Source organism: Ranitomeya imitator, chromosome 4 (genome assembly GCF_032444005.1).
Source record: "Ranitomeya imitator isolate aRanImi1 chromosome 4, aRanImi1.pri, whole genome shotgun sequence".
NCBI classification, from domain to species: Eukaryota; Metazoa; Chordata; class Amphibia; order Anura; family Dendrobatidae; genus Ranitomeya; species Ranitomeya imitator.
Window position 1 is genome coordinate 286,209,164 of NC_091285.1, and position 72,089 is coordinate 286,281,252.

Below are 72,089 nucleotides of genomic sequence, written 5' to 3' on the forward strand. Positions count from 1 at the left end.
AGGGTTTTGAAGTCATTTTTTTTTTTTTTGTAACCGATATCTTTGTCTCATCACACCACAAAAGTTAACACTAGGGATGAGTGAATAGCTTCAGATAGCTTATCCAAATAGCTATTGCACTTACCAAATAGCTGCATTGCTAACCCGGATACCGGGAGCGCTCCCCATAATCAGCTGTTCGGTGCCGCAGCTGCATGTGCGTTGGACTGTCCATGCATGTGTTGTGAATGTCACAGAGCCGTGACACATGCAGCTCTGGAGCCGATCAGCTGATTATCAAGAATGCTCCAGGTATCCGGGTTCCCGATGCAGCAATTTGGGAAGCGCTATAGCTGTTCGTATAGGCTCTTATCTGAAGCTGTTCGATCATCCTTAGTGTTAACTTGTGTGGTCGGCCTGGTTGTCACTGTTAAATGGTTGCAGTTTCATCTTTGTTAAATGCTTATCGCTTTTTTTTTTTTTTTACAGAAAAGTTGTATCTTTTTATGATAGGACAAAAGCGTGGGACTTTTATTCTGTCATAACAACATTCTAAAATATACTCTGTTGAGTACCAGATCATTATGAAGTCATGATTTCCCTTTAGTGACCAATTTATTTGTTTAAAGGACTATACAGCTGGAAAAATTGGACTGTGTTCTTATAAGCTGTGAATATTACTCAAGGGGGTTCTCCGGTTTCATATTTTTAAGGCCACAAGGCTGCTCCAAAATACTAAAATCATAATTTCTCATGTATTGCTGTTCTAACACCACCTCTCTGCTGGTCTTTCATGACATGGCTGGAGTGGTGATGTATACTGTTTAATGGAAGTAACTTCTTCACTTCCAGAATTGGCAGATGCCATGGGAACTGCTGGAGAGTTATAGGATTAATAATACTTATTTGCTCAATACTAGGAATCCCATTTAGGGTATGTTGCCAGGGAAAATCTATCATGTACAACAGGAGCAGAGATGTGAGTGATATCTGACCGTTCCAAAGACATACTGATGGGGAATCTAGATTGAGCCCCATTGGGGACAATGATGATAATGTATGTAAAGCGCTACTGATTAGTTTAGCGCTGTATAAGCAAAGCATAATAAACATCTGACAAAAATGCTAATAGCAGTAACATCAAGACAACAGTGACCGGGAGCAGCAGTAGAGGATGGCCGCTGGGTAAGTGAAGCGCTGTGTGCTATTTTTCACCTATGGAAGATTATAGGGTAGGAATGCAAATGGTGGAAAATACCTTCAAGTGGAGAAGAGATGCTAGTCTATACATTTCATAGACAGGTAAATCTTGTTTCTCCAAAAAAAAGCAAAGTAACTACACCACGAGATAGGGAGTAACTTACTGCTGGAACCCCCACTAATCCTAAAAGGAGGGCGCTAAAGACCCCTGTGCTGATGGCACAGTGATCAATAATGTGCACTGCCACTCCATTTAATCTGAATGGTTCTGCTGATAACTGAGTGCAGTGTATGTCAATGGGACTGCCGATAACTGAGCGCAGCGTTGGTCAATGGGACTGCGGATAACTGAGCGCAGTGTTGGTCAACGGGACTGCCGATAACTGAGCACAGCATTTGTCAACGGGACTGCCGATAACTGAGCTCAGCGTTGGTCAATGGGACTGCCGATAACTGAGCACAGCATTTGTCAACGGGACTGCCGATAACTGAGCTCAGCGTTGGTCAATGGGACTGCCGATAACTGAGCTCAGCGTTGGTCAATGGGACTGCCGATAACAGCGCAGTGTTGGTCAACGGGACTGCCGATAACTGAGCGCAGCGTTGGTCAACGGGACTGCCGATAAATGGCCGCAGCGTTGGTCAATGGGACTGCCGATAACTGAGCACAGCATTTGTCAACGGGACTGCCGATAACTGAGCGCAGCGTTTGTCAATGGGACTGCCGATAACTAAGTACAGCATTTGTCAACGGGACTGCCGATAACTGAGCTCAGCGTTGGTCAACGGGACGGCCGATAACAGCGCAGTGTTGGTCAACGGGACTGCCGATAACTGAGCTCAGCGTTGGTCAACGGGACGGCCGATAACAGCGCAGTGTTGGTCAACGGGACGGCCGATATCAGAGCGCAGCGTTGGTCAACGGTACGGCCGATAACAGAGCGCAGCGTTGGTCAATGGTACGGCCGATAACAGCGCAGCGTTGGTCAACGGGATTGCAACTGAGCGCAGCATTTGGTCTTTGGCATGCCCATCACTAATTAATGGAGAAACTGCATGATCGACTCCTGCGCTTTCAGAAAGCGCTGTGGTTCTCCTGATCTGTGCAGTACCAGTGGTCAGAATGGACCTCAGCGATCATGAAGTTATGTGCCATCACAGGGGTTGGGAGATCGATTTCAAACTTGGTGAGAACAAGATTAAACATTTGGCTGCCAATGTGCCACTTCTAATGGTCCTCAGCATTTTGGATTGCAGGGGGCTTCCCCTTCCCCCCCCCCAAACTGAAGTAAATTATAAAATGCCAGAAGAAAATGCATGTCCAAAATAAATATATTAAAAATCTGTGTGGTGACATTTTTAGCAGCATTGAAAAAAAAAAAACTAAAATGAAGCTTTTTCCCTAGTACAAGCTGCAGCAGTCTGTCCCCTAGAGAGCATGTGAGAAGCCTTCAGTGATGGAAGCCTGGGCTATACACTGCTCCTGTGTAGTGGGCCCAGCAGGCCTGGCCGCGTCCCTGCTCGGTGGCTGGGCAGGGCTTCCACTAATGGACAGCACACAAGTAACAGCAGCAGGCAGGTGCCAGCTTCTGCCCAGCGGAACTGTTTCCGCGTAGCGTCAGTTTCCGGCCGGAGCACTTTCTGAGGCGGACCGTGCTTGCACAGCCGGGACAATATGGCCGAGTACATACAAGTAGTCCGGAGGGCACTGCAACAAGTCCGGGCGCACGGCGGCCTTATCGGGTCCTTCTGGCAAGTGCTCAGGTAGGAGGTGCGGGTGCGTGTAGGCGCCGCTGGTTACACGGGGGCAGCAGGCTTTTGTGTCCCTTCCTCCTTGGCTGTCACCTTGCAGGGTCCGACCTCTGTGCGGCTGCGCCTCCCTCCTGACAGGACTCACCCTATGGGACGCTGTAATCTGCCATCTGGGCATACTGACTGTCATGGCTCCGGCTGCATTCCCTGTCCAGATAGAGCTGTGAGACTGCCATTGACGTGGTAGGGGGACATTAATGGCGTGATATTGCAGAATACCTTGGGGGGAACATTTATTTGGTGTTTGTGGCCGGAGCTGTGATGGAAGCTCAGATGTGAGGCACAGCTGAAGTTGGTTTCTTATTCGGTAATTCCTTTGTTCTGCTTTTTACAGGTTTAACAACAAAAGTTTTTAAAAAATCACAATGATAAGATATAACGCAGCCGTAATGTGATTATACTCAAAAAAAAAATAAATATATAACTGGCACAAAAATGGGTATCAAAGTGGGCGCCAAAGAAGTGTTATTGAAAGGGTTAAATGACTTTGAGCCTCTGGTCTCAACACTGCAGACACAAATCAGGGTGCCAACATCAAGTTCAGATGACTCCAGCGTGGTGTTTTTGAAAGGGGTTAAAGAGAACCTGTCTTCAAAGGTGCTTTTAACTAAAAGAGCCATCTTGTGCAGCACTAATGCTGCATTCTGTCAAGGTGGCTCTTTTAGTTGGGGTCCCTTCCAATGCTGAACTTTTTGTTTTTATAATTTGCCCCTCATACCTGTAGTCTGTCTGGGGGATCATGGCTTTTTCCCCCGGACACAAACGCCTCCCAGCCATCCCTCAGCCCCTCCATGCACCGCCTCCCCTGCAGTCAGGGGTGACAGGTTCCCTTTAAATGACTTTGGGCTACTGATCGAACATCACCAATACACAGATAGTGATGCTGCATTAAATTCTTGTGAGCGCAGCCAGAGGTGTATCTAGGGTTTCTGGCACGCAGGGCAAGAATTCAGGTTGGTGCCCCCCCTACCCAAGGACATATGTGATTTGCACACTTAGGCTCGTGGGCACATGACTATCTCCCTCAGGCCGGCGTCACACTCAGTGTATGAAAATACGGTCCGTTTTTTACGGCCGTAGGACGCAGAAATGTCCCCAAAATAGTGATCCGTAGGCAGGGTGTGTCTGCGTATTTTGCGCATGTAATCCTTCTTATGTAATCCGTATGGCATCCGTACTGCGACATTTTCTCGCAGGCTTGCAAAACGGACATACAATGGATCCATGGGCTCAAATAATCGTGTGTGTGTATATATATATATATATATATATATATATATATATATATATATATATATATATATATATATATATATATATATGTGTGTATATATGTATATGTGTGTGTGTGTATATATATATATATATATATATATATATATATATATATATATATATATATATATATATATATATATATTATTGTTATAGCGCCATGTATTCCATGGCGCTTTACATGTGAGATTGAATTACCGGCTTTTCTGCTAACTAGCGCTGTATGCAATATATTTCATACAGCGCTAGTTAGGAAAAGCCGGCAATTGAATTACCGGCTTTTCTGCTATCTCCTTCGCAAACCCGACATGATATGAGACATGGTTTACATACAGTAAACCATCTCATATCCCTTTTTTTTTGCATATTCCACACTACTAATGTTAGTAGTGTGTATGTGCAAAATTTGGGCGCTCTAGCTATTAAATTTAAGGGTTAAATCGTGGAAAAAATTGGCGTGGGCTCCCGCGCAATTTTCTCCGCCAGAGTGGTAAAGCCAGTGACTGAGGGCAGATATTAATAGCCTGGAGAGGTTCCATGGTTAGTCCCCCCTCCTCCCCCCCGGCTAAAAACATCTGCCCCCAGCCACTCCAGAAAAGGCACATCTGGAAGATGCGCCTATTCTGGCACTTGGCCATTCTCTTCCCATTCCCGTGTAGCAGTGGGATATGGGGTAATGAAGGTTTAATGTGACCTTGCTATTGTAAGGTGACATTAAGCCAGGCTAATAATGGAGAGGCGTCAATTATGACACCTATCCATTATTAATCCAATAGTATGAAATGGTTAATAACACACACATTATTACAAAGTATTTTAATTGAATAAAGACACAGGTTGTTGTAATATTTTATTAGACTCTTAATCCACCTGAAGACCCTTGTCACCTGAAACAAAGTTAAACAAAGCAGACAACAATATTCCATACCTTCAATCATTCTGTCTTGTCCCACGTTGTAAATCCATCTGAAAGGGTTAACTAATTTTACAAGCAGAAGCCTGCTAATGCAGCCGCCCCTGCCTGAAAAAACCCGGGGAATGAATGGAATGCAGGGGAATGACCTGTAGTTACCTAGAGTCGCGGTGATGCGCCCTCTGCTGGATGTCCTCATATGAACTCGAGCCTGGGAACTTTTCAGAATATTTTCACACGCTCGAGTTCATATGAGGACATCCAGCAGAGGGCGCATCACTGCAACTCAAGGTAACTACAATACATTCCCCTGCATTCCATTCATTCACAATTTTTTACAGCCAGGAGCACAGCTGCATTAGCAGAGCTCCTGGGTGTAAAATGATTTAACCCCTTCAGATGGATTTACATCGTTGGACGTGACGGAAGGTATGGAATATTGTTGTTTTTTTATTTTTCCTTTTTTACAGAACGAGGGTCTTCAGGTGGATTAAGAGTCTAATAAAAGATTACAACAACCTGTGTCTTTATTTCATTAAAATGCTTTGTAATAATGTGTGTGTTTTATTAACAATTTCATACTATTGGATTAATAATGGATAGGTGTCATAATTGACGCCTCTCCATTATCAATCTGGCTTAATGTCACCATACAATAGCAAGGTGACATTAAGCCTTCATTACCCCATATCCCACCGCTACACGGGAGTAGGAAGAGAGTGGCCAAGTGCCAGAATAGGCGCATCTTCCAGATGTGCCTTTTCTGGGGTGGCTGGGGGCAGATGTTTTTAGCCGGGGGGGGGGGTCAATAACCATAGACCCTCTCCAGGCTATTAATATCTGTCCTCAATCACTGGCTTTCCCACTCTGGCGGAGAAAATTGCGCAGGAGCCCACCCCAATTTTTTCTGCGATTTAACCCTTTAATTTAATAGAGCCACCAAATTTGACACGCATACATTTCTTCCATTACTAAACAGGAATATGTAATAAAATAAGGGATATGAGATGGTTTACCGTATGTAAACCATGTCTCATAACATGTCGGGTTTGTGAAGGAGATGGGAAAAGCCGGCAATTGAATTACCGGCTTTTCTATAGAACACCGCTGCGTATTTCTCGCAAGTCACACTGCTGGTCTGTGTGTAATCCGTATTTTACTCTTCGCCACGACAGCACTCCACTGGAGAGAGGGATCCGCCCCGCAGGAACAGGAAACCTACAGAGAAATAAAAGGGGGCGGTCCGCCTCTCCTCAGTTTAGATTTCCTGTTCCTGCGGGAACAACAGGACTTCTACAGGACATACCTTGGCTAGCATGCCGCCTGTGCGGTATCCGCGAGAACAGCAGGGGCTGCAGCCTGGAAGCAGCGTCGGGGGAGTTCCGCTAGACAGCTCCCTCCTCGTCTGAAAGATCATGCAGACGGCCGGGTCTGGGGAGGGCCGCCCGGCATCATCTGCAGCGTGCGGTACGGCAGTGCAGGAAGCCTCGGCTGAAGTCGGGTAAGGAGAGCGGCAGCGTTCCCATTGCGGTCCGGTGCTAAAATCCCGGACCGCGCATGCGCCGACTGCCATAATACAGACTACCCCGGAAGTAGATGGTTGACTTCCGGGGCGTCTAGGCCGGATCTGCGGTGGGGGAGCAAGCGCCGATTCAAAGAAGTTTTTTACCCTCTGCGTCAAAACGAAAATATCCGTTTAGTGACGAAGAGCTTCTTACATGGACCAAAGTCCCTAAGGTTGACGCAGCTGTAGCCTCTACCTCTAAGCAGTCCACTCTGCCTGTGGAGGATGCGGGAATACTTGTCGATCCTTTGGATCGTAAGGCTGAATCATCCCTTAAGCGTTCTTGGGAAGCAACTACAGGAATATTCAAACCTGCAGTAGCCAGCACTTGCGCTGCCCAGTCAATGCTCATTTGGATTGACCAGTTAGACCAGCAAATTGAGAATAAGGTTTCAAGAGAAAAACTGCGGGCGGCCACCCTCTTAATACGAGGGGCGGCAGCCTTTATGGCGGACGCATCCGCCAACTCTCTCCGTTTGGCAGCAAGATCTGCAGGCCTCGTGAATAATGCAAGATGAGCGCTATGGATGAAAAGCTGGAAAGGGGACACGCAGTCAAAATCTAAGATATGCGCAATCCCATGTGAGGGTGAGTACCTCTTTGGTAAGACCTTAGACAAAATACTCAAAAAAGGCAAAGGACAGGAAAAAAAGCTTTTCCTGACTCCCTTATTCCCTTTTACAGGAGGGCCTTTAAGAGGAGACCGTTTGGCAAAAGGAGGCAAACGGATAGGTCAACAACATGGACCGCTAAAGAGGACAAACAAAGAGGTACCATGTTTAGAAGACCCAACCCCCCAAAAGAGAACAAATACTGAGGATATACCAGTAGGGGGCAGATTGAAATTTTTCACCACCCAGTGGAAAAAAAATAACAACTAGTTCGTGGATTTTAAATATTATCCGAGATGGAATTAAATTACATTTCTCTCGTGTTCCCCACGAATCATATATTATAACATCCCTCAGCTCGCCTACACAACAGGCTCTGGAGCTTGAAATTCAAACCCTGTTATCAAAACGGGTTTTAGTCCAGGTTCCTGTGGGACAGGAAGGTAGGGGATTCTACTCTCCCTTATTCCTAATTTCCAAACCTGACGGTTCATTCAGGACAATCATAAACCTTAAACTCAATTCCTTTATTGAAAACCATACATTTAAAATGGAAACCATTAGATCCACTATAAAACTCCTCTTTCCAAACTGTATGATGGGGGGCATTGATTTAAAAGATGCTTATTATCATCTCCCTATCCATGACAGATACCAAAAATTCTTCAGGGTAGCAGTGACAATCAACGGCAAGATTCGTCATTTCCAGTACGCAGCCATGCCCTTCGGCCTTTCTACAGCGCCAAGGATCTTCACCAAGATAATGCTAGAGGTGATGGCCTACCTTTGCCAAAAAGAAACATTAATTGTGCCCTACCTGGATGACTTTTTGGTCATAGGAAATTCAGTTACTCAATGTGCTGACCGCTTGGCTCACGCAATTTCCTCTCTACAGGATCTAGGCTGGATCATCAATACCAAAAAATCCAGACTTGCTCCACTTTCCCGTCAAGCGTTCTTGGGGTTCCATCTAGACTCCATAACCCAAAAGTGTCTTCTACCTCAGGTAAAGATACTACTCATCAGACACAAAGTCATAGCTGCAATAAATAGTCCACGTATATCCCTAAGACAAGCTGTCATTGCTGGAATCCCTTATTTCTTGTATACGTGCAGTGAAATGGGCTCAATATCATACCCAAACACTGCAACACCAGATTTTACAAGAAGAAAGACGGTTATTTGGTCGCCTAAATGCAAAAATAACCTTGTCACAGGAGGTTTTAACTTCCTTAACGTGGTGGCTAGATTCAAATCATTTGATTGGTGTTCCATGGGTAATAACGCCATCTCATACCATAACCACTGACGCCAGTCCTCACGGATGGGGCGCTCATATGGGGAATGATTTTTGCCAAGGGTTATGGGAAATGGAAGAATGCTGCAACTCATCTAACCTTAAAGAACTAAATGCAGTAAAGTACGCCTTATACCATTTTCTCCCACAGCTTCGGGGAAAAGATGTCAGAATCCTTTCCGACAACACCACCACAGTGGCGTATCTAAACATGCAAGGAGGCACTCGATCAGAGACCCTGATGTCTTCTGCTGGAGAAATCTTGAATCTAGCAGAAAGTCACCTGACATCCCTTACTGCGCTTCACATAAGAGGGGAAAGCAACCAGCAGGCAGACTTCTTAAGTCGACACACCTTGAGACAGGGGGAGTGGTGCCTAAACCATCATATCTTTCAGGACATAGTATCCCTATGGGGTCGTCCTCAAATAGATCTCTCTGCCACAAGAAGAAACAAAAGTCCGGAGATTTGCCTCCTTATCTCCAGCGGATCATCCGGACATTCTGGACGTTCTCCAAGCCCCTTGGCGGTTCAGTCTGGCATACGCCTTTCCTCCGATCGTATTACTACCACAGGTCATACGCAAAATCAGAGAAGAAGGAGCGAGAGTTATACTGCTAGCTCCATTCTGGCCCAAGAGACCATGGTTCTCGTGGCTGCAAACCATGTCGGTCTCAGACCCTTGGGTCCTCCCCTCGACACCCAATCTTCTCTTCCAGGGACCGTTTTTCCACCCTCAAGTGGACAATCTCCATCTGACGGCCTGGAATTTGAGAGGCAGATGATTGACACACTCCTCCAAAGTAGAAAACCTTCCACCACAAAAATTTATACAAGGATATGGAAGAAATTCCTACAATGCCGTACATCTCCCAACACGTCAGAAATTCCGATACAATCTATCCTGGAATTTCTTCAAAAAGGGAGAGAACTAGGTTTAACTGTAAACACTTTAAAGGTTCATGTTTCAGCACTAGGAGCCCTCTATGGCCATAACATTGGGGCAGATAGATGGGTATCCCGATTTATCACAGCCTGCGAACGGGTAAATCCAGTTAACATACCTAGAATTCCACCCTGGGATCTAAATTTAGTTTTACAAGCCCTAACAGACTCTCCATTTGAACCAATAGACTCAATACCCATCAAAAGCCTATCACTAAAAACGGCCCTCTTGGTAGCACTGACTTAGGAGAATCAGTGACATCCAAGCTCTTTCTATAGATCCACCTTTCCTGCTAACTTTTCAGGATAAGTTGGTTCTTTAAGCAGACCCTTCCTACCTTCCCAAAGTAGCAAAGAAATTCCATAGGTCACAAGAAATAATCTTGCCCACTTTCTTCAGTAATCCCTCCACTCCTGAAGAACAGAAGTACCACACTCTAGATGTTAAGAGTAGTGTTAGGGCTCTGTTTATATCCTTCCAGGGTCACAAGAAGGGTCATGGAGGGACAAAAAGCACCTTATCCCTGTGGATCAGAGAGTCTATCAGACTGGCTTATTCCGCGAGGAAAGAAAACCCTCCGGAAGGCATAACGGCGCACTCTACCAGAGCTATGGCATCCTACTGGGCAGAAAGGGGAGAAGTCCCAATTGAAACTATATGTAAGGCGGCAACTTGGTCAAATCCTTCTACTTTCTATAATCACTATAGGCTTGACCTATCGTCAACTTCTGACCTAGACTTTGGCAGGACTGTCCTCAGCACGGTGGTTCCCAAAGGTGATGGTCTCTGAAAGATCTCCAGTGGGGTGCTGTCGTGGCGAAGAGTAAAAAGCCGGATTACTCACCGGTAATGCTCTTTTAGTGAGTCCACGACAACCAACATAAATAAAAACATGAGAATTAGTTAGTATTGCAAATAACATTTACATTCAGGTACCTTATAGATGACGTCGCCTCTGGAGCCATTCTTCTTTTCTTCATTTTGTCCAGACCCCATGATGAGTTTTCTCATCCACAGCTCATCTCTGCAGACTTCCATCTTCTCTGCTCTTTTGCAGAAAATCTCCACATGATGCCCTTAAAGATACAAGTGTCATTAGAATGCCCCTGAATAAAAAAATTGCCCCTCACTATATTGTCTGCACAAAATATGACCCCCCCACACTGTCCCTCTTATGGTACATGCCCTTCACACTGACCTCTGCTTTCCATACTGGCCCCCTCTTCACACTGTCCTCTCATACTGTGTCCCCCCTATAGGGCGCAGTATTTATACTGTACTCTCTCATCACACTCCTCCCCCCCCCCCCCCTCCTTGGTATACTGTCCCCTCCTGGCTGTGCCCTTACACTGTCCACCCCCCCCTCCCCCATGCTACGCCCCCACTACTCAGTTTTTGTTCTGTGCCCACTCACTTTTTTTTTTTTTTTCCCCATACTGTTTCCTCACACTATTCCCCTCCCTCCATCCTCATACTGTCTCCTCTCACATCCCTCCTGTTCACCATACTGTCTCCTCATATATTTACCCCCTCACTTTCTATACTGCCTGCTCATCTGACTCGCCATACTGTTTGCACACATCCCATCACCCTCATGCATGTTTCCTCATACTTGCCCCTATTCCCCAGTACAGTTTCCTCATACATGCCCTAATTCCCCAGTACTGTTTCCTCATACATGCCCCCCCCATTCCTCCTTACTGTTTCCTCATACATGCCCCTTATTCCCCCGTACTGTTTCCTCACATATGCCCCCCATCTCCCCCTTTGCTCTTCATTGTCTTTAAATCTCCCCCACACATTAAATCCCCCCCCCATCCCCACTCCAAATCTCCGCACACACATTAAATCCCCCATCCCCACTCCAAATCTCCCCCCAAACATTAAATCCCCCATCCACACTTGAATTCTCCCTACACAATAAATTCCACCCCCCCCCCCCCACACACACACAGCCTCTCATCATTCCCTCCCCCCCCCCCCCCCCCCCCCGCCCCATTCTCCACACAGGCCCTCATCATCCCCCACACAGCCCCTCCTCTCCCCAATTCCCCACACAGCCCTGCATCATTCCCCACAAAGGCTCTCATCACCCCCCTTCTCCACAGAGCCCCTCATCATCCCCCCCCATTCCCCACACATGCCCTCATCATCTCCCACCAATCCCACACAGCCTCCCAGCCGGTGCGCTGAAGCTTCTCTGTGCCGGCTGTCAGCTTGACAGTCGACACAGAGAACAGCTGACTCCCCGTCCGGGGGGGCAGCAGAATGCAGCCGCCGGGGAAGATACTGTGGACCCGCCGCATTAGTCGGCTCGACTGCGCCCACCAGCCGGCTGCCCCCGTAGCCTGGACAACCCATATAACCCCTGGAGGTATTTTTGTTTTCGCTCCCTTGCTTTCCAGAGCCATAACTTTTTTTTTTTTTTTTTTTTTCCATCAATATGGCCATGTGAGGGCTTGTGTTTTTGCGGGATGACTTGTACTTTTCAACGATGCCATTGGTTTTGACATATGTACTGGAAAACGGCAAAGAAAATTGCAAGTGCGTTGAAATTGCAACCAAAGTTCAATTCCACAGTTGTGTTTTTTTTTTTTTTTACACATTGGTGAGCCGCGATCACAGGGGTCACCGATGGGCGGATTTCGATCATTCTTTCCGGAAGGGCATGTTAAATGCTGCTGTCAGAATTTGACAGTGGCATTTAACAAGTTAACAGCTGCTGGAGGATCGCAATTCCACCCTCGGCTGTTAGAGGCACATGTCAGCTGTTCAAAACAGCTGACATGTGCTTGAAAAGATGTGGGCTCAACGCCAGAGCCCACATCAAAGGGAGGGAGTCTGACATCGGCGTACTATTACTCCCGATGTTGGAAACTTCTGCAAATCGGTACAAAGTTGTAATTTGCCAACTTGTATGTCAGCTTTCTTGATTAGTAATCAAAGATAACTGATGTTGATGTAGATCTTCCTGTTTTGTGCTGGTGTTGTAAGACCAGTGGCGCAAGGTCATTTAACACTTTAAAAACCACCAGTTACTTATTTAAATATCTGTAACAATTGGCGAATTGCCCACTTTGATGCCAGTTCTCATGCCCAGAACCTATTTGGGCCAGGCTGGAGTGACCTGAATTTGATGCGGGCTTTTGCTATGTATGTATGTAATGGCATTGTTAGATCAGTGACCCGACGTCATTTAAAAAAAAAAATAAAAAAAAATCACTCTTTGGTGCTAGGGTTGGGTTTTTTTTTTTTTTTCAAAAGTAAAAAAAAAAATGACGATATGAGGACTAGTGTTGAGCGCAAGTGCTTGCTACTCAAGTTTTGCATCGATGTTCAGGTATGCACAGAGTATCGCCAGCCATACACGGACAATCCCCGCATGTCTAACAGGCGCAAAACACGCAGGGCAGGGAGTCAAACAAGTTACTCGAGCAGCCGCGATACTCAGTGCATACTCAAGCACCCGATGCAAACCCGAGTAGTGAGGACTACACTAATGATGACATATTCAACATGACGACCTTATATTATGTATTACCTGTGGGTTACAAATCCTCACTATACCTCTGGTTAAAATCCTTTAGGGGTGTAGTTTCCATAACTTATGGAGGTTTCCAGTGTTTAGGCACATCAGGGGCTCCCCCTGGTGCTGTCTCCCTTTTGGAGCCCTGCGATGCGCCCAAATAGTAGTTTTCCCCATGGCCTACTCAAGAGATATTGCACAGCAAACATTGAGGTTCATTTTTCCCTGTTACCCTTGTGAATATCTCTTTCCCCCCCTCTATTGGCAGTGGCGCTGATGTCACATTGACAGCAAAGTAGCCAATTCAAAAAGTAAATTATGGCTCCTATAATGCAAAGATGAAAAAAAGTAAAATGTGTGTGCATTAATGCTTAATTTGATCTGGTCATTAAATGGTTTTCTGGAATTGTGGAAGGTTGTTATGTGGTCAGAATTCCCCTCTATTTCCAGCACAACTAGCAAGTCACGTGACATCATTATTACTGACTAGGTTCTCATCCACTCCCTTAAAGGGAACCTGTCACCCCGAAAATCGATGGTGAGGTAAGCCCACCAGCATCAGGGGCTTATCTACAGCATTCTGTAATGCTGTAGATAAGCCCCCGATGTTACCTGAAAGAGGAGAAAAAGACGGTAGATTATACTCACCCAGGGGCGGTCCCGATGCTGGTCCGGTCGGATGGGTGTCTCTGATCCGCTGCGGCGCCTCCCATCTTCATTCCAAGATGTCCTCTTCTGAGCTTCAGCCACGGCTCCGGCGCAGGCGTACTTTGCCCTGTTGAGGGCAGAGCAAAGTACTGCAGTGCGCAGGCGTCGGGCCTCTCTGACCCTTCCGGCGCCTGCGCACTGCAGTACTTTGTTCTGCCCTCAACAGGACAGACAAAGTACGCCGGAGCCGTGGCTGAAGATCAAAAGAGGACGTCTTGGAATGAAGATGGGAGGCGCCGCAGCGGACCTGAGACACCCATCCGACCGGACCAGCAGCGGGACCGCCCCTGGGTGAGTATAATCTAACGTCTTTTTCTCCTCTTTCAGGTAACATCGGGGGCTTATCTACAGCTTTACAGAATGCTGTAGATAAGCCCCTGATGCCGGTGGGCTTACCTCACCCGCGATTTTCGGGGTGACAGGTTCCCTTTAACCCCTTCCCGCCCTGTGACACAGCGTATGCGTCATGAAAGTCGGTGCCAATCCGACCTGTGACGCATATGCTGTGTCACAGAAAGATCGCGTCCCTGCAGATCGGGTGAAAGGGTTAACTCCAATTTCACCCGGCCTGCAGGGACAGGGGGAATGGTAGTTTAGCCCAGGGGGGTAAGTCCTCCCCCCCCCCCCCCCCGTGGCTACGATCGCTCTGATTGGCAGTTTCACTTTCAACAGCCAATCAGAGCGATTTGTAATATTTCACCTAAAAAACTGGTGAAATATTACAATCCAGCCATGGCCGATGCTGCAATATCATCGGCCATGGCTGGAAACACTTATGTGCCCCCACCCCACCGATCGCCCCCCCCAGCCCCCTATCTCTGGTCCGCTCCCCTCCGTCCTGTCCGCTCCTCCGTCCTCCTGCCCGCTCCCCCCCGTGCTCCAATCCCACCCCCCGTGCTCCAATCCAACCCCCCTGCACTTCGATCCACCCCCCCGCACAGCGACCCCCCCGTGCTCCAATCCACCCCCCCCCCCCCCCCGTGTTCCGATCCACCCCCCGTGTTCCGATCTCCCCCCCCCCCCCCCGTGCTCCGACGCCCCCCCGTGCCCTGATCCTTCCCCCCCCCTTCCTTCCCCTCCCCCCCCCCCCCTTATACTTACCTAGCCTCCCGGGGTCCGTCCGTCTTCTTTCCTGGGCGCCGCCATCTTCCAAAATGGCGGGCGCAGTGCGCCCGCCGAATCGGCCGGCAGATTCGTTCCAAAGTGAATTTTGATCAAAATAAAAAAAACAGTACATGACCCCCCCCCCTTTGTCACCCCCATAGGTAGGGACAATAATAAAATAAAGAATTTTTTTTTTTTTCCACTAAGGTTGGGGTAAGAACTAGGGTTAGGGTTAGTGTTAGGGTTTCGGTATGTGCACACGTATTCTGGTCCACTGCGGATTTGACAAATCCGCAGTCCTAAACCGCTGTGGATTTACCGCGGTTTTTCTGCGCATTTCACTGCGGTTTTACAACTGCGATTTTCTATTGGAGCAGTTGTAAAACCGCTGCGGAATCCGCAGAAAGAAGTGACATGCTGCGAATGTAAACCGCTGCGTTTCCGTGCAGTTTTTCTGCAGCATGTGTACAGCGATTTTTGTTTCCCATAGGTTTACATTGAACTGTAAACTCATGGGAAACTGCTGCGGATCCGCAGCGTTTTCCACAGCGTGTGCACATACCTTTAGAATTAGGCTATGTGCACAAGGTGCGGATTTGGCTGCGGATCCGCAGCAGTGTTCCATCAGGTTTACAGTACCATGTAAACATATGGAAAACCAAATCCGCTGTGCCCATGGTGCGGAAAATACCACGCGGAAACGCTGCGTTGTATTTTCCGCAGCATGTCAATTCTTTGTGCGGATTCTGCAGCGTTTTACACCTGTTCCTCAATAGGAATCCACAGGTGAAATCCGCACAAAAAACACTGGCAATCCGCGGTAAATCCGCAGGTAAAACGCAGTGCCTTTTACCCGCGGATTTTTCAAAAATGGTGCTGAAAAATCTCATACGAATCCGCAACGTTGGCACATAGCCTTAGGGTTAGGGTTTGGTTGGAATTAGGTTGTGGTTAGGGTTAGGGGTGTGTTGGGGTTAGGGTTGTGCTTAGGGGTGTGTTGGGGTTAGGGTTGTGATTAGGGTTACGGCTACAGTTGGGATAAGGGTTAGGGGTGTGTTGGAGTTAGAATTGAGGGGTTTCCACTGTTTAGGCACGTCAGGGGGTCTCCAAACGCAACATGGCGCCACCATTGATTCCAGCCAATCTTGTATTCAAAAAGTCAAATGGTGCTCCCTCACTTCCGAGCCCCGACGTGTGCCCAAACAGTGGTTTACCCCCACATATGGGGTACCAGCATACTCAGGACAAACTGCGCAACAATTACTGGGGTCCAATTTCTCCTGTTACCCTTGAGAAAATAAAAAATTGCTTGCTAAAACATCATTTTTGAGGAAAGAAAAATGATTTTTTATTTTCACGGCTCTGCGTTGTAAACGTCTGTGAAGCACTTGGGGGTTCAAAGTGCTCACCACATATCTAGATAAGTTCCTTGGGGGGTCTAGTTTACAAAATGGGGTCACTTGTGGGGGGTTTCTACTGTTTAGGCACACCAGGGGCTCTGCAAATGCAACGTGACGTCCGCAGACCATTCCATCAAAGTCTGCATTTCAAAAGTCACTACTTCCCTTCTGAGCCCCGACGTGTGCCCAAACAGTGGTTTACCCCCACACATGGGGTATCAGCGTACTCAGGAGAAACTGGACAACAACTTTTGGGGTCCAATTTCTCCTGTAAGCCTTGGGAAAATAAAAAATTCTGGGCTAAAAAATTATTTTTGAGGAAAGAAAACGTATTTATTATTTTCACGGCTCTGCGTTATAAACTTCTGTGAAGCACTTGGGGATTCAAAGTGTTCACCTCACACCTAGATAAGTTCCTTTCGGGGTCTAGTTTCCAAAATGGGGTCACTTGTGGGGGGTTTCTACTGTTTAGCCACATCAGGGGCTCTGCAAACGCAACGTGACGCCCGCAGAGCATTCCATCAAAGTCTGCATTTCAAAAGTCACTACTTCCCTTCCGAGCCCCGATGTGTGCCCAATCAGTAGTTTACCCCCCACATATGGGGTATCAGCGTACTCAGGACAAACTGGGCAACAATTATTGGGGTCCAATTTCTCCTGTTACCCATGTGAAAATAAAAAATTGTGGGCTAAAAAATCATTTTTGAGAAAATAAATTTTTTTTTTCATAGCTCTGCGTTATAAACTTCTGTGAAGCACTTGAGGGTTCAAAGTGCTCATCACACATCTAGATAAGTTCCTTGGGGGGTCTAGTTTCCAAAATGGGGTAACTTATGGGGGAGCTCCAATGCATAGGCACACAGGGGCTCTCCAAACGCGACATGGTGTCCGCTAACAATTGGAGCTAATTTTCCATTCAAAAAGTCAAAAGGCGCGCCTTCCCTTCCGAGCCCTGCCATGTGCCCAAACAGTGGTTTACCCCACATGTGAGGTATCGGTGTACTCGGGAGAAATTGCTCAACAAATTTTAGGATCCATTTTATCCTATTGCCCATGTGAAAATGAAAAAAGTGAGGCTAAAAGAATGTTTTTGTGAAAAAAAAAAAATAATTTTTCATTTTTACGGATCATTTTGTGAAGCACCTGGGGGTTTAAAGGGCTCACTATGCATCTAGATAAGTTCCTTGGGGCGTCTAGTTTCCAAAATGGGGTCACTTGTGGGGGAGCTCCAATTTTTAGGCACACGGGGGCTCTCCAAATGTGACATGGTGTCCGCTAAAGAGTGCAGCCAATTTTTCATTCAAAAAGTCAAATGGCTCTCCTTCCCTTCCAAGCCCGCCGTGTGCCCAAACAGTGGTTTACCCCCACATATGAAGTATCAGCATACTCAAGACAAATTGGACAACAACTTTCGTGGTTCAGTTTCTCCTTTTACCATTGGGAAAATAAAAAAAATTGTTGCTAAAAGATCATTTTTGTGACTAAAAAGTTAAATGTTCATTTTTTCCTTCCATGTTGCTTCTGCTGCTGTGAAGCACCTGAAGGGTTAATAAACTTCTTGAATGTGGTTTTGTGCACCTTGAGGGGTGCAGTTTTTAGAATGGTGTCACTTTTGGGTATTTTCAGCCATATAGACCCCTCAAACTGACATCAAATGTGAGGTGGTCCCTAAAAAAATGGCTTTGTAAATTTCGTTGTAAAAATGAGAAATCGCTGGTCAAATTTTAACCCTTATAACTTCCTAGCAAAAAAAAATTTTGTTTCCAAAATTGTGCTGATGTAAAAGTAGACGTGTGGGAAATGTTATTTATTAACTATTTTGTGTCACATACCTCTGGTTTAACAGAATAAAAATTCAAAATGTGAAAATTGCGAAATTTTCAAAATTTTCGCCAAATTTCCGTTTTTATCACAAATAAACACAGAATTTATTGACCTAAATTTACCACTAACATGAAGCCCAATATGTCACGAAAAAACAATCTCAGAACCGCTAGGATCCATTGAAGCGTTCCTGAGTTATTACCTCATAAAGGGACACTGGTCAGAATTGCAAAAAACGGCCAGGTCTTTAAGGTCAAAATAGGCTGGGTCATGAAGGGGTTAAATATAACATTGAAATAAGCTAGTGAAAATCTAGTCCGCACACTGTCACGATTCAGGAATTTGCAGTCACAAATTATTTGCTGAAATATCACTTGAGCCCAGAACAACCCTTTAAAGTGTTACATTTTTCTACACCTTTCTTTTTTCTCTTCCCCCTTCTCTTCTTGTAGGTCTGCAGACCTGAAAACTGGCACGCTTATTGGAATTGATAAATATGGCAACAAATATTTTGAAGACAGGCGTTATTTCTTTGGTAAGACTGCTTGTTAGATGTGTTGCCTGTGGAATTTTCTGTGCGGATTCTGCATCTCTTGGCAGAAAACACAGGTCAAAATCTGCGCATTTTTTATGCAGATTTCATGCGTTTTTACCCCTGCAAATTTCTATTCTGGAATGGGTGCAGACATGCCGCAGATCCGCACAAAGAATTGACATGCTTCTTCTTTTAATCCGCACCATTAGCAAAGCATTTTTATTTTTCCATTGATTTTAAATTGTACTGACTCCCCTTTCCCTCTCTCTGACCACAACCTTCTTTCATTCTCTATCAAGAACTGCCATCCAGCTCAGGTCACCCCCATTTTCCACACTTATAGAAACATACAGGCCATTAACACCCAGAAACTTATGAAGAACCTGCAGTCCTCATTGGCCCCAATCTTCTCCATCTCATGTCCTGATTCTGCTCTGAAGCATTACAATGAAACACTGCAAAGTGCTCTGGATGAAGCTGCTCCTCCTATACATAAAACAACTCGGCACAGACGGCAACAACCGTGGCACACGCTGCAAACACGTTTCCTGCAGCGGTGCTCCAGGTGCACAGAACGTCTGTGGAGAAAATCTAATCTACCCGAAGACTTCATCCATTATAAGTTCATGCTAAAGACATACAATTCTGCCCTTCACCTCTCCAAACAAACCTATTTCAACACCCTCATCACCTCCCTGTCCAATAACCCTAAACGTCTCTTTGACACGTTCCAGTCCCTACTCAACCCAAGAGAGCAGGCCCCAACCACGGATCTCCGCGCTGATGATCTGGCCAATTACTTCAAAGAAAAAATTGACCACATTCGACAGGAAATCATCTCCCAATCTCTTCATACCATGCACTGTCCTCCCTCCCCCACTGCATCTAGTTCACTCTCTGACTTTGAACCAGTTACAGAAGAAGAACTAAGCAAGCTCCTTGCATCCTCTTGCCCAACCACTTGCACCAGTGACACCATTCCGTCACATCTCCTCCAGTCCCTTTCCCCGGCTGTCACCTCTCACCTAACAAAAATATTCAACCTTTCCCTCACTTCCGGTATTTTTCCCTCCTCATTTAAGCATGCCATCATACATCCATTACTTAAAAAACCATCCCTCGACCAAAACTGTGCCGCTAATTATAGACCTGTCTCTAATCTTCCCTTCATCTCTAAACTCCTCGAACGCCTGGTCCACTCCCGTCTTACCCGCTATCTCTCAGATAACTCTCTTCTAGATCCTCTTCAATCTGGCTTCCGCTCTTTACACTCTACTGAAACTGCCCTCACTAAAGTCTCTAATGACCTACTAACAGCTAAATCTAATGGTCACTACTCCATGCTTATTCTCTTGGATCTCTCTGCAGCATTCGATACTGTGGATCATCAGCTCCTCCTCACTATGCTCCGCTCCATCGGCCTCAAGGACACCATTCTCTCCTGGTTCTCCTCCTATCTCTCTGACCGATCCTTCACTGTATGTTTTGCTGGTTCCTCCTCCTCTCACCTTCCCCTTACTGTTGGGGTTCCTCAAGGATCAGTCCTAGGCCCCCTTCTCTTCTCTTTGTATACTGCCCCTATTGGACAAACAATCAGTAGATTTGGTTTCCAGTACCATCTCTATGCTGATGACACCCAATTATACACTTCTGCTCCTGATATCTCGCCTGCCTTATTAGAAAACACCAGTGATTGTCTTACCGCTGTCTCTAACATCATGTCCTCCCTCTATCTGAAACTAAACCTGTCAAAAACTGAACTCCTCGTGTTCTCTCCTTCTACTAACCTACCTTTGCCTGACATTGCCATCTCCGTGTGCGGTTCCACCATTACTCCAAAGCAACATGCCCGCTGCCTTGGGGTCATCCTTGATTCTGACCTTTCATTCACCCCCCACATCCGATCACTGGCTCGCTCTTCTTATCTGCATCTCAAAAACATTTCTAGAATTCGCCATTTTCTTACTTTCAACTCTGCAAAAACTCTTACTGTTTCACTTATTCATTCTTGTCTGGACTATTGTAACTCTCTACTAATCGGCCTCCCTCTTACCAAACTCTCCCCGCTCCAATCTGTCCTGAATGCTGCTGCCAGGATCATATTCCTCACCAATCGGTACACCGATGCCTCTACCTTGTGCCAGTCATTACACTGGTTACCCATCCACTCCAGAATCCAGTACAAAACTACTACCCTCATCCACAAAGCACTCCATGGCTCAGCACCACCCTATATCTCCTCTCTGGTCTCGGTCTACCACCCTACCCGTGCCCTCCGCTAATGACCTCAGGTTAGCATCCTCAATAATCAGAACCTCCCACTCCCGTCTCCAAGACTTTACACGTGCTGCGCCGATTCTTTGGAATGCACTACCTAGGTTAATGCGATTAATCCCCAATCCCCACAGTTTTAAGCGTGCCCTAAAAACTCATTTGTTCAGACTGGCCTACCGCCTCAATGCATTAATGTAAGGATCCCTGTGTGGCCTATTTAAAAAAAAAAAAAAAAAAAATTGTTCTCATTCACTTTATGCAGTTAATAGCCCTCTGTGTCTGTACTGTTACATACTTAGGCAGTTAACTGGTTCATGCAGCTTTACATGAACACCCGAGCCTTACACTATGGCCGGTCCGAATAACTATAGCATTTGTTACCATCCACCTCTCGTGTCTCCCCTTTTCCCCATAGTTTGTAAGCTTGCGAGCAGGGCCCTCATTCCTCCTGATATCTGTTTTGAACTGTATTCCTGTTATGCTGTAATGTCTATTGTCTGTGCAAGTCCCCTCTATAATTTGTAAAGCGCTGCGGAATATGTTGGCGCTATATAAATAAAAATTATTATTATTACTTGTGGATCTGCAGCGTTTCTGCTCGGAAAAAACACGCTGTGAATCTGAAGGAAATCTGCAACGTGTGCACATAGCCGTAGAGTGGTTAGATCAGTTGTGGTACAACTGAATCACACTTTTCTTTCTCTTTTTGTGCATATAGTTTTGTATTATTAATAATAATAATAATATTATTATTATTATTATTATTTAGATTGTGAGCCCCATTGGGGACGGCGATGATAATGTATGCAAAGCTATGCAGAATATGATAGCGCTATATAAGCTAAGAATAATATATAAAATATTAAGTTTTTAAAAGTGCTGCCATGAATAATGATATATTTGTGTATTTTTTTAGATTTAATATTCTCCCCATATTAGTTTCATTGGTGATTTGAAATTGAAAATATATATTGTATCATATTTTTCAGATTATAAAACCCACTGTTTTTCCTCCAAATTTGGGAGGAAAATGGGGATGTGTGTTATAATTGGAAGCGAGCTTACCAGGAGGGTGGCTGTGGTGGAGCAGGGTCACAGGATACAGGGTCACTGCATGCAGCAGGAATGGGCGATGCTGTGGTCTCTGGGTTCTCAGAAGATGTTGGCGCCAGTGAGCGGTGTTCCCGTAGATTTCCCTGCGGTGGACTTTCGTAAAATGGCCAGTGGATGTGGCACATGTTCAGATTGAGAACTCAGGAAAGGCTTCCACCAGCCTCCTGAGGCAGCGACCCGGCCTCCTGTGACCCTGCCCCTCCGCTGCCACGCCTCCCAAGCAAACTACTGTTAAAACGGACTATAAGACTTGTCACAATTTTATTAACATTTTTTTTTCTATTTTCCACCCCCAAAATTGCGTTTTTGACTCTGCTTGGCATGTCTTCTTATTTTTTTGCAGGACGTCACCGGTGGGTAGAATATACAATCGAGATGAATGGGAAGTATACCTACTGGAACGTGGATGGAAGTATGGTGCCCCCTGAATGGTGAGTGAAATGTCTTTACAAATGCTGCATTCATTAATGTTTTTAGATGTACACATGGACTATAGCATATGACAGGAGACTACAAGTTCGTCAATGCTTGTCTGAAAGCACAGGCTTTTTTTTTTTTTTTCTTTTTTCTTTGAATAGGCCACAAAAGAAACTAAGAGGAATATAAATTAACCCCCTGAAAGGGAATCTGTCAGTAGGATCAACCCTCCTAAGCCATCTATATAGGCATCTAGGTCATAGGAATCTGAACAAACTGATACCTTGATATTTGTGATCCGATGTCTTATTCCTGAGCAATTCACATTTTTTTCTTACATGTAAATGAGCAGTTAAAGAGAACCTGTCGGCAGGATGGTGCATAGTAACTTGCACACAGTGTCAGGTCGGCGCCATTATACTGATTACAATGATACCTTGGTTGATTAAATCCATCTTATGGTTGTTTCTTAATCTTTTTCAGTTTTGTGTTAATGAGATTCTCCTGCCCTAAGGCGGGGGGTCGGTGTATGTGGTGCTCTGATTAGGTATTCATAATGCAGACTGCTGACAGGTCACTGAACCCTCACTGACCTGCCCCCTAGTTTACATACTGAATATACTAATGTGTGTATTTGAAAAAAACACGTAACTTCATCAAAATGGCGGCACCTGCGTACTTTCTCTTATTGGTTAGTGCCTATTATATTGCTGTGCCGAAAAGAAAAAAAAATCACCATCAAAATGGCACTGTCGTCTGCGCCTTTATCTCGTTCAGACAGATGCTACTGCACAAGCGCTTCCGCTCGCCCCTTGTTGCTGCAGACAATAAAAATTACCCTACATCAATATGGCACCGTCGGCTGCGCCTGTGCATTGACATCTATCGCATACCGATAGATGCTACTGTGTGCATGCGCCACCTTTTTTCGCCATTTTGTTGTAGTGTAAGTTTTTTTGGCTGCAGCAACAAGGGGCGAGCGGAGGCGCTTGTGCAGTAGCATCAATCGGTACACAATATATGCTAATGCACAGCATTTAACATGCGCTTCCGGCAATATACCATATTCTAGCAAACATTAATGAGCAAAAGGTTTGCCATTTCCTAGAAATTATTCTGTGGTACTAGCTGGCATGTTAAAGCAGTGAGTTAAAAAATCTACTACTTGTTCATTGATTTATTCATCCTGCATCATGACTTTTGATTGTAAATGAGGAAAATTATTAAAAAAAAACAAAAAAAAAAAACAGCTAAACTTGCCTGGAATATTCCTGTGCCACTTTTCTACAACATACCCCTAGGATATAAAAAGCATTTTTAATAAATTTGTACCATTCGATGCCAAGATCTACAGTTATGTAGAGGATGAGGGTTAAATATAAGTTTTTAACTTTCTTTTATTTTTTTTTTCCCCATGAAGGGTAAGTCCACATAGCCAGAATTGCTGTGGATTTTAACTGCACAAATCTGCAGCTAAAATCCATCACTATTAATAGGGTAGCAGGCAAGCAGAAGCTGCAGTAATTATCCATGTCATTTTCTGTTGCAGATTTCACCCCTAAAAATGTAATGATATAAGTAGATTGTACAAACATCTTAATTTGCAAATGGCTCATCTAGTGACGCATCTGATTTAGAGACTTTTCCCGTCACTAACAGTTATAGCAGAACTCGTAGGGTATTCAGAAATATTTGGTAGAGGTCTGACCATTACGAGACCAACCGTCCTATACTTCCTATTGGGACCCGGACTGGTGAACAAAGGACGCTTGTGTGGACACTCTTCATTCCTGCCTTCATGTGCTCCTTCGCACGTCAATTATTTTTCTCCTTTGTAAAAATCAGTCAGAGCGTCAGTTTGGTCAGTTTCAACTTTTATTACCAAAGTTTAATTTTAATCAGTTTTTTTCTTGGATGGAAAGACAATGAAAACTCATGGAAGTTTCTCCAATCACTTTGGGGAAAAATGAATTGCACACAGATGGCACTTATGTTATGTGCTGTCCAATTTTTTTTTCACGGATCCATAGAATTGCATTGTTGAGTTTGAGCACACACTCTGGTCAATATCGGACAAGTTGTCTTGATTTTATGCTACTTCCGTTCTAAAAACTGACACTTGACAGATGCCATAATAATCAGCGCGCCCCCTCTGCGTCTGTCTGCATAATTTATTCAACGGATTAATCCAGTTTATCTGTTCCTAATAATAAAACAAACAAAGTTAAAAGAGAGAGTGAACCGATTACTCTCCCAGGTGAGGATTCTTTGTTAATTGTTATAAACATGGATTTATTTTTTTATTTTTTTTTATCGGTTTTATAATTTTTTTTTTTTATATTTTTGTGTTGCCAATGATGTGTATGTAACATTGCTTTTGCTCAAATCATCGGTTTGGAAAGGCACGACACTAACCTTAACAGTATCTACGATTCAGTCATGCTCTGATTATTTTCACTTTAGACTGTATAGTGCCTGCAAATCTCAATCTAATCCTGTTGGCGTCCTCATAGTCCTCGGAATTTCTAATATGCAAACATACTAGTTTTCATTGACAGGCCTTTTACTGTTGTCCATTTGTATAGGTTTCGAAAGGCTTTGTGTTCTGACAGGTTTAAAGGAAAGCGACAAAGAGCTTTTCTAGAACTCCATGCTGGTTCATTTCCACAGCAATTAAACTGCTATAAAAGCCATAACCATTTGAGACACGATGAGATCCAAACTTCTCCTTACATGTATAAAATGTATTTATTCTTGAAGTATTTTTAAGCCTTATGTCGAGAATTATGCACTTAAGCGCACATCGTCTAACACCAGATACTAGAAAGGTCCACTGTTGACTGGCATTATATTACTTTGTGCTTAATCACTGTCATTATAGTCAGACAATTTGCCATGAAAGGAAATCTGTCACCATAAAGATGCAGTCTGGTCTGCAGAAATGATGTAGAGCAGAAGCTGCTGAGCAGGTTGATACATCGTTTTGTGGGATTAGATTCAGTATATCTAATAATATATATTAATTGAAATCTGCGCTGATTTTTGAGCTCTAGAGTCCAATGAGGGCTCCTATTGTTAACAAATGTTATGTAGGCATATATACAGAAATGAAGATGGCGGTCAATCACTGATAGGACCATCTACTTGACCTCTAAGCCAATAATGAGCAGAGATTACATTTTTTTCCCAAAAATACTACATATCACTCTGCTCCAGCAGTCTTATAACATGATGCTGGCACATCAGACTGCTTGTTAAACAGGAGAGGTTCCCTTTAAGCCCCTATATAAATTTGCATTGCTTTGTGAAGTCTGATTGCCAGTGTAAGTTTGCTGTCAATGCAAAGGGTTTTTTAGTTAATCAGTAGTGATGAGCGAGTATACTCGGTACACGAGATTTCCCGAGCACGCTCGGGTGTCCTCCGAGTGTTTAAGTGCTAGGAGATTTAGTTTCTGTGCCGCAGCTGAATGATTTACATCTGTTAGCCAGCTTGATTACATGTGGGGATTCCCTAGCAACCAGGCAACCCCCACATGTACAGGTCCTTCTCAAAAAAATTAGCATATAGTGTTAAATTTCATTATTTACCATAATGTAATGATTACAATTAAACTTTCATATATTATAGATTCATTATCCACCAACTGAAATTTGTCAGGTCTTTTATTGTTTTAATACTGATGATTTTGGCATACAACTCCTGATAACCCAAAAAACCTGTCTCAATAAATTGGCATATTTCACCCATCCAATCAAATAAAAGTGTTTTTTAATAACAAACAAAAAAACCAACAAATAATAATGTTCAGTTATGCACTCAATACTTGGTCGGGAATCCTTTGGCAGAAATGACTGCTTCAATGCGGCGTGGCATGGAGGCAATCAGCCTGTGACACTGCTGAGATGTTATGGAGGCCCAGGATGCTTCAATAGCGGCCTTAAGCTCATCCAGAGTGTTGGGTCTTGCGTCTCTCAACTTTCTCTTCACAATATCCCACAGATTCTCTATGGGGTTCAGGTCAGGAGAGTTGGCAGGCCAATTGAGCACAGTAATACCATGGTCAGTAAACCATTTACCAGTGGTTTTGGCACTGTGAGCAGGTGCCAGGTCGTGCTGAAAAATGAAATCTTCATCTCCATAAAGCATTTCAGCCGATGGAAGCATGAAGTGCTCCAAAATCTCCTGATAGCTAGCTGCATTGACCCTGCCCTTGATGAAACACAGTGGACCAACACCAGCAGCTGACATGGCACCCCACACCATCACTGACTGTGGGTACTTGACACTGGACTTCAGGCATTTTGGCATTTCCTTCTCCCCAGTCTTCCTCCAGACTCTGGCACCTTGATTTCCGAATGACATGCAAAATTTGCTTTCATCAGAAAAAAGTACTTGGGACCACTTAGCAACAGTCTAGTGCTGCTTCTCTGTAGCCCAGGTCAGGCGCCTCTGCCGCTGTTTATGGTTCAAAAGTGGCTTTACCTGGGGAATGCGGCACCTGTAGCCCATTTCCTGCACACGCCTGTGCACGGTGGCTCTAGATGTTTCCACACCAGACTCAGTCCACTGCTTCCTCAGGTTCCCCAAGGTCTGGAATCGGTCCTTCTCCACAATCTTCCTCAGGGTCCGGTCTCCTCTTCTCGTTGTACAGCGTTTTCTGCCACATTGTTTCCTTCCAACAGACTTACCATTGAGGTGCCTTGATACAGCACTCTGGGAACAGCCTATTTGTTGAGAAATTTCTTTCTGGGTCTTACCCTCTTGCTTGAGGGTGTCAATGATGGCCTTCTTGACATCTGTCAGGTCGCTAGTCTTACCCATGATGGGGGTTTTGAGTAATGAACCAGGCAGGGAGTTTATAAAAGCCTCAGGTATCTTTTGCATGTGTTTAGAGTTAATTAGTTGATTCAGAAGATTAGGGTAATAGGTCGTTTAGAGAACCTTTTCTTGATATGCTAATTTATTGAGACAGGTTTTTTGGGTTATCAGGAGTTGTATGCCAAAATCATCAGTATTAAAACAATAAAAGACCTGACAAATTTCAGTTGGTGGATAATGAATCTATAATATATGAAAGTTTAATTGTAATCATTACATTATGGTAAATAATGAAATTTAACACTATATGCTAATTTTTTGAGAAGGACCTGTACTTATGCTGGCTAATAGATGTAAATCATTCAGCTGCGGCACAGAAAACTAAATCTCCGAGCACTAAAAAATACTCGGAGGACACCCGAGCGTGCTCGAGAAATCTCGAGTAATGAGTATATTCGCTCATCACTATTAACCAGCATTACCAGTTAGCTCCTATAAATGTCTTACTAGCTCTTGATTTGCGTAATTCTGTCTTAAGAGATTGTCAACTTCCCTATATATTGCAATACTTTAGCGTAATACTATGTACAGTCATGGCCAAAAGTATTGACACCCCTGCAATTCTGTTAGATAATACTCAGTTTCTTCCTGAAAATGATTGCAATCACAAATTCTTTGGTATTATCTTCATTTAATTTGTCTTGAATGAAAAAACACAAAAAGAATTGTCCTAAAGCCAAACTGGATATAATTCCACACCAAACATAAAAAAGGGGGTGGACAAAAGTATTGGCACTGTTCGAAAAATCATGTAATGCTTCTCTAATTTGTGTAATTAGTGGCACCTAACAGGTGTTAGCAATAACTAAATCACACTTGCAGCCAGTTGACATGGATTAAAGTTGACTCAATCTCTGTCCTGTGTCCTTGTGTGTACCACATTGAGCATGGAGAAAAGAAAGAAGACCAAAGAACTGTCTGAGGACTTGAGAAACCAAATTGTGAGGAAGCATGAGCAATCTCAAGGCTACATGTCCATCTCCAAAGACCTGAATGTTCCTGTGTCTCTTCCGTGCGCAGTGTCATCAAGAAGTTTAAAGCCCATGGCACTGTGGCTAACCTCCCTAAATGTGGACGGAAAAGAAAAATTGACAAGAGATTTCAACGCAAGATTGTGCGGATGTTGGATAAAGAACCTCGACTAACATCCAAACAAGTTCAAGCTGCCGTGCAGTCCAAGGGTACAACAGTGTCAACCTGTACTATCCGTCGGCGTCTGAATAAAAAAGAACTGTATGGTAGGAGACCCAGGAAGACCCCACTTCTTACCACGAGACATAAAAAAGGCAGGCTGGAGTTTGCCAAAACTTGCCTGAAAAAGCCTAAAACGTTTTGGAAGAATGTTCTCTGGTCAGATGAGACAAAAGTAGAGTTTTTTTGTGCAAAGGCATCAACATAGAGTTTACAGGAGAAAAAAAGAGGCATTCAAAGAAAAGAACACCGTCCGTACAGTCAAACATGGCGGAGGTTCCCTGATGTTTTGGGGTCGCTTTGCTGCCTCTGGCACTGGACTGCTTGACCGTGTGCATGGCATTATAAAGTCTGAAGACTACCAACAAATTTTGCAGCATAATGTAGGGCCCAGAAAGCTGGGTCTCCCTCAGAGGTCATGGGTCTTCCAGCAGGACAATGACCCAAAACACACTTCAAAAAGCACTAGAAAATGGTGTGAGAGAAAGCACTGTAGACTTCTAAGGTGGCCAGCAATGAGTCCAGACCTGAATCCCATAGAACACCTGTGGAGAGATCTAAAAATGGCAGTTTGGAGAAGGCACCCTTCAAATATCAGGGACCTGGAGCAGTTTGCCAAAGAATGGTCTCAAATTCCAGCAGAGCATTGTAAGAAACTCATTGATGGTTACCGGAAGCGGTTGGTCGCGTTATTTTGGCTAAAGGTTGTGCAACCAAGTATTAGGCTGAGGGTGCCAATACTTTTGTCTGGCCCATTTTTGGAGTTTTGTGTGAAATGATCAATGTTTTGCTTCATTCTCTTTTGTGTTTTTTCATTGAAGACAAATTAAATGAAGATAATAACAAATAATTTGTGTTTGCAATCATTTTCAAGAAGAAACTGAGTATTATCTGACAGAATTACAGGGGTGTCAATACTTTTGGCTATGACTGTATAGTAAGTGATTTTATAGATTCGAGTTCCCTTTGGGAACTACGTTAGAATTTTCCACCCGTGGTGTTCTTGTTCCTTGCTTTTCAGTATATTATATGGTTAAATGAATCATGCAATTCAAAACTACAAGTCCTCATATTTGTGTTGACCGGAAAGAAAGAAAGAGTTATGGCAGTTGGAAAGAGAGAAGGGGGAAAAATAAACCCACAAGCATACTTGGGCCCCACCTGGAAGGGAATAAAGGGAATCTATAATCTAGTATCTTCACATATATTAATTTTTTTTGTTTGTTTTTAAACTCCCACTAGGCATCGCTGGCTGCATTGCATGACAGAGGAACCTCCAACAACTCATCCACCTACCGTTCAAAAATATGCCTGGGAGAATCATAAAGCCAATCTGAGTGCCACTCCCGGACAGTATGTACCATATACGACCACTCGCAAGAAGATTGAGGAATGGGTTCCTCCTGTACCATCCAAGAATTAACAATGCACTGTAACATACATTATTTAATAAAAAGTCACTTTCAACATTGAAGTAATTCTTTTCAGTTATGAGAATGTGTTTGTATCAGATGGTCTATACTATAATACCTCTGTATCTTGCCTTCTAATTAGATTGGACTGTTACATTATCAATGCTTAATTGTGACCTAAACAGCAAGATGACATGGAATGAATAACAAAATAACTGCACGTTCATAGACGTATGGCATGTTCACATCCTGATCAGTGGTTGTTCTTTTGCTGAGACCCACACAAATTACAAAAACAGTTGGCAGAAGCACTCAGACAAGCAGTGGTCTCCTCAGAGACTGAAATTAAGTCATAGACTTCATTGAGCGCATCTTTCGTTTTGGTAGAATGCAGCATTCAACTGAGCGCTTATAGGGGTATGCCCATCTCCAAGATCCTATCCCAATACAGGTCCTTCTCAAAAAATTAGCATATAGTGTTAAATTTCATTATTTACCATAATGTAATGATTACAATTAAACTTTCATATATTATAGATTCATTATCCACCAACTGAAATTTGTCAGGTCTTTTATTGTTTTAATACTGATGATTTTGGCATACAACTCCTGATAACCCAAAAAACCTGTCTCAATAAATTAGCATATCAAGAAAAGGTTCTCTAAACGACCTATTACCCTAATCTTCTGAATCAACTAATTAACTCTAAACGGCTTTTATAAACTCCCTGCCTGGTTCATTACTCAAAACCCCCATCATGGGTAAGACTAGCGACCTGACAGATGTCAAGAAGGCCATCATTGACACCCTCAAGCAAGAGGGTAAGACCCAGAAAGAAATTTCTCAACAAATAGGCTGTTCCCAGAGTGCTGTATCAAGGCACCTCAATGGTAAGTCTGTTGGAAGGAAACAATGTGGCAGAAAACGCTGTACAACGAGAAGAGGAGACCGGACCCTGAGGAAGATTGTGGAGAAGGACCGATTCCAGACCTTGGGGAACCTGAGGAAGCAGTGGACTGAGTCTGGTGTGGAAACATCCAGAGCCACCGTGCACAGGCGTGTGCAGGAAATGGGCTACAGGTGCCGCATTCCCCAGGTAAAGCCACTTTTGAACCATAAACAGCGGCAGAGGCGCCTGACCTGGGCTACAGAGAAGCAGCACTGGACTGTTGCTAAGTGGTCCCAAGTACTTTTTTCTGATGAAAGCAAATTTTGCATGTCATTCGGAAATCAAGGTGCCAGAGTCTGGAGGAAGACTGGGGAGAAGGAAATGCCAAAATGCCTGAAGTCCAGTGTCAAGTACCCACAGTCAGTGATGCTGTGGGGTGCCATGTCAGCTGCTGGTGTTGGTCCACTGTGTTTCATCAAGGGCAGGGTCAATGCAGCTAGCTATCAGGAGATTTTGGAGCACTTCATGCTTCCATCGGCTGAAATGCTTTATGGAGATGAAGATTTCATTTTTCAGCACGACCTGGCACCTGCTCACAGTGCCAAAACCACTGGTAAATGGTTTACTGACCATGGTATTACTGTGCTCAATTGGCCTGCCAACTCTCCTGACCTGAACCCCATAGAGAATCTGTGGGATATTGTGAAGAGAAAGTTGAGAGACGCAAGACCCAACACTCTGGATGAGCTTAAGGCCGCTATTGAAGCATCCTGGGCCTCCATAACATCTCAGCAGTGTCACAGGCTGATTGCCTCCATGCCACGCCGCATTGAAGCAGTCATTTCTGCCAAAGGATTCCCGACCAAGTATTGAGTGCATAACTGAACATTATTATTTGTTGGTTTTTTTGTTTGTTATTAAAAAACACTTTTATTTGATTGGATGGGTGAAATATGCTAATTTATTGAGACAGGTTTTTTGGGTTATCAGGAGTTGTATGCCAAAATCATCAGTATTAAAACAATAAAAGACCTGACAAATTTCAGTTGGTGGATAATGAATCTATAATATATGAAAGTTTAATTGTAATCATTACATTATGGTAAATAATGAAATTTAACACTATATGCTAATTTTTTGAGAAGGACCTGTATGTAGTAGGTATAATTATATTAGCAAAAACCTCCAATTAGAAATGTAGTGTATTTTTTTTTATTTGCTATGTCTCCCTCCTCATGTGCAGGCACTGCAGGACCTTGGGTATTCATGGTTTCAGCTTCAAGTGGAGATTTCATTATCCCCTTTCTGCCAGCTGACGGAATAGTACGTCAGCTGGCAGAACCCCCGCTTTGAGGTGGGCTCCGACATTGAGCCCACCTGAAAGCCGCGACATGTCAGCTGTTTTGTACAGCTGACATGTGCGCGCAATGAGCGCGAGCGGAATGGCGATCCGCCCGCGCCCATTAACTAGTTAGATGCCGCTGTCAAACGCTGACAGCGGCATTTAACTAGCGCTCCCGGCCGCGCGGCCGGGAGGGCTCGAACCCCTGACCCCCGTCACATGATCGGGGGTCATCAGTGCATTAACATAACAACCAGAGGTCTCCTTGAGACCTCTATGGTTGTTTATGGCCGATTGCTTTGAGCGCCATCCTGTGGTTCGCGTTCAAAGCAACCCTGCATTTCTGCTACATAGAGGTGATCTGTACTTCACCTCTATGTAGCAGAGGCGATCGTGTAATGCATGCTTCTTGCCTCCTATGGAGGCTATTGAAGCATGCCAACATTTTAAAAAAAGTGTTTAAAAATATAAAAAATATAAAAATTCAAATCACCCCCCTTTCGCCCCAATCAAAATAAAACAATAAAAAAAAAATGAAACCTACACATATTTGGTATCGCCGTGTTCAGAATCACCCGATCTATCAATAAAAGCAAAGGATTAACCTGATCGCTAAATGGCGTAGCGAGAAAAAATCAAAACGCCAAAATTACGTTTTTTGGTCGCCGCAACATTGCATTAAAATGCAATAACGGGTGATCAAAAGAACGTATCTGCACCAAAATGGTATCATTAAAAACGCCAGCTCGGCACGCAAAAAATAAGCCCTCACCTGACCCCAGATCACGAAAATTGGAGAAGCTACGGGTATCGGGGAAAATGGCGCATTTTTTTTTTTTTTAGCAAACTTTTGAATTTTTTTACCACTTAGGCCTCTTTCACACTTCAGTCTTTTGGCGTCAGTCACTACCGACATAGTGACGGATTGACGGATCCGTCACAATTGTTGCGAAAACGGTTCTAACGGATCCGTTTTTTTGACGGATCAGTTACTTGGGGGTTGTCTGGGAGAAGTATCTACTTTTTGGAGCATGCGCAATTGAAAAAACGGATTGGGGCGACGGATCCGCCGAAAAAACGGTTGCGGCGGATCCGTCGCCCATAGGCGCCCATTCTATGGAATGGCGGACGCGACGGATCCGTCGCGATCCGCCATTTCGGCGTTGACAAAAAACGTTACAATGTCCGTCTATTTTCAGAAAACGTCCGCCAAATTTCGACGGATCCGTCGCATGGCGGATGGAACGGACGACCATCCGTCACAATCCGTCGCTAATGCAAGTCTATGGGAAAATAACGGATCCGTCAAAAAAAATGACGGATCCGTTATTTGAGGAAAATGGCGGTTTTAGACTGACGCCAAATAACTGAAGTGTGAAAGAGGCCTTAGATAAAAGAGAACCTAGACATGTTTGGTGTCTATGAACTTGTAATGACCTGGAGAATCATAATGACAGGTTTTAGCATTTGGTGAGCCTAGCAAAAAAAAGCCAAACAAAAAACAAGTGTGAGATTGCACTTTTTTTGCAATTTTATCGCACTTGGAATTTTTTTCATGTTTTCTGTTACACGGCATGGTAAAACCAATGGTATCGTTCAAAAGTACAACTCGTCCCGCAAAAAATAAGCCCTCACATGGCCATATTGATGGAAAAATAAAAAAAGTTATGGCTCTGGGAAGGAGGGGAGCGAAAAACGAAAATGAAAAAGCTCCGGGGGTGAAGGGGTTAATGTGGAGTTGGTCCCACCCTTGAAGCTAAAACAGCTACCACTCACCTGAGAAGGCTTGGCTTTTTGCCCATTCAACCACAAGAGCATTTGTGATGTCAGACACTGATATTGGCCTTGCTCGCAATCTCTGTTCTAGTTTGTCCCAAAGGTATTGGATTGGGTTGAGATCAGGGCTCCGTGCATGCCAGTTAAGTTCTCCCACTGTGCCTTTATGGACTTGCTCTGTACACTGGAACATAGTCATGCTGGAAAAAGGGCTTTCCTCAAACTTTTCCTACAAAGTCAGAAACCATAGAATTGTCCATAATGTCTTGGTATGCAGAAGCTTTAAACTTTCCCTTCACTGAAATTAAGGCCCATAGGCCAACCCCTGAAAGTCAACCACACCACATGTTCCCTCCTCTGACAAACTTGGCAAAATGTAGTCCGTTAATATTTTCTTGGTATTTACCAAATCCAGACTTTTCAATCAGAGTACCGCGATTCGTCACTCCTCAGAATGTTTCCACTTCTTCAGAGTCCAATGGAAGCATGCTTTATACCACTCAATCCTACGCTTGGCTTTGTGCTTATAGCTTGCATGCATTTTCTCTACCATGAAAACCCAAACCACCATAGTTTTGTGCTGATATTAATGATCTAGGAGTTTTGGAATTCTGCCCTTATTGAGTCAGCAGAGCATTTATGCAGTATGTGCAAGTTTACTTGGTGGTTTCTAAACACTTTCACTTTTCTATGATGCTACAGTTGATTGTGAAATATCTGAAAAGGAAGAAATTTGACAAACTGGATTGTTTAAATGGTGACATGTTACAGTATATTACAGCTTGAATTTAGTGAATTATTTAAACAAGCTCATTTATCACAAATGTTTGTAAAATCAAACATGGCTTGGGGCTGGATTTTTTCTACACTTACATCAATGGGGCTGAATCAAAAACCTGAACTCCATTAAGGATGGGGTCTGACAAGTCATGCAATTGAAAACATTTGTGCAGCTTGTCTGTGACTTGCAGTTGTGAAACTACAGGGTGGGCCATTTATATGGATAAACCTAAATAAAATGGGAATGATTGGTGATATCAACTGCCTGTTTGTGGCACATTAGTATATGGGAGGGGGAAAACTTTTCAAGATGGGTGGTGACCATGGTGGCCATTTTGAAGTCAGCTATTTTGGATACAACTTTTTTTTTCAATGGGAAGAGGGTCATGTAACACATCAAACTTATTGAGAATTTCCCAAGAAAAACTGGTGTGCTTGGTTTTAAGGTAACTTTATTCTTTCAAGAGTTATTTACAAGTTTATGACCACTTATAAAATGTGTTCAAAGTGCTGCCCATTGTGTTGGATTGTCAAAGCAACCTTCTTTTCCCACTCTTGATTGACACACTGATAGCAACACCGCAGAAGAAATTCTAGCACAGGCTTCCAGTATCCGCTATTTCAGATGCTGCACATCTCGTATCTTCACAGGATAGACAATTGCCTTCAGATGACCCCAAAGATAAGTCTAAGGGGGTCAGATCTGGAGACCTTGGTGGCCATTCAACTGGCCCACGATGACCAATCCACTTTCTAGGAAACTGTTCAGTTATGCACATTATGGGTGTTGGGTCCGAGCATTCCTAAATGAAGAGGGTTGGATTGACAATCCAGCACAATGGGCAGCACTTTGAACACATTTTATAAGTGGTCATAAACTTGTAAATAACTCATGAAAGAATAAAGTTACCTTAAAACCAAGCACACCATTGTTTTTCTTGTGAAATTCTCAATAAGTTTGATGTCACATGACCCTCTTCCCATTGAAAAAATTAAAGTTGGGTCCAAAATGGCTGATTTCAAAAATGCCGCCATGGTCACAACCCATCTTGAAAAGTTTTCTCCCTCCCATATACTAATGTGCCACAAACAGGAAGTTGATATCACTAACTTCCAATTTTAGTTAGGTGTATCTATATAAATCTATTATTATCATTGAAGATCACGGGTGAGTGCTGCTTTCATTCATCTCCTCATGTATTGGTATCTATATAAATGGCCCACCCTGTAGTGTATAGACCTAGGGTAGCAGACAGCAAAAAAAGTGGAATGTAGGCCTGAAAAGCAACTTTGTAGAGCACAGATACAGCAGGCGTCTGACGGAGATACCAGATTGTTCAATACGTGGCCTGGAGTTTTTTATTTTTTACCCCAAAATAGTGTATACACCTAGGGTAGCAGCCAGCAAAAAAAGTAGAATGTCGGCTTGAAAAGCCACTATTTGTAGAGCACAGATACACCAGGCATCTGACGGAGATAACTGTTCAATATGTGGCCTGGATTTACTTTTTTTTAACCCAAAGTACTGTATAGACTGAGGACAGCAGACAGCCAAAAAAGTGGAATGTTGGCCTGAAAAGAAACTATTTGTAGAGCACAGATAGACCAGGCGTCTGCCGAAGATAGCAGACTGTTGAATATGTGGCCTGGATTTAAAAAAAAAAAAATTCTCAAAATACTGTACACACCTAAGGTAACAGACAGCCAAAACAGTGGAATATAGGCTGGAAATGTTACAATTTGTAGACCACAGATAGATCTGGCGTCTGACGGAGATAGAGAACTGTTAAATATGTGGCCTGGATTTCTTTGGGGCCCACCAAAATAGTGTCAATAAGTAGACTGACACAAAAAAAATTGTTGGAGTACTAAAACTGCAAAATATTTAGCGTAATGATATGTGATGTGTGACGCACAAAACAGTGATAAATAGAACTGTAGCTAAATATTTTTTGGTCACAACATTTTTGGACACCATTTTGCTAAGACACTCTAAAAAATACTACAGTACCAAAAAAAAAGGCCAGAATTTTCTGCGCACTCAGATCTGATGCCTGGGTCAAAAAAAGAAGTTTTAAATTGCTAGATTTTCACGCTGTTGTATTAAAATGACCTGGCTGTAGTCTACAGTGTGACCAAGCAAGTAAATGTAGAAAAAGAGGGGGCTCTGCATTACTTTGTAATAAAATTAACAGGATTCAGGTGCCAAAAAATTTAACCCTAGCCATAGATACCTGCAACTAGGTATATATAAAATATGCTGCAGCAGACAGTAATGGACCCTTTTGATGTATGCGGTGAGATCTATATACTCACATACAGTGCCTACATGCCTTCCACTGATGTGGATATGCGCACATAGACTCCTCTGCCTACCTAGCACTGCAATCTATATACCCCCAAATTAGCCCTAAAAAGGATGTTGGTTTAGCTGGATTTGTGGATTGAACAATGGTAGACGCACACTAACTAATAAAAGAACAAATCTGACCCTATCTCAGCAGCAGCTATCCCTACACTATCTGAGTCCAGAGCTGAATGCGCCGAGCAGGGCAGCGTCGGGTCTCTTTTAGACCTGATGACGCTGTGCGGCCAGCCAATTACTGTAATACCACAACAAAGATGACAATCTCTGCATGTTCATTGGTGCTCTAAAGAGCGCAAAAATTGCAGGGCGGAGAGCAGAGCTACCACCGAATAATCCCAGAAATGCTCGGTGCCTGCTGAGCGCACAGATTACAGTGATACTCAGGCCAGTAATGAGTATTAGCGAGCACGTTTGCTCATCACTAATGTCTAAGCATTAAAGCAGGCCTGGGCAAACTGCTGCCCTCAGACCACATTTGATGCTTTGGCTGTTCCTGTCCAACTCATGGACCGAGACAGTCTAAAGCCTGGAATTAGCCGCTTTCCATATTTTGCAGCCACACCTTCCAACTGAAGTCTTAGTTTCAACTGAATCTGCATCTTCAGGATGCAGAAACTTATGAATACAATAGAGAAACAGGGAGTCATCAGCTTTCTATTTCATCAATCAGTTTGTGCTGCATGGTCTCTGCACAGCAGGTGCAAATGTGACACCCCAGGAGTCCGGTTGCCACAGTGCAATGCCTCACTCACGGGGTGATGTCATGCCTAGAAGCAAGGAGTGGGACCTGGTTTTAGGGGAGCTTCCCTATAAGTTCTGGCCTGGAGGTGGGGTTAGTCAGTCTGAAGGAGCGCGTGAAGGAAGAGTAGAGAAGTCGAGGAGAACCTGGGGGGTGGAGCTGTAACCAAGCTCACCCCAGAGCTGAGCGTTAGAAATCGGACACCGGAGTCCATGGTTGCACAGGTACAGAAGTTCTGGCAGCTAAATCCAGAGGGCAGGAGACTGCAGAGCTCCTGGCCCCATCTAATACCCAGCAGCATACCAGAGCCCGGAGCCGCCACAAAGGAGCGGCACCTGTAATTGGCTCAAGCGGACTGCCATGCGGGTAACGTTTTGTACTAACTGTCAGACAGTGAGAGGAACTTGAGTTTAAATATTATATTATATTAGTATACTAATTAACCTTTATCTCTTGTAACTTCCTAACAAAAAAGATATGCTTAAGAAATTATGCAGATGTAACGTAGACATGTGGAAAATGTTATTTATAAAATTATTTTGTGTAACATAACTTTGTAATTTAAGGGCATAAGAATTAAAATTTGAAAATTGCTATATTTTCAAAATTTTCTCCAAATTTTTGATATTTTCACAAATAAGCACAAGTCATATCAAACAAATGATATCACTATTATTAAGTACAATATGTCACGAAACAAACTCAGAATTAGTGGGATCTGTTGAAGCGTTCCAGATTTATAACCACATAAAATGACACTGGTCAGATTTAAAAATTTGGCCTAGTCTTTAAGGTCAAAATTGGTCAGTCATTAAAGGGTTAAACCAGCTGACAAGGGTGATCCAATATATATGATATAAAACCACGGCCCTGGAAATGTGGAGGTGAAAACACACCAATTGTATTTACTGCAGCAGTAAATCTGTACAGAAAAGAAACAGGCCAACGTTTCGGGCGTTTCAGTGCCTTCAAAAACATATAAATAGCAAACAATGTAAATAAATATATTTACATAATGTATAAAATTAGAATAAAAAATATACTACTGTCAAGGATTAAACTGAGTAAAGAGAATATAAAAAAGATGAAAAAAGGAGGGGAAAAATATATAATGTAATGAGGAGAAAAGCCAAAGTTTAGAAGGAAAAAATTTATACACATGTACATGCAACAAGATGAAAAAGAAAACAAGAGAAAGAAAGAACAGAGAAATAAAGGTGGAAGAAAAAAAAAAGAGGATGAAATAAGACTTAGGCTATGTGCACACGTTGCGGATTGGGGTGCAGAATTTTGTGCACAAAATCCGCATCTCCTTGCAGAAACCGCAGGTGCAGATTTGACGCGTTTTTTTATGCGGATTTTGTGCGTTTTTGTTGCGGACTTGATGTGGATTTTGTGCGGATTTCATGCGTTTTTTTACCCCTGCGGATTTCTATAATGGAATGGTTCAGAAACGCTGCAGATCCGCACAAAAGAAGTGGCATGCTACCTCTTTTGATCCGCAGCGTTTTTCATGCAGAATTTTCCACACCATTAGCACAGCATTTTTTTTTCTATTGGTTTACATTGTACTTGAAATCACTTTGTGGATCTGCACAGAAAAAAGCGCCGCGGATCTGCACTAAATCCGCATCGTGTGCACACAGCCTTACAGAGACGGGATGTAATAAAAAGAGCCATAGAATCACATGACAGACAGCAGAGTTATATTTTAGTTTTTCCTTTCTCCTCTTTTCCTTTTATCTTTATATTCTCTTTACTCAGTTCAATCCTTGTCAGTAGAATATTTATTTATTCTAATTTTGTATATTATGTAAATATATTTATTTTGATTTTTTGCTACATATATGTTTTTGTAAGCCCTGCTAAAGGTCATCCCGACCAAAACATTGCCCTGTTTTCTTGCACATACTTTCTGCTGCACTAAATAAAATGTATGTTTTCACCTGCAAAATTTCAGTGCTGTGGCATATGAGATACATGATGCCACATAGCACGGATTACCGTATTTTTCGCTTTGCAAGATGCACTTTTTTCCCCTAAACTTGGGGGGAAATGGGGGTGCGTCTTAGAAAGCGAACATGCCTTACCGAGATCGTGGGTGCAGGCCGCAGGCTGGGATGAGAAGGAGTCTCTGCAGAGTTCCCTTTGCAGGTGGAAATCAGTGCCTACCACTAGTGCCTGTGTGTTGTAGTTCTTCCCTGCTAAGCATTCGGGATAGTCCTCACAACTTCTGTTCTCGTACGTTCGTTCTTTCTAATTCTCTCTCGCTTGTTCCAGATGTTACTAGTTTCTCGTCCCCCTGGTATGTTATGGCTAGGACGCACCCGTATGACGGGAAGGCTCGGAGCTCTTCCGGGACCCTAGAGACGCCCCTCTCCACGCGTTGCCCCCTATGTCTTCGTAGGAAATTTAAGGTAGACAGCCAACCTATAATTAACTGTCCTGCGGAGTTCGAAGTAAGGCCTAGAGTCAGTTACTCTTGCGGTGTTCCGGCCACCGGCTACGCGCCTCAGTAGGATGTTGCCTCGGTCTCACGGCACGACTTCTACTGGCTCTCCTTTGTGCTTGATCTCGTTTCTCACTGTTCCACAATATCCTTCCCTTCGTGTCACTTTCTTAGGATACCGCCGCGGTGTGTGCAGGCGCGGTTCCGTAACGTTCTGCTCTGTTCGCTAGGCACCTGCCAGGTTCCCACGCCTGACAGGGACCCCCCTGTGTCTTCTCCCTGCAACACCCCCTGCCACGGGATGTTGCCTGAATCCAACCCAGTCAGCTTCTGACTAACTTCCTATCCAACCCCTAGTTTTACCAGTGTGAGGAGTGGCCCAATAAATAAAGCCTTTTTCTCCCCCTAGTGGCCGGAGTGTGAAGTGTAATGTATGCTGGTGATACCTGGTAAGTAGAATTCCTTCAGTGCCATCAGACGTACCATCACTCCCCTTAGCGGCAGAGTGTCATACTGCAACGACCAGATCTCTGGGGCGCTGTGTTGTGAATTCCGCTCTTGGGCTCCCTCCGGTGGTTGTAAGTGGCACTTTTGTGAGTTCTGCTCTTGGGCTCCCTCCGGTGGTTTTCAGTGGAATGGCTGCTCCTTGGATTTAGCAGTCAGCAGCTGCTTCCACTGATTGTCTATTCTGCTCGGCTATTTGGCCTGGCTCTTTCCTTCAGCTTGTGCCACTTGTCAATGGTTCCTGGTTGGATTCACATCTCTTTGGATTTCCCTGTTATCCTGACCAGTTCAGCAAAGCTAAGTCCTTGCTTGCTCTTTTCTGTCCACAGGTTGTGGACTTATCCGTTCTGTGCTTTCTATGTTTGTCCAGCTTGTCAGTATGAATTAATTCTGTGTAGCTGGAAGCTCTGGGAAGCAGATTTACCCTCCACACCTTTAGTCAGGTGTGGAGATTTTTGTAAACTCTGTGTGGATTTTTTGTAGTGTTTTATACTGACCGCACAGTATTCCATCCTGTCATATCTATCTAGCTAGACTGGCCTCCTGTGCTCATCCTGGTTTCATTCTGTGTATGTCTTTTCCCTCTCCACTCACAGTCATTACTTGTGGGGGGCTATCTATCCTTTGGGGATTTTCTCTGAGGCAAGATAGTTTTCCTGTTTCTATCTTTAAGGGTAGTTAGTTCTCAGGCTGTGACTAGGTGCCTAGGGAGTGTCAGGAGCATCCCACGGCTACTTCTAGTGTTGTGTTGAGCTTAGGGACTGCGGTCAGTACAGGTACCACTTCCTTCAGAGCTCGTTCCATGTTGCTCCTAAACCACCAGATCATAACAGTACAAGTGGCCAAAAATGAATTAAATCCATCTCAAAAGAAGGAAAAAATTCTGAGCCATTTTTTTTTCTGTGCTCTGTTCTGTCTTTTTTTTCCTCTTGATCTCTGGGTGGTTCAGGATTTATGCTCTGGCATGGATGTTCAGGGTTTGTTTTCTCGTGTGGATCAACTTGCTGCAAGAGTACAGAGTATCCAAGATTATGTTGTCCAGACTCCGGCTTTGGAGCCTAGAATTCCTACTCCTGATTTGTTTTTTGGGGACAGATCCAAGTTTTTGAACTTTAAAAATAAAGTGTGTTACTGTGTGTGTGTTACTGTGCTGTGTATCTACTCCTCTCCTGTGTGATACTGTCTGCTGAGTCATGCATCTAATCCTATCCTGTGTGATACTGACTGAGCCATGCATCTAATCCTATCCTGTGTGATACTGACTGAGCCATGCATCTAATCCTATCCTATGTGATACTGACTGAGCTGTGTATCTAATCTCTCCTGTGTGATACTGTCTGCTGAGCAATGCATCTAATCCTATCCTGTGTGATACTGACTGAGTTGTGTATCTAATCTCTCCTGTGTGATACTGTCTGCTGAGCCATGCATCTAATCCTATCCTGTGTGATACTGACTGAGCCATGCATCTAATCCTATCCTGTGTGATACTGACTGAGCCATGCATCTAATCCTATCTTGTGTGATAGTGACTGAGCTGTGTATCTAATCTCTCCTGTGTGATACTGTCTGAGCTGTGTATCTAATCTCTCCTGTGTGATACTGTCTGCTGAGCCATGCATCTAATCCTATCCTGTGTGATACTGACTGAGCTGTGTATCTAATCTCTCCTGTGTGATACTGTATGCTGAGCCATGTATCTAAGCCTACCTGTGTGATACTGTCTGCTGAGATGTGTATCTAATCCTCTCCTGTGTGATACTGACTGAGCCGTGTATCTAATCATCACCTGTGTGATACTGTCTGCTGAGCCGTGTATCTAATCCTCTCCTGTGTGATGCTGTCTGCTGAGCCGTGTATCTAATCCTCTCCTGTGTGATACTGACTGAGCCATGTATCTAATCCTCTCCTGTGTGATACTGTCTGCTGAGCCGTGTATCGAATCCTCTCCTGTGTGATGCTGTCTGCTGAGCCATGTATCTAATCCTCTCCTGTGTGATGCTGTCTGCTGAACCATGTATCTAATCCTACCCTGTGTGATACTGTGCTGAGATGTGTATCTAGTCCTCTCCTGTGGGATACTGTTGCTGAGCCGTGTATCTAATCCTATTCTGTGTTACTGTATGCTGAGCCGTGTATCTAATCCTACCCTGTGTTACTGTACGTATCTAATCCTACACTGTGTGATACTGTGCTGAGACGTGTATCTAATCCTCTCCTGTGTGATGCTGTCTGCTGAGCCATGTATCTAATCCTATCCTGTGTGATATTGTGCTGAGCCTTGTACCTAATCCTACCCTGTGTGATGCTGTGCTGAGATGTGCATCTAATCCTCTCCTGTGGGATACTGTGTGCTGAGCCGTGTAACTAATCCTCTCCTGTGTGATAATGACTGCTGAGCTGTGTATCTAATGCTATCCTTTGTGATACTGACTGCTGAGCTGTGTATCTAATCCTATCCTGTATGATACTGACTGAGCTTTGTATCTAATCCTCTCCTATGCACTCCTCTCCCCCCTTCTTATGTGTGATCTATATGGCGGTATTATGTGTGATCTATATGGTGGTATTATGTGAGATCTATATGGCGTCATTATGTGTGAAGTATATGGCGGTATTATGTGTGAAGTATATGGCGGTATTATGTGTGCTGTATATGGCGGTATTATGTGTGCTGTATATGGCGGTATTATGTGTGCTCTATATGGCAGTATTATGGGAGATCTATATGTCGGTATTATGTGAGAACACTATGGCGTCGTTATTTGTGATATATATGGTGGTATTATGTGTGATCTATATGGCGGTATTATGTGAGAACACTATGGCAGTATTATCTTCAGAAAGGGGACCCAATCTAGGGTGGTTCTGGTTGAGCAGCTGTACGCGGGTCTGGGGTAATAGAGGAGGCAGCATGACCTCTAGTTAGGTGCAGTCAGGGGAAGGCTGGTGAGGCAGCTGAAAAGAGGGGTCTCATTTTTATTGTTACTATATGGCTACATTTCCCCCCAGTGTCACCCCGACTGCGCTTGCCGCCTCGCTTTCACACATCGCCAGGACAGGATCTGAGGAGGGGAATGGGGTCTGCATGCAATGTCTCGATGAGACCAGGCCAAATCCACAGAAATGTTTCCTGGATTTCTGTGGAGCAGACAAGCAGACAGTCCATCCATGTGTATAAAAGACAGCGCTCTATGTACAATCCCTGGCTGCTCCGCGCACTGAACAGGGTGCCCTAGATAAGCAAGGAGTGTGCATAGACCTGCACACTGCTCTCCTGAAATACTCTGCGCTGCTGTCACCCTGCTCCCTCCACCATATATCTCCCAGAATCCTTGCTGCCTGCCATTCTCTGTGACTGTCTACTTGTCGGTATAACTCTGCAGTCACCAACAAAATGGCTGCTCACTGGGTTCCTGAATCTCATCCTCTCATCCCTTAGCAAACACCAGAAGGGGAGGAGAGGAGACATCACACACACGTCAGCAGACTTCTCCCATAATTACTGCAGTGCAGTAATGTGAGCTAGTTGTACACTAGGTTTCTGTCAATTTCACTAGCTGCTCCCCCTAGTGTTTTTAAGTGGAAATGCCAAACTTTTTACAATTATTTTTCATATTTTAGTAAATTATAAACAAATGATATTTTTTAAGAAAATGTAAACATTCTTTACATTTTTTCAATCGCTGGAAAAAAATTTTTTTTGATGGCACCTTTCCTTTAAGCTTCAGTGACATGCCCAGCCCTTCTGCTAGGTCACATGTCCTTCACGGACACGCCCACTCGCCGCACACTGCTGGAAGTCTGGGGAAGCTGGCCGTTGTGGGCGTGGCCAGCAGGGTGCATGACTTGTCTGCTTGTTTGCTGCACTGGGTGGGCCCCTAAACGCTGCGGGCCCAGTCGCAGCTGCGACTCCTGCGACCGCAGTTGTTACGCCCCTGTACACAAGTCATCCTCACTCACATTTACTTTGAAATTGATAACACATCTACAGGAGACTGGTACAGTGATGAGAAGTAAAATGGCTCCACAGTAGAGTTGAGGAAATGTTTCAAATTTCAGTTCTAATTACAATTGGTCAGTGAATATTGGAGTCCGAACATCATTGGAGTCAATGGGAGTAGAAATGAACAAACATGTTCGGAACCGATCAAACAAATTCAGCAAGAATTGGGTAGTAATATGGCATGACTATGGCAAATTCATATTTGGCAACTGAATCCGAACATATTTGCGCAACTCTACTCCACAGTATACAAATCTTTTCATGGCCAAGCTTGAAAGAGTCTTCTTGTCCTCATGTCCCATCAGGCCTTCTACCGTTGAACTCACAATATTTTAATCTTCTGGATGTAATCTGAAAAACAGTTGAAGATGTTCCATTAACACTTTAACCCCTTAGTGACAGAGCCAATTTTGTTATTAATGACCGAGCCAATTTTTACAATTCTGACCACTGTCACTTTATGAGGTTATAGCTCTGGAACGCTTTAACGGATCCCACTGATTCTGAGATTATTTTTCGTGACATATTGTACTTCATGTTAGTGGTAAAATTTCTTCAATATGACTTGCGTTTATTTCTGGAAAAAAAAAACAGAAATTTGGCAAAAAGAACATTTTTGCAATTTTCAAACTTTTAATTTTTGTGCCCTTAAATCAGAGTCATATGGTACAAAATTGTTAATAAATAACATTTCCCACATATTTACTTTACATCAGCACAATTTTGGAAACATAATTTTTTTGTTAGGACGTTATAAGGGTTAAAAGTTGACCAGCGATTTAACATTTTTCCAACAAAATTTACAAAACCATTTTTTTAGGGACCACCTCACAAATGAAGCGAGTTTGGGGGGTCAATATAACATAAAATACCCCAAAAAGACACCATTTTAAAAACTGCCCCCCTCAAGTTGCACAAAACCACATTCAAAAAGTGTATTAACCCTTCAGGTGTTTCATGAGAACTAAAGCGATGTGGAAGGAAAAAATGAACATTTAACTTTTTTCACAAAAAATATACTTTGGAACCAAACTTTATTTTCACAAGGCTATCAAGATAAAATGGAATGTAAAATTTGTGGTGCAATTTCTCCTGAGTACGCCGATACCCCGTATGTGGGGGAAAGATCCTGTTTGGGCGCATGGCAGGGCTCAGAAGGGAGGGAGTGGTGGACGCCATGTAGCATTTGGAGACCCCCTGACGAGGTGGTGATGGCGAACGCAGTTGAGGGGTTCAAGAGATGCCTGGATGTCTTCCTGGAGCTTAAAGGGAACCTGTCACCCCGAAAATCGCGGGTGAGCTAAGCCCACCGACATCAGGGGCTTATCTACAGCATTCTGTAATGCTGTAGATAAGCCCCCGATATTACCTGAAAGAGGAGAAAAGGACATTAGATTAAACTTACCCAGGGGTGGTCCTGCTGTTGGTCCGGGTCCGGCACCTCCCATCTTCATCAGATGATGTCCTCTTCTTGGCTTCATGTTGCGGCTCCAGCGCAGGCGTACTTTGTCTGTCCTGTTGAGGGCAGAGCAAAGTACTGCAGTGCGCAGGCGCTGTGCCTCTCTGACCTTTCCCGGTGCCTGCGCACTGCAGTACTTTGCTCTGCCCTCAACAGGGCAGACAAAGTACGCCTGCGCTGGAGCCGCAGCATGAAGCCAAGAAGAGGACGTCATCTGATGAAGATGGGAGGCGCCGGACCCGGACCAACAGCGGGAATGCCCCTAGGTGAGTATAATCTAGCGTCTTTTTCTCCTCTTTCAGGTAACATCGGGGGCTTATCTACAGCATTACAGAATGCTGTAGATAAGCCCCTGATGCCGGTGGGCTTACCTCACCCGCGATTTTCGGGGTGACAGGTTCCCTTTAACAATATTGTATCTTACAGTTATTAGATTCTTTAGAAGGATGTAGATTTGGGGATTTATTCTGACGGAATATAGGCTGAACTGGATGAACAAATGTATTTTTTTCGGCCTTGCTAACTATGTTACAATTATGTACCTAAACAGTGGAAGCCCTGCAATTTCTTACTCTAACTCTAGCATAGCCCTAATCCCAACCATAACCCTAACCCCAACACCACAACCCTAACCCCAACACCACAACCCTAACCTCAACACCACAACCCTAACCCCAACACCATAACTGTAACCATAGCCCCAACCCTAACCCTAGCTCTAAACCTAGCTCTAACGCTAGCCCAACCCCAACCCTAGCCCAAGCTTTAACCCTAGCCCCTTCCCTAACCCTAGCTCTAACCCTAAACGTAGCCCCAACCCTAATGAAAAATGGAAATAAGCACATTTTACTTAAGGGGTGATAAAGGGGGTTTGATTTACTCTTTTTTTTATTTTGATCACTGTGATAGGGTCTATCACAATGATCAAAATGAACCAATAGGAAAAATCTTGTGACGCCCAGGAGACCGGGGTACCCAGCACCGGACCAATGGGGTCTGTCTCTTGAGGGGGATGTCACGGGTGGCTTGACCCGGTGCTGTGGCCTCAGGCAATGCACAGTGTAAGGGTATCGTGAGGGAACAGGCACTTACTCGATCAGCAGCATGTTCTCCCAGCGGTGATGACCCCGATCCTGGATAGATGGCTATTGTCCAAATGAAAGACTGAGGCACTGAAACATTTAACCAGTTTACTTCAACATAAAGGGATTTACAACCAGTCCTGACACCGGAGTCTGTATGGGAACTCTGAGTTACTTTGACCCTGCCGGGGTCTTCGCCTCTTATTGTACGCAGTTTCTGTGTGGCCCTGCTGCTGTATGTGAACTGGCTGCCGGCCCAATCTGTCCCCTCCGGGCCCTGGTTCGACGGGCAACCCGAGTCCTTTTATTGGCTTACCCCCTCCGGGAGTACCGCTGAACTCTGTGTCTGTTGCTGCGTCCGGCCCTAGTGAAGCTGATATCACCTCACGTTTTTCCGGTTGCTGTATTATATATAATGAATACAGCCGCGGATCCGGTATCCGTCTTTGCGCCTGTTCTGGGTAGTGATTAATGCTACCCGGTTCTCACAATGTCCTTTTTCTCTGTCCCTCTTCTCCTCAGGCCGGTGATTTGGGCCTGGAAACCGTCATAGGGCTGTTAGAAATTCAGTTGTATGACCTCTCACTTTCAACTCCTTAGCCCAACTGCCAGTTCTTTACTCAGACCAGAATGGATCAAGGGGAGTCTCTGGAGCTCCCCCTTCTGGCCGGAGGTGGTAGTGCAGTCTTGCTATTTTAGCATTTGTATTTAGTGTCAGTAACTATTTTTGTGGCAAATACCCCTAGGGGTGCCACATTCCCCCTTAGTTAAGAACAGTACTCCGGGACTGTGGGACGATAACATTTTGAAATAACAATTAATATGTACAGAGTCTTAAAAATGAAAAGTTACAAAATCTACTCAAAGAAACAAAAATAGAGTTCTGTAAAAAGTCACTTCAAATAGCGTCCATTAATACAGTTCTATCCTTGAAGGTACTAGGAAAGGCACTGCACTTTGTGTCCAGGAATTTAGTTCCATTTTTCCAACGGAGTTATCAATATAAAGTCTAAAGAAAGTTCAAAAAGAGCAAAAAGCAAAGTTCAAAAAGCAGACTTTCCAGAGTTTTGATTTAGCGCCTCCGGGCTGATAAAAAGTTCAAGAATATGCAAGAAGTTCATACAGACAAGTCTCTGTAGGTACTGGGCTTAAACGTTGCAGAATGATAACAATGACTATAGTTTTATAGTTGGTAATCCGCATACCTGGCCGGTAATTGACCCTGGGTACTACGCTGTGATCTACGTAATAGCGGTGTCTCTTCATGTGGTGTACTACTGTCTACTGTGGATGTAGTATCTGCCCGCTCTGCTAAAGATAATTCCACGACTATGGAGTTGGCAAGTCCACCGTGAATGGGATTACTCTGATCAGGAATCTGTTCTTCCTGGCCTGGAACCTCCTGTAGTACGGGGTCAGCCACTTCCTGTCTTGGGACTTCTGGTATTGGGTTCGGTGTTGGGTAAAAGGCCACCATGGGAACCACTACTGCACCATGGTATGTTAGTAGGGTTTTGTGAAAGTCTCCTATACAGGTGTGATACATTTCCTCTTCTTTTTCCTTTACTGGTTGGACTTGCATGGGTTGAATAACTTCTGGTTCTGGCTGGACAACTTCTGGCTCTTTCAATGCTTCCGGACATAATTTAAGATTGTCTCTTGACACTAGTACAGATGTTAAGCCTCCGTTTTTGCTAATGAGACACATTTTAGGATTATCCATTCTTGTTGGTAAAACTGTGTAGGGTACGGCTTCCCACTGATTGTCTAGTTTATTGGTTCGACGATTTCTCTTGAGCACTTGGTCACCCGGTCTTAATGGGGTCGCTAGAGCATTCTGGTTGAAAGTTCGCTCTTGTCTTTCTCTAGTTTGCTGAAGGCTTCTTTCCACACTCTCTTGCACTTGGCGATACTGCTTTTGCCGTATGATATCCCAATTGGAGTCTTGAACTTCTGCGTCTGGTTTCAGAATTCCCATTTCTAGATCGATTGGTAATTGGCCGGGTCTTGCACACATAAGGTAAGCTGGGGTGCAGTTGGTGGAGCTCACCGGGACATGATTATACAGATCCACCAAGTCAGGCAATTTCTCTGGCCATTGATTCCTTTCTGTCTCAGGTAAAGTCTTTAGTAGGTCTATTACAATATGGTTCATCTTCTCGCATAAGCCGTTTGTTTGTGGATGATAGGCCGTCGTCCGGATCTTTTTGCAACCATACATATTACAGAATTCTCTGAAGATCTCTGATTCAAAGGCTGTACCTTGGTCGGTGAGAACCTGTTCCGGATATCCATGGGGTCTACAAAAGTACGTTTGGAACGCTTTGGCCGCTGTTTTTGCTGTCAGATCTTTTACGGGTACTACTACCAAGAAGCGTGAATAATGGTCCACGATGGTCAAGGCATAGACATAGCCGGACCGGCTTGGTGTCAACTTCACGTGGTCTATGGCTACAAGCTCAAGTGGTTGTTTGGTGATTATGGGCTGCAGTGGTGCTCTTTGGTTCTTTTGATCGTTTCTTCTGAGGTTGCACGGGCCACAGTTTCTGTACCACTGTTCGATTGATTTTCTCATCCCGACCCAATAAAATCTTTCTCTTAGAAGTACTTCTAACTTTTTCCAACCGAAGTGACCAGCACCATTATGGTAGGCTTCGAGGACCATCTTCACATCTTGTTTAGGCACAATAATCTGCCAAACCAATTCATGTGTTTTCGGATTGGTGTATCTTCTACAGAGCTTCCCTTGATACAGGAACATTTTGCCTCTCTCTTTCCAGAGTTGATGCGTCTCTTCTGGGGCATCCTCATCGGGATATGCACTTTGCTCAGTCAACAGTTCCTTCACCAACTTCACAGCCGGATTGCTGTCTTGGGTGTCAGCCCATCTATGGTGTGCTAACGGATTAAAATTCACCTCTTGTTGTTTCTGATAGGTACTTGACTGATGATGTTTTGCCTTGGGACGATGGAAGGCTGGTAGTTCAATTTCTTCAAGCTCCCCCGTTTCCCCTTCTACATCTCTCAAGTGTGGCATCCGGGATAGGGCATCGGCATTTCCAGTCTTGCGACCTGCTCGATACTTGATTATGAAGTTGTAATTAGATAACCGGGCTATCCATCGCTGTTCTAACGCACCTAATTTGGCTGTGTCCAGGTGGGTCAACGGATTGTTGTCAGTATAGACAATAAATTCTGCAGCGGCCAGATAGTGTTTGAAACGTTCAGTCACAGCCCAAACTACTGCCAGTAGTTCCAATTTGAAGGAGCTGTAATTTTCTGAATTTCTTTCAGTAGGCCGGAGCTTTCTACTTGCAAAGGCGATGACTTTCTCCCGACCTTCTTGCTTTTGTGACAGCACCGCTCCTAGTCCCACATTACTGGCATCGGTGTAGAGGATGAAAGGTTGATGGTAATCTGGGTATGCCAGAACCTCTTCTCCGGTTAGTGCCTTCTTTAGTTGTTCAAAGGAGTCTTCCCTTTCGTCGTTCCACTGAGGGTTTCGGTTTGAAGGTTTCTTCGTCTGCCCTACCAAGGTGTCTTGCAAGGGTGCTGCCAACTTGGTAAATCCTTTTATAAATCTGCGATAGTAACCCACCAATCCCAGGAATTGTCTCACTTCTTTTGCGCTGGTAGGTCTTGGCCAATCCCTTATGGCGCTTATTTTCTTGGGATCTGGTGCTACTCCCTCCGAACTCACGATGTGTCCCAGGTACTGTACCTTTGGCTTGAGAAGGTGACATTTGGATGGCTTGACTTTCATGCCATACCTGGATAAGGCTTCGAACACTTCTGCCAGGTCTATTAAGTGTTGTTCGTAAGTCTTTGAGTAGACGATCACATCATCTAGGTACAGGAGGACGGTCTCGAAGTTCTTGTGTCCAAGGCAGCATTCCATCAGCCGCTGGAAGGTACCGGATGCGTTGCAGAGTCCGAACGGCATGCGATTAAATTCACATAGACCCATTGGTGTGGTGAATGCCGTCTTTTCCTTATCTCTCTCAGCCACAGGGACTTGCCAATACCCGCTTGTTAAGTCTAAGGTGGAAAAATAATTAGCAGATTTCAAAGCAGTTAAGGACTCTTCTATCCTAGGCAAGGGGTAGGCGTCTTTATGGGTGATGTTATTAATCTTCCGGTAGTCTACGCACATTCTCATGGTTCCGTCCTTTTTTTTGACAATCACTAGAGGGGCCGCCCAGGGGCTACAGCTGTCTCTTATTACCCCGGCCTGTTTCATCTCCCTCAGCATATCTTTTGCACACTGATAGTGAGCGGGCGGTATGGGTCTATATCTTTCTTTTATTGGGGGATGGTCACCGGTGAGGATTGTGTGTTCTACCCCTTCTATCCGTCCGAAGTCCAATGGGTGTTTACTGAAGACTTGTTCATATTCCGTCACTAGCCTATACACCCCTTGTTTTTGATGGGTAGGTGTTGAATTTATGCCCACGTGTAGCTGTTGGCACCAATCCTCCAATTCTCCGTCTGAGCCGTTGCCTTCCACCTGACAGGTTGGTTCTAAGGGCTCAATGGTTGTGATGGCATTGTTGTCAACAGTATATAGCTTTGCCACTGTAGCATACCTTGGCAAAGTGACCTCTTCCTCTCCACAGTTCAAAAGTCGTACCTGCACTCGTCCCCGGTGTACCTCGACTACCCCTCGTGCTGTGAGTATAGTGGGCCTGCTGTCGGTGTACACTGGTTCTATTAAGGCTTGATAATCTCGTCCCTTAGTACCAATGGCTGCTCTACACCATACCAGCATTTCTGTTTTTGGTGGGATTACAATAGATGTCGGATCACTTACCCTGACACTGCCGATTTCTCCACCTGCAACTTCTACCTGTTGCCTTAACATCAATACTTTTATTTCCCTTCGGGGAACTCTCTGCTGGCAGGATTTGGCAGTTTCAGCAATTTGCTGTAAGACAGAAATAACTTCGGAAAAGCAGTTCTCTAACACATTCATTCCTATCAATACAGTGGGTTCACAGTTCCGCCGGTCAACATCAACAACAATTATACCCTGTTTCTTCAATTCTACTTTACCAATCTTTATGGTCATCTCCCTGAATCCTAGTTTCGGTACCAACTTACCATTACTGGCCCATATATCTAGTTCAACATCAGAGGGCCCTTTATCAATTTCTGCATCAGCCCAGTACCTCTTATAAAGGATATACGGTATAGATGAAATCTGGGAACCTGTGTCCAGCAAAGCGTTGAGGGGAATTCCGTCCAGCACGATAGGGATAATGGGTCGTCCTCTGATGTACCTGTCGTGCCAGGGTGTTGGGCCTTGAAAGTTAATTCCTGCGAAGCGGCCCGCATTCCCAGGGGATTCCCATTTAAATCACAATCTCGTGCAAAGTGGCCTGGCTGCTGGCAACGGCGGCAAATGGGCTGTCCATCCGGTTGGTAGCGGTCGCGGGGTCGTCCTCTCCATGTCGGGTATCTCCGGGGTCTCATCCATGGAACATCCTCTCTACAGTTTGCCAACTCCATCTTGTGTCCTCTCATCTCCTGCATGGTTTTAGCCATTGAAGCAACAACATCAGCTAAAGAGTCAAGCTTTTGTTGAAGAGCCTCATTAGTACTGGGCCCCAGGGGCTTAGCAATGACCCCAGACATAGCTGATGTCACTGGCACTCCCTGTTGTTGAGGTGCCTCTGCCATGGGTTGCACAGGATCCTGATCCCGAGGTGCCTCTGCCAGCTGGAGACGTATAGCGCTCTCCTTTAATTGGGCAAATGTCAATTCAGGGTTCTTAAAAACAAGCATGCTCACATGCCCCCGGTGAGAAGGGGTGTAGAGTCCCTCAATAAATTGATCTCTTAGCAGTTTATCCGCTCCGGTGTTAAAAATGGGTTCAGCCAGTGTAAGTGATTTAAGGGCTTCCTGCAGGTTTAAGGCAAAGTCTCTCACGCCCTCATTAGCTTTTTGTTTGCAATTAAAGAATCGTATTTTAGCTTTGCTGCTGGCCGTGGTTTCAAATGTAGCTTTTAATCCAGCAAATATGCGTTCAACAGTGCCTTTTAGATCAGCTGCCCATGCTGTGACTTCTCGCTTAGCATGGCCACTTAACTGCATCATCAGGAGACTAACACGCTGAACTTCACCCACGGGGAACATGTCAAAATGGGCCAGCATCTTTTCTCTGAAATCGTCAAGGGTATTAGGCTCACCTTCATACATTGGAAGCCACGGGCCACCCGGGGTATATGGCATCAGCACCGGCATGATGGGCGCCACTCCTTGCACCGCTGCGCTACCGGACTCTCTATCGACACTCTGTCTTTCAGCTGCATTAGCGTCGCCGAGTGCTGCGGCGTCTCCATGCTGCGACATATTGTGCCCCCTTAGTTAATCCGGACCCTTCCGGTCCTCCGCTTCCGTCGGGATAGTGTAGATTCGTTCCGCTGTGCAGCAGGATTGGTTTTCCCCTTGCTCTGACGTCAGAGCGCTCAGCTTGGTGCCGCCCACAATGACACGCCCCCTGCTGCTCCCGCCCGCCGCGCGCTCTGTAATGGCGGATTCTGAAGTTTTTCAGTCAGACTGAGGCTCAGGTAATGGCGTAGCTCAATTAACAGTCTCGTGCCTAACGGTTATGAGGTGATGGCGGCCATCTTTACTCCATTATAACCAATGGGGAAAAGTCACTTTCAATAGTTTTTAATGGGAAATGGAATTTTCTTTAATAAAGTCAATTTTCAAGATTTTTCATCCAAGTTTTCACAGTTTTGGGCTCCAATCACGGCACACAATACCCGGTATACGGGCTGGCTGGATCCTGTTCGTGACGCCAATTGTGACGCCCAGGAGACCGGGGTACCCAGCACCGGACCAATGGGGTCTGTCTCTTGAGGGGGATGTCACGGGTGGCTTGACCCGGTGCTGTGGCCTCAGGCAATGCACAGTGTAAGGGTATCGTGAGGGAACAGGCACTTACTCGATCAGCAGCATGTTCTCCCAGCGGTGATGACCCCGATCCTGGATAGATGGCTATTGTCCAAATGAAAGACTGAGGCACTGAAACATTTAACCAGTTTACTTCAACATAAAGGGATTTACAACCAGTCCTGACACCGGAGTCTGTATGGGAACTCTGAGTTACTTTGACCCTGCCGGGGTCTTCGCCTCTTATTGTACGCAGTTTCTGTGTGGCCCTGCTGCTGTATGTGAACTGGCTGCCGGCCCAATCTGTCCCCTCCGGGCCCTGGTTCGACGGGCAACCCGAGTCCTTTTATTGGCTTACCCCCTCCGGGAGTACCGCTGAACTCTGTGTCTGTTGCTGCGTCCGGCCCTAGTGAAGCTGATATCACCTCACGTTTTTCCGGTTGCTGTATTATATATAATGAATACAGCCGCGGATCCGGTATCCGTCTTTGCACCTGTTCTGGGTAGTGATTAATGCTACCCGGTTCTCACAATGTCCTTTTTCTCTGTCCCTCTTCTCCTCAGGCCGGTGATTTGGGCCTGGAAACCGTCATAGGGCTGTTAGAAATTCAGTTGTATGACCTCTCACTTTCAACTGCCAGTTCTTTATTCAGACCAGAATGGATCAAGTGGAGTCTCTGGAGCTCCCCCTTCTGGCCGGAGGTGGTAGTGCAGTCTTGCTATTTTAGCATTTGTATTTAGTGTCAGTAACTATTTTTGTGGCAAATACCCCTAGGGGTGCCACATTCTCCTATTGTTGCTTGGTGCCGACCGGCAAATCTCGGCCTGCACATTGCCCATGTGCCCAACATTTTCTTCCCGGAAGACGCTGAGGGCCTGTGGACATCAACAGGGGATGCAGGAGTTGCGGGAGGTACCGGGGGATTCGGGGGACCCCATTTCTCTCTCCTCTGATGTGCTAGATCAAATCGTAGGAGAGAGAAATAGATAGGAAATCCGATTTTTTTTGCGGTCGCCGTTATTCTGTGAATAACGGTGATTACAACACTGGGGACAGTAAAACCCAACCTGAATCATATTCCGACGCTGGCGGGCGCTATAACCTTATTTCTCAGCGCCATTAAAAAGCGTCACAGAGTAATATATACCCTTAACTGCCGCCGTTAAAAGGCTTATCGGCGGTCGTTAAAGGGTTAATCAATTTCATCCAACCACCAACTTAACATTCAACTATTCTTGTATTGAAAATAACTTTTTGGACACCATCATTAAGATACAGAAAATTAAATAGAGACGTCACTGTACCAGAATCCAATTGACTATCCAGCATACCTTACATGGGACAGTTTTCATCCAAAGCACAAAGTCTATAATCCATCATATACAATCTAATGTGTTCCAACCCTATGGATATAGACAAACACCTTGGTGGCCTCAGAAAGCCCTTTTTGAGTCAGGGCTACTCTCCATGAACATTTGAAAACCAGATTGCAAGAGTGACCAGAATATCAAGGAATCATGTCCTACATTACAAAATTAAACAAGAAAACAACCGGATGCCTCTACTAGTCACCTACAATCCAAATATGGAGGTGCTAAGGGGAGCATTATCAAATGGCCAGAAATCACACTTTTGATTACTTAAATTGTTAATAGCCAATAAATAACCAATTTGTGTACATTATTATTGAATCTGCATATTTGGTGCCATTGCATCCGCATACCTGTTTACACACTCTGCAATAACTGGCACATTTGCATGGCTATGATCCTAAGGAAACATCCTGGATTTATTTTCAGTCTTCCTGGAAACCTGGTCCTAAAGGTTTTCTCCAGAGAAATTATGTCTTGTGCAATTCCAAAGATCATTGTTCTTGGTCGTACATCGTTGTAAGTAAACAGGACTCGTACTGCCAAAAACGGTGGCAGACTACGTTGATTGACCAATCTATTACAGATTGCTCAGTGAGCATCATTTACTGCGGTTCCCCTGTGTAAACAGGCTATTAAAGGGAATCTGTCAAAAAGTTTTTGCCACCTAATCTGAAATCAGCTGGAGTCACACTACCGTAGAATACAGACGAGTGCTATGCGATAAAAAAAATCACGTAGCACTCGTACCAGTATTCATCTATGGGGAAAGCACACATCACCGTTTTTTTTCTAGGGCGTATTCTGCATGCGAGTAAAATCACAGCATACTGCGATTTCCCGAGTATGTCAGCCGAGTCTCGGCAATGAAAGTCTATGGGTGCGAGAAAAAAAAATCACACACCATACGGATCATCAATGTGACTTGCGAGAAATACGCAAACATTGGCCAGGTGACAGGAAATAGCCTCAGCCATTATTCAGGAAGCTTTGGCATGCTAATTACCCTGGCAAGCTCAAGAAAAAGCCACCACCACGCCTCCCCGTAGTCCAGCAAGATGGCCAGACACATTAAAGGGAACCTGTCACCCCGTTTTTTGAGATTGAGATATAAATACTGTTAAATAGGGCCTGCGCTGGGTGTTACAATAGTGTATGTAGTGTACCCCGATTCCCCACCTATGCTGAGAAATAACTTACCAAAGTCGCCATTTTCGCCTGTCAATCAGGCTGGTCAGGTCGGGAGGGCGTGTTCACAGCGCTGGTTCTTCCTCAGCTTTACGTTGGTGGCGTAGTGGTGTCCGCATGTTGAGGTGACTAATCCACTGTGGGCACGTGAACAAGCAGCGCGCGATCTGCGCTGTCATCCCTTTCGTCGGTGGGGGCGGCCATCTTCCTGGGGCCGCGCGTGCGCAGATCGAGTGCTCTGCTGCACGGGGCTTCAGGAAAATGGCCGCGGGATGCCGCGTGTGCGCATTAGAGATCGCGGCGGCCATTTTCCCAAAGCCGAGTTTGCATCTCTGGTAGCTGGACAGATATAACAGAAGAGCACATGTGCTTGGGCCCTCTCTTGCTTCCTGGATGGTCAGTGATGAATACCATGCTATGTAATGTATGACTATTGATTATGTGTTATTTTGAGTGACTGTTTGTATTTATTATCTTTTATTAAGTAAATTCATTTTAGTTTATTCAATTTTCGTGTGAGCATTTATTTATTTCATCACAATTCTTTGAACCGTAATGAAACAAGAATCCGCTATTTGGCACAGAGAATGCCAAACTCACACTCAACCAGGCGTCGTGCGCGGGATAGGCGGAAATTAAATATTCTGCACCGGCGGTTCAGGGTTCTAGGTGGATAGGGCCTCATGACGTTCCTGGGTAATTGAAAGGCCTCATCTGCAACCATCACATAAGGCACAGCTTCCAGAGTAGACACTGCTCGCTGACGTGGGGGTGGGAGGTCCATCTCATTATTGCGCACCCGCCGACCGATTATGGAAGAATTAAAGACTCTGGAGTGTCCTGTTCTTTCATAGGCCCCAATATCTACAATGATAACCCTGTAGGTGCTGTCAACCAGGGCCAACAGCACTACAGAAAAATATTCTTTGTAATTATAATATTGGGAGCCTGAGTTCGGTGGCTTACATACACGGATGTGCTTCCCATCCAGGGATCCAATGCAGTTTGGAAACTGGCACGTCTCCTCAAAGCCACAGGCTATCCGCAGCCAGTCTTGTTTTTTTGGGCTCAGGCATTACTGATTGATGCAGTTGGGACCAAATTTCTGAGCACATAGAACGGACAATGCCTGAGATGGTGGATTTGCCAATTAAGAACTCAAGATGCAGTGCCGCATAGGACAGCCCAGTGGATAGGAATCTAGAAGAAACAAAAAAATTACAAAAATTAGAATCGGACATATCCATGCATCATCGTACAAGTTTAGGACACTATAAAATTTATGGAGAATGCAAACTAAGCCCAGGCTCAACAAGTGACATCAGTATACAATGCCTAGGGAACATATCTCAAATACAAACAGCAGGGAATGTGAAAGGCCACATTTAAAAAAAAAATCAAACAAAAGGGACCAAACCATTCACTGAAAAGGAAGCAAACAGTGTATTTATCAAATAACCACATAAAATAAAGACGCAACATAGAGTTTTTTTTACATACCATAAAGTAAGTAAAAGCCGTCCTCAGCAGAAATAGATTTGCACATCACGGTGTATTTTTTGGTGAGTCCAGGGCGCACAGTCTCCAGAAGAAGGTCAAATGTGGGTAAGGCTCCCCAAAACGCTGGGACAAAGCTCAGTGTAAAAGAACCCTCTCAGTTGAGGTGAAGTTAATGCGATATGACATGTTGCACACAAAGCAGCAATAGCAAAACACCAGCAAGGACTGTCATGCAGAGCTAGGAGGAGGGGGCTGGTTTTGGAGCCAATGAATAGGGGTCCAGATTATTTTCTAATGAAGTTCAGGCCATGGATCGATAATTTGCTCATTTTGCAAGTGTGGGAGAAAATCCCGGCATACGGATATCACACGGATACTTAGATGTGAGGTAATTTCATTGTCGCATCGAAAATGGATTACATACGGATGACCATACAGAGAACATTTGTGTGATTCTCGACCATCAAAATCAGACCGATTTTTTTAAACGTTGAGTGTGAGTGCATGATGCATAACACAGTGTGGGGCGGAATTCCAAAGGTGGGTGACCGCAATGCCCGCGCAAGCGCAGTCTGCAAGCCTGGCTGGGACGTCAGACGGCCAGAGCTGCGTCTGCGCAGCACAGCAGTACACTGCGCAGGCGCCGATTTTGAAACGTACACAGCGCTGAGGGGGCGGCGCCGAAAGCGCAGGAAGAGTTGAGTGACGGCAGAGGAGCGGTTAGAGCTGGGGAGTGAGGACCCGCCTCCCTGGCTAGAGACAGGAATTGTGGCTAAGTATAAAAACGCTTTATTTGGGGTATACTTGAACCTAAAACTAAAAGAGCCACCTTGTTAGAATGCAGCATTACTGCTGCACAAGGTGGCTCTTTTAGTTTATAATGGCTGGAGGGGGGTGACAGTGGCCCTTTAAAGATTTAACAGGCTTGTCCTCTTTCATAGATTATTGCTCAGGGAAGTAAAAAAACAAATGGATGCAGTAGCAGGAAAATATGGGTGAGTAAAAGTTTGCTTTTGGCTCGTAGAGCTATTTGGTGCAATGGTCTTTGAAAGATGACAACCCCTTCAAGCTTATAGTACTACTCATAACATTGTCATATCAATCCTTTACATATGAGAAAGTCTGCATTGAATTCTTATATAATTTGATATAATGTGGTGTCTACCGTTACACATAGAAAACCAACTGGATCATTATGTTGAAAGCCCAAATCTCAATAGCTCACATCTGGTCACTATGTGGGACACAAGTTTATTTTCGCAAGGGTATATTCAAGATCTTTGCTGTAGGCTATACAGGAAAATTGAACCCTTTCTTTCTTAGTTTAAAAGGAGATAAATGTCACATTTTTTTATGTACATCAACTATAATATGCCAAGCAAGGCTTTTCATATAGGGGTTATGCTTACCAGATCCAGAGTACAATTGTGCTCCGTACACCAGCATGAGTCACGACGACCCACCTTATGATAGGAAGCTAATTACCCCTTTGAGCACATAACTGAAATGAACCACATACAGTTTTCGTTTATTCAACAAAACAAACAGTACGAATGCTTTTGTGCTCAACTCTGCCTACAATGGAAAGTGCCAAAGTATTCAATTACTGGTATATTTTATAAATCATGCCTGCTGATATATACGGTAATCTTCATTGTGGAGGGAGTGAAGAACAGGGTGTTTCAAGAATGCAATACTTGTTAATGCTCGTTCCGGATTTACTTCTGATTTAGTTGCTGATAAGTAAATGCTAATTTAATAGAATTTAAATTGATAGGTTTGATTCATGTTAATTAGGGTGTTAAGTTTTCTCCCTTCCTCACCGGGCACATTTTCAGACATGGGCTTTTAATGCCTCAACATTTTCGTTCGTTCAGATTTGGGTTATATACAGTGCTCAAAAAAATAAAGGGAACATTTAAACAACAGAATATAACACCAAGTAAATCAAACTTCTGTGAAATCAAACTCTCCACTTAGGAGGCAACACTGTTTGACAATCAATTTCACATGCTGTTGTGCAAATGGAATAGACAACAGATGGAAATTATTGGCAAAAATCAAGACACAATAAATGAGTGGTTCTGCAGGTGGGGACCACAGACCACATGTCAGTACCAATGCTTTCTGGCTGATGTTTTGGTCACTTTTGAATGTTGGTTGTGCTTTCACACTCGAGGTAGCATGAGACGGACTCTACAACATACACAAGTGGCTCAGGTAGTGCAGCTCATCCAGGATGGCACATGAATGCGAGCTGTGGCAAGAAGGTTTGCTGTGTCTGGCAGCGTAGTGTCCAGAAGCTGGAGGTGCTACCAGGAGACAGGCCAGTACACCAGGAGATGTGAAGGGGGCCGTAGGAGGGCAACAGTCCAGCAGCAGGACGGCTACCACAGCCTTTGTGCAAGGAGGAACAGGAGGAGCACTGCCAGAGCCCTGTAAAATGACTTCCAGCAGGCCACAAATGTGCATGTGTCTGCACAAACAGTTAGAAACTGACTCCATGAGGATGGTCTGAGTGCCCGATGTCCACAGAAGGGAGTTGTTCTCAAAGCCCAACACCATCCAGGACGCTTGGCATTTGCCACAGAACACCAGGATTGGCAAATTCCCCACTGGCGCTATGTGCTCTTCACGGATGAAAGCAGATTCACACTGAGCATATGTGACAGACGTGACAGAGTCTGGAGACGCAGTGGAGAGCAATCTGTTGCCTGCAACATCCTTCAGCATGCCTGGTTTGGCAGTGGGTCAGAAATGGTGTGGGGTGGCATTTCTTTGGAGGGTCGCACAGTCCCCCACGTGCTCGCCAGAGGTAGCCTGACTGCCATTAGGTACTGAGATGAGATCCTCAGACCCCTTGTGAGACGATATGCTGGTGCGGTTGGCCCTGTGTTCCTCCTAATGCAGGACAATGCCAGACCTCATGTTGGCTGGAGTGTGTCAGCAGATCTTACAAGATGAAGGCATTGAAGCTATGGACTGGCCCTCCCGTTCACCAGACCTGAATCCGATTAAACACATCTAGCACATCATGTATCGCACCATCCACCAGCGTCACGTTGCACCACAGACTGTGCAGGAGTTGGCGGATGCTTTAGTCCAGGTCTGGGAGGCGATCTCTCAGTAGACCATCCGCTGCCTCATCAGGAGCATGCCCAGGCATTGTAGGGAGATCATACAGGCACGTGGAGGCCACATACACTACTAAGCATTGTTTCCTTGTCTTGAGGCATTTCCACTTAAGTTGGATCAGCCTGTAACTTCATTTTCCACTTTGATTTTGAGCATCATTCCAACTCCAGAGCTCCGTGGGATATTAGTTGTGATTTACGTTGATCATTTTTAGGTTTTATTGTTCTCAACACATTCCACTATATAATGAATAAAGATTTACACCTGGAATATTTCATTCAGTGATATCTAGTGTGAAGAGGGAGCAGCTACCATGTTGGATATGGGGCATAATGCTGGCCTCCTATCAGAGATTGGCCTGACTCCATTTTGTCTCATATCAGAATTCACCTGGTCACACGTCTGCAGGGATATGAGCACTCCTGGCCCCCCACCTTTTCCCTACTTGAATGAAGACCCTTTAAGTGTAGCAGGCAGATGGCACTTCAAAAGTCGACGGAGGAAGCCACGCCAGCAGGGGGCATGGAGGGGCCTGGGGGCTCAATTAAAGCATATATGTCAGATGGCTACAGGAGGACACGCCTAATTGTCTTCCCAGCCGGACCGTCTACAACATGAAATTCGGAGGGAGAAGGGGAGCGGCAGCTGTGACATACTCACCTGCTCCCGGCGTGGTCCCTGCAAATCCCTGGTTCTCCGGGCACTGACAGCTTCTTCCAGTGTTGACCGGTCACGTGGTACCACTCATTACAGTAATGAATATGGACCCGACTCCACTCCCATAGGGGTGGAGCCGCATATTCATTACTGTAATGAGCGGTAACGGTGATTGCTCAATGCTGGAAGAAGCTGTCAGCGCCCGGAGAACCACGCCGGGAGCAGGTGAGTATAATAGGGAGGGGGAGTGCTGCACGATATTCACCTGTCCTCGTTTCGGGCACCGCTCCTCTGTCCTCTGCAGTGACTATCAGGTCAGAGGGCGCGATGACGTGGTTAGTCCGCGCCCTCTGCCTGAACGTAAGTGCAGAGGACACGGAAGACACAGCAGCGCCGGAACGAGGACCGGTGAGTATTGCAAGTGCCGGGCAATCGCAGCAACAGCATATGGGGCAAATATCTCTATGAAGCATCTTATGGGGCCATAATCACCATTTGTGGAGCACTATATGGGGCAAATATCTTTATGGAGCATCTTATGAGGCCATAATCACCATTTGTGGAGCCCTATATGGGGCAAATATCTTTATGGAGCATCTGATGGGGCCATAATCACCATTTGTGGAGCACTATATAGGGCAAATATCTTCATGGAGCATCTTATGGGGCCATAATCACCATTTGTGCAGCATTGTATGGGGCAAATGTCTGTATGGAGCATCTTATGGGGCCATAATCAATGTTTGTGTTGTATTATATTGGGCAAATGTCATTATGGAGCATCTTATGGGACCCTTATTAACCTTTATGCAGTACTGTATGGGGCAAATGTGTCTATGGAGCATCTTATGGGGCCATTATTAACCTTTGTGCAGCATTATATGGGGCATATTTTAATATGGAGCATCTTATGGGGCCCATCATGAACTGTATGGAGCATCTTATGGTGCCCATTAGTAACTTTATGTAGCATTATATGTGGCTCCTGATTCAATATGGATATTCAAAAACACTTAACCTACTGATATCTCAATTAATTTTACTTTTATTGGTACATATTTTTATAATTTACCGGAAGCTGCTGCATTTTCCACCCTAGGCTTATACTCGAGTTATTAAGTTTTCCCAGTTTTTTTGTGGCAAAATTAGGGGGGTCGGCTTATACTCGGGTCGGCTTATACTCGAGTATATATGGTACTTTGTTTTGATACATCCTGGTATTTAGCTTTGATAAAACTTTATTGACACAGTCATGTGGAGAGTACATGCTTTTTTATGCGTTTATGCACTTCCATTAATATACAGCTCTGGCAAAAATTAAGAGATGACTGCAAAATGTTCAGTTTATCTGATTTTTCTCTTTATAGGTATATTTTTGAGTACAATGTAAATTGTTATTTTATTCTATAAACTACTGACAACATGTCTCTGAAGTTCCAAGCAATAAATTTTGCATTTATTTTCTGAAAATGAGAAATGGTCAAAATAACAAAAAAAGGCATTGCTTGCAGACCTCAAATAATGAAAAAAAAAAAGAAAAGTTCATAATCATTTATAAACAATAATACTAATGTTTTAACTCAGGAAGAGTTCAGAAATCAATATTTTTTGGAATCACCATGCTTTTTAATCACAGCTTTCATGCGTCTTGGCATGCTTTCCACCAGTTTTTCACACTGCTTTTGGGTGACCTTATGCCACTCCAGGTACATCCCCAAATCATCATGGATCCTCCACCAAATTTCACAGTGGGTGCAAGACACTGTGGCTTGTACGCCTCTCCATGTCTCCGTTTAACCATTAGATGACCAGGTGTTGATCTGGGGATGCTTCAGCAAGGCTGGAATTGGGCAGGTTAATCTTTGCGAAGGATGTATGAATCAAGCCACATACAAAGTTATCCTGGAAAAACAGTTGATTCCTTCTGCTCAGGCAATGTTCCCCAACTCTGAGGACTGGTTTTTCCAGCAGGACAATGCACCATGCCACACAGTTATGTCAATCAAGGCGTGGATGAAGGACCACCACATCAAATCCCTGTCATGGCCAGCCCAATCTCCAGACTTGAACGCCATTGAAAACCTCTGGAATGTAATCATGAGGAAGATTGATAGTCACAAGCCATCAAGGAAAGAAGAACTGCTTACATTTTTGTACCTGGAGTGGCTTAAGGTCATCCAAAAGTAGTGTGAAAGACTGGTGGAAAGAATGCCAAGACGCATGAAAACTGTGATTAAAAATCATGGTTATTCCACAAAACATTGATTTCTGAACTCTTCCTGAGTTAAAACATTAGTATTGTTTCTAAATGATTATGAACTTGGTTTTTTTTTGCATTATTTGAGGTCTGCAATCAATGCATCTTTTTGTTATTTTGACCATTTCTCATTTTCAGAAAATAAATGCAAAATTTATTGCTTGAAACTTCTAAGACATGTTGTCAGTAGTTTATAGAATAAAAGAACAATTTACATTTTACTCAAAAATATACCTATAAAGAGAAAAATCAGACAAACTGAACATTTTGCAGTGGTCTCTTAATTTTTGCCAGAGCTGTATATACTCCTACAAAAAAATGAAGTCATTGCCTAATCTTCAAAAATAAGTAAACTTTACCATATATAATAAATAATTCTCTTTCAATGGAGATACAGGTTCAAAGTAAACTGTACAGATCAGGTGTGTATTACAAATTGCATACGTTATATTTGTTGCACTACATGCATTTCTTTCTTAATAAAAAACCCAAAGGAAATTAAAGGGGTATTAGTTTAAATTGCTGCTAGATCAAATACATATGTATGATAAGGCTTCCACCTTTCCCACACACCCCGCCCCAGCAGCAAACATGGCGGAGGAGTTGGTTTTCTCCTGTCAGATAACTGCTCCTTCACCCCAATCCCACTGCCACCCTCTGTTACCCTCCCTTCCTTTGAGGTGCACTCTATGCGCATCTATTCCCCCACCAACCTCCAACTGGCTGTCATTTACCGCCCCCCAGGGCCAGCCACCATCTTCTTTGACCACTTCACCACCTGGCTACTTCATTTCCTTTCTGCGGACATCCCCACTATCATCATGGGCGACTTCAACATACCCATTGACACTTCCCTCTCAGCTGCCACTAAACTTCTATCTCTCACTTCCTCCTTCGGCCTCACTCAATTGTCTTCTGCAGCCACTCACAAAGACGGTCACACACTGGACCTCATCTTCACCCGCCTCTGCTCTCTATCTAACCTCTCTAACTCACCTCTTCCACTCTCTGACCACAACTTTCTCACATTCTCATCTCTCTCCACTCCATGTCTACAATCCCCACCCCACAAACTTTCACACCCTCGCAGAAATATTAAACATCTTGACCTACATTCATTCTCTGAATCCCTCCTCCCCCTCACAGGCATAAGTTCCATACACAATGCCGATGACGCTGCTGCTCTATATAACACCACAATAGCTGTAGCTTTGGAATCTGCTGCCCCACTTACACATACCAAAGCTCGCAAAATCAACAGACAGCCCTGGCACACCAGCCTGACCAAAGAACTGAGGCGAGCTTCCAGGGCTGCTGAGCGCAGATGGAAAAGATCCCACTCTAACGAGCACTTCATCGCATTCAAACAGTCCCTCACTACTTTCAAGACCACACTCGCCACAGCTAAACAAACCTACTTCTCATCTCTCATATCCTCTCTCTCTCACAACCCTAAACAGTTATTCAACACCTTCAATTCTCTCCTCCGTCCCCTGCACCTCCTCCCTCCCCACTTATCTCCGCTGAAGACTTTGCCTCATTTTTCAAGCAGAAGATTGATAGCATTAGAGACAGTTTTGGTCAACAACCCCCAGAGCCCTTCCTCCCAACTTCCCATCCCTCCACCTCCAAAACCAACTTCTCCACCATTACAGAAGATCAACTCTCCACTCTACTCTCAAGATCACATCTCACCACCTGTGCACTTGACCCACTCCCATCCCACCTCATCCCAAACCTCACCACAATCTTCATCCCAACCCTAACCCATCTCTTCAACCTATCACTAACAACTGGTGTTTTCCCCTCAAGCTTTAAACATGCCTCCATCACACCTATCCTCAAAAAGCCCTCTCTTGACCCATCCTCTGTATCTAGCTATCGCCCTATATCACTTCTCCCCTATGCCTCCAAACTACTGGAACAACACGTCTACCTTGAACTGTCCTCCCATCTCTCTTCTTGCTCCCTCTTTGACCGCCTACAATCTGGCTTCCGGTCACACCATTCCACCGAAAATGCCCTAACTAAAGTCACCAATGACCTCTTAACCGCCAAGAGCAAGCGACACTACTCTGTCCTCCTCCTCCTCGACCTGTCGGCTGCCTTTGACACAGTGGACCATTCCCTATTATTACAAACCCTCTCATCCCTTGGCATCGCAGACTTGGCCCTATCCTGGATCTCATCATACCTAACAGACCGGACATTCAGCGTCTCCCACTCACACACCACCTCCTCACCTCGCCCTCTATCTGTCGGAGTCCCACAAGGTTCAGTCCTTGGGCCCTTGCTCTTCTCCATTTACACCTTTGGCCTGGGACAGCTCATAGAATCTCATGGCTTTCAGTATCACCTCTATGCTGACGACACACAGATCTACATCTCTGGACCAGATATCACCTCCCTTCTAACCAGAATCCCTCAATGTCTGTCCACTATTTCATCCTTCTTCTCCGCTAGATTTCTGAAACTTAACATGGACAAAACAGAATTCATCATCTTTCCCCCATCTCACGCGACCCCCCCAACGAACCTATCCATTACAGTAAATGGCTGCCCACTCTCCCCAGTCCCACAAGCTCGCTGCCTCGGGGTAATCCTTGACGCTGATCTCTCCTTCAAACCACATATCCAAGCCCTTTCCACTTCCTGCCGACTTCAACTCAAAAATATTTCACGAATCCGTTCATTCCTCAACCATGAATCTGCAATAACCCTAGTTCATGCCCTCATCATCTCTCGCCTTGACTACTGCAACCTCCTGCTCTGTGGCCTCCCCTCTAACACTCTCGCACCCCTCCAATCTATTCTAAACTCTGCTGCCCGACTAATCCACCTGTCCCCCCGCTATTCCCCGGCCTCTCCCCTCTGTCAATCCCTTCACTGGCTCCCCATTGCCCAGACACTCCACTACAAAACCCTAACCATGACGTACAAAGCCATCCACAACCTGTCTCCTCCATACATCTGTGACCTCGTCTCCCGGTACTTACCTACCCGCAACCTCCGATCCTCACAAGATCTCCTACTCTACTCCCCTCTTATCTCCTCTTCCCACAATCGTATACAAGATTTCTCTCGCGTATCACCCCTACTCTGGAACCCTCTACCACAACACATCAGACTCTCGCCTACCATCGAAACCTTCAAAAAGAACCTAAAGACCCACCTCTTCAGACAAGCCTACAACCTGCAGCTACCACCGATCGACCAAACCGCTGCATGACCATCTCTACCCTAACCTACTGTATTCTCACCCATCCCTTGTAGATTGTGAGCCTTCGCGGGCAGGGTCCTCATTCCTCCTGTACCAGTTATGACTTGTATTGTTTAAGATTATTGTACTTGTTTTCATTATGTATACCCCTCCTCACATGTAAAGCGCCATGGAATAAATGGCGCTATAACAATAAATAATAATAATATAATAAGGTGCTTAGTGCGAGATACTATCTCAGTAGGTCATTTACAGTACAGACCAAAACTTTGGACACACCTTCTCATTTAAAGAGTGATGGGGTGCTACGCCAGATGACCTGGCCTCCACAGTCACCAGACCTGAACCCAATCGAGATGGTTTGGGGTGAGCTGGACCGCAGAGTAAAGGCAAAAGGGCCAACAAGTGCTAAGCATCTCTGGGAACTCCTTCAAGATTGCAGTCATCAAAGCAAAAGGTGGCTACTTTGAAGAACCTAGAATATAAGACATAATTTCAGTTGTTTCACACTTTTTTGTTAAGTATATAATTCCACATGCCTTAATTCATAGTTTTGATGCCTTCAGTGTGAATGTACAATTTTCATAGTCATGAAAATACAGAAAAACTTTAAATAAGAAGGTGTGTCCAAACTTTTGGTCTGTACTGTATGTGACAAAGTGCACCATAAAGTATGTGACCCACTTATACAGACATCAACAATAAAGTGCATAAGGCATATCACAGCAGCATATTGTTCAGACATAGCAGTCATATTTATAACAATTAAGGTCTCATTGTGTATATGGTGGTAACATATTGCAAGTGCAAACAATGTATATATGTGGGGTAACGACCTATGGTTATAGAGGTAAGAAGGCAAACATGAGTGACACATTAATAATAGGGAAGAGATCTGTGGCGCCCCTGCGGTTCAGCTGCCACAATGGTATCTCCTCCCTAACCGGTGGTGGTATCGTGTCTGGAAGTAAATGGAGCTCCCTACACTGAATAAACCACACATCCACACACAAGTCTGATCCCTGACCAGAAGGGGGAGCACAAGCCCCTAGTTTGTAGAGTGACTGTCCTTTCTGATGGGGGAAGGAGTTAGAGCAGAGTAGTGCAGTGTAGTAAGGGAAGAGAAGAGAGAGCACATGGATTTTCCTTTGGTTGGAGCTATGGAAAGCTCACCCTAGGATAAAACGAGAACAGGGCAACAGAGCCCTAAGCTGCCAGGGATTACAAATCCTGGGAGCAGAACATGGAGACCGGGGGACTACAGGTTCTCTGGCCACCCCTGCAGCACTAGAAGCAACACATTATATAGAGTTCAGAGCTGGGACCGAGAGAACAGCTTTCAAAGGGGGCTCGCAATGTATGCTGACTGGAGCTGCTGCAGAATAGACAAAAAGGGAGTACAGATCAGCTCATAAGCTGCTGAATCTCCAAAGAGACAGACACAGAAAGGAAGGGTCATCCTACCCACTTAGTGGAGTGGACTAACTGCTCCCAGACCGGCTGGAGCTTGTACTTACTGACCAGTACCCCTGGATTCAACCTGCCTCCATCATCAGTAAAGGTAAAGACTGAATTCCTTCGCCTTCTTGCTTCTTTCAGCTGCACTGCTCACTACAACTCCCATCATTGCCCCAGGGACATGTTCCTGATGAAGGGAGTGATCCATCTTGCTGCATTACCGTCTATCCCCTGGGGACCCCACTTGCAGCGCTGGTTATCCCTGGCCAGACACCTCAGCTGGCATCACGATACAACCGTAAACAATTATTCCCTGTAAATATTCCGTCTTCATTTGCCTGGTCAGGGCCACAGTGCTGGGCGATCACCACTGTGTCATCCCTGAAAGACTGCCTGGCTACTGAGTACCCCTGGCCCGCGCGACTGCGGCAGATCTGCACACATAACCTGAGATGTTGTTGGTAGCCCCAGCAGATTGGGAATTGATTCAAGATTGGGCAATGTGTTCCCTATCAGAAATCAGCCTGGAGTTATGTTTTTGAAGTGGCCAAGAAGGAAAGCCTGACTGCCGAGGAAATGGCCAAGTAATAAAGGATCAGATGGGGTGGATCAATGGACTCTGACCCCTGTCCAGAAGAGGCTTCTAGAAGATACTCTGTGGGAGTTTCAGGAGGCCTTCTCCAGTCATGGTGAAGATTTTGAATGCTGCTCTACCATCAAGCATGAAATTCCAACTAGGAGCACTCCACCAATCTGGGAACGCTAAGGTCAGATCCCGCCGAAAGTGTACCAAGTAAAGAACATTGTGACTATCGTGTGTAAGTGTGTGCGTTTGCGTGTCTGCATATGTGAAGAATGAGAGGGCAGCCGTGGCCCTGTGTTGTATACCCATGTTTCTCTGATGTATCTGTGCATCAAGAATCGTGGTGTATGTAAAGGGGCCCACAAAAACCTGGAGCTGGCCCTGGTAGGCCACCTTACCTCTTTGGCCTCTGTGCAGCCGCACACATTGCACAATGGTATGAGCACCCGTATCCCTTTTAGGTTCTTCACTTGGCTCTGCTGCATTTTATCCATTCATCCATTCCTGTAATCTTTAGAAATGTAAATTTTCCTTCACTTATCTGCACAGGATATGAAAGTAATTTTTGTCATGTGATTTCTCATTTTTATGCAGCAATACATTTGGTGTTAACCACTGTGTTGATACATCCTGTGATTTTCAGGGGAAAATGCATTCATATGCTTGACGTTTCTGCAGTAGTTTACTGACTGTGACATGAAAAGTTAAGATTACTGAACAAAGCAAATGACTCCATTCATTTACATTCTGCATGGATGGTTCCAGCGGAGCTGTACAATTGCATACTTCTATCTGTAATTTATAACCATAGCCTCTTGCACATTCTCTGGTGATAAAACCCCCTTGACATCTGAGTCAGAGCTTCTTTTACATCCTATGACCACTCTTTCATCACTTAGCAAATGTTTAATACTAATTACTGCCTGCGATGCTCATTTTAGTATTCGGTGTTTTGACATAAACAACCAGGCAGTAAGGCCATGTACACACGTTGCGGTTTTTACCGCGGATCCGCTGCGTTTTTGACGCTGCAGATCTGCAGCAGTTTTCCATGCAGTTTACAGTACCATGTAAACCTATGGAAAACCCAATCCACTGTGCACATGCTGCGTAAAAAAACGTGCAGAAACGGAATGTTGTTTTTTCCACAGCATGTCAATTCTTTGTGCGGATCTGCAGCATTTCTGCACCCATTGACTTGCATTGAGTCAGGCACATCTGCAGCAAAACCACAGATGTAAAAAAGATCTGAGGTGAGAAATAACTATGCGTGTCTGCGTGTGCGGGCGGGGTCTACGTGTGTGTGTGGGTCTGCGGGGGTCTGTGCGGGCTGCCGGGGGGGGTCTGTGTGGGCTGCCGGGGGGTCTGTGCGGGCTGCTGGGGTCTGTGTGGGCTTTCGGGGCCCTGTGCGGGGCTGTCAGGGGTCTGTGCGGGGCTGTCGGGGGTCTGCCGTGTCTGTCTGTGTGTGTGTCTGTGTGCAGGCATTGTCCGATGGGACTACAAGTCCCATCAGGCTATGCCTGCAACAGTGATTGACACATTAGCCAATGATGGGACAGTAGTAGTCCCATTGTTATGCTCCCGCCGGCCTCGCCGCATGTATCTCATACTTACCTCGCTCTGGCGTCCCGGCGCGTCCCTACTCACTTCCGGTCTTCTGATCTTCCTGCGCTCTCGGCTCCTGCTCCTCCTTGGGTGCGCGCGCGCTCTGGGTTCCACGGCGCACGCGCACACATATCTCACTGATCCTGGCCGTCCCTTCTGCGCCGCTCTGTAAACTCTGACCCGGAAGGTATGCTTTCGTTCTCTTTATCAGGCTGCCTCTTCCTCTCGGCGATGCCTGATTGTCATTTGTGTTCTGCAAGTGAATCTGGCTCCACGTCTCTCCTGCGTTCCTTCCTGCCTTCTTGTTCACCGCTCACTTCCCGTTGCTGTATCCTGTAGATAATCGTGGTCTTCTCCTTTGTTCACTCTTAGTGCCTGCCTTCCGGTGTCCTCCATCCTGTCCGTGTTCCAGTGTCCTTGTGTGCCTGCCTTCCGGTGTCCTCCATCCTGTCCGTGTTCCAGTGTCCTTGTCTGCCTGCCTGCCTCCGTCCTCCACCTTGTCTGTGTTCCAGTTTCCAGCCTGTCTGCCTGTGTCCTCCCTCCGGTTCCTGCTCCCGCGTCTTGCCTTCCTGCTCGTCCAGTCCGTATTCCCTCGCTTTCCCTGTTTCTGTCTCCTCGTTACTCCTGACAGATCCCAATTAGTTGCCTTTTTGTCCATCCTTCCTTACCAGCTGCCGTGGCGATAGTCTCCCTGGGGTCTCCCCTAAGGCTCCCTGTATAGGGCGTGGTGCACTTGGTCAGCTCGCCGGTGGGAGGTTTGTTGTCACGGTCCAGTGGGTCCACCCTATAGTCTCCACAGTTGATCCTCACACCCATCATCCAGCTAATGTGTTGAAGGTG

The 72,089-nt window shown here is 44.8% G+C and overlaps 1 protein-coding gene across 1 annotated transcript; it reads left to right on the forward strand.

Moving 5' to 3' along the window:
- Window positions 1–2,791: 2,791 nt before the first annotated feature.
- Window positions 2,792–30,035, forward strand: NDUFA12 (NADH:ubiquinone oxidoreductase subunit A12). The gene is made up of 4 exons (XM_069764729.1): window positions 2,792–2,943; window positions 18,612–18,694; window positions 22,425–22,512; window positions 29,811–30,035. Exons 1-4 carry the CDS (start codon window positions 2,855–2,857, stop codon window positions 29,989–29,991), a joined length of 441 nt encoding a protein of 146 aa, XP_069620830.1. The 5' UTR covers window positions 2,792–2,854; the 3' UTR covers window positions 29,992–30,035.
- The last annotated feature ends 42,054 nt before the right edge of the window (window positions 30,036–72,089 follow it).

Bases quoted from the DNA above. Each gene is read 5' to 3' on its own strand.
- NDUFA12 (XM_069764729.1), top strand. From the start codon at position 2,855: ATGGCCGAGTACATACAAGTAGTCCGGAGGGCACTGCAACAAGTCCGG. The intron at 18,695-22,424 runs GTAAGACTGCTT...ATTTTTTTGCAG, and splicing joins AGACAGGCGTTATTTCTTTG to GACGTCACCGGTGGGTAGAA. The intron at 22,513-29,810 runs GTGAGTGAAATG...AACTCCCACTAG, and splicing joins AGTATGGTGCCCCCTGAATG to GCATCGCTGGCTGCATTGCA.